Raw genomic sequence first — 71,923 nt, 5'->3', positions numbered from 1 at the left:
AAAACTGCGCGTTTTGTGGAAAGAGGTGGAGTCCTGTACCGGAAGTATCTAGACCGCAGAGGAGTGGAGTTCGATCAGCTGGTCGTGCCTCAATGCTATCGTCAGGATCTGTTGCGCTTGTCACACGGGGGTTCGTGGTCCGGACACCTAGGAGTTAAGAAAACTAAGGACCGTCTCTTGCAAGAGTACTATTGGCCAGGGTGTTTTCGGGACGCAGACCATTTCGTGAGGACATGTGACACTTGTCAGCGGGTGGGCAAACCAGGGGACAAATCGAGGGCGCCGTTGAAATTGGTACCTATCATTACGGAGCCTTTTAGACGGCTCGTTATTGATACTGTGGGACCTCTGCCGGTAACAGCCACGGGGTACAGACACATTTTGACTGTGATCTGCCCAGCGACAAAGTTCCCTGAAGCAGTGCCGCTTAAAGAACTCAGCTCAGTTGAGATAGTTAATGCACTACTGTCCATATTTGCGCGAGTTGGTTTTCCTGCAGAAATTCAATCAGATCAGGGCACAGTGTTTACTAGCGCTTTGACGACAACTTTTCTCGAAAGGTGTGGGGTAAAGCTGTTACACAGCTCAGTGTACCACCCACAGTCGAATTCCGTTGAGAAGCTCCACTCCGTCATGAAGCGCGTGTTGAGAGCGTTGTGTTTTGAACATCGAACTGACTGGGAGCTGTGTCTGCCTGGGGTGATGTTTGCTTTAAGGACCGCGCCGCATGCGGCTACGGGGTTTTCGCCAGCTAAACTGGTGTACGGTCGCTCGCTTCGATCTCCGCTTCGCATGCTTCGAGAATCATGGGAAGGTAGGGGCGACGACCCAGTCGTGGTGGAGTACGTACTTAAGCTCCTCGAACGCTTAAGAAGGGCACAGGAGTTGTCAGGTGAAGCAATGGCAAAGGCCCAGCAGAGGGCCAAGGTTTATTATGATCGGACAGCCAGGGCCCGTCGTTTTGAGGTTGGCGATGAGGTCATGATATTGCGCACATCGCTAAACAACAAACTAGACGTGCAGTGGGAGGGCCCAGCACGAATTGTTCAGAAACTGTCGGACGTTAACTACGTGGTAAGTCTGCCAGGAAAGCGGAAAGCACAGCAAGTTTACCACTGTAATCTGCTCAAACCTTATAGACAAAGGGAAGCAGTGGTGTGCATGATGGTAAACGTTCCTGAAGAGCTTCCGGTCGAGCTTCCAGGATTAGGCTCAGTGACGAACAGGGAAGACACCGGTCAAGTCATTAGTGACCTTATCAGTAAAGCACCGCTGTCGCCCGAGCAGAAAACCGAACTACACCAGCTATTACAAGAGTTTCAAGGTCTGTTCTCTGAGAGGCCTGGTAGGACTTCTGTACTTACTCATGATATAGAACTTACCTCCCCAGAGCCAGTACGATCCAAGGCGTATCGGGTGTCACCCCGCCAGCGCGATATTATGGAGGCTGAGGTAAAGAAAATGCTACAGCTCGGTGTTATTGAGGCAGGTGAGAGTGATTATACCTCCCCTTTGATTTTAGTTGAGGTACCGGGCAAGGAACCTCGTCCTTGCGTCGACTACCGCAGGCTTAATTCCATCACTAAGGATCAAATTTATCCGATCCCTAACATCGAGGAGCGCCTTGAGAAAGTTAGTAGCGCTCAGTTTATTTCCACCCTAGATCTTGTCAGGGGTTATTGGCAGGTTCCACTTACAGAAGAGGCTAGTAGGTATGCGGCGTTCATTTCACCAATGGGAACATTCCGTCCTAAAGTGTTGAGTTTTGGTTTGAAGAACGCGCCATACTGTTTTTCAAGCCTCATGGATAAAGTGTTGCGGGGACAGCAAGAATTCGCTTTACCGTATCTAGACGACGTAGCGATATTCTCCGCATCCTGGTCTGAGCATATGACACACTTGCGGGCAGTGCTAACCCGCCTGCGCGAAGCGGGCTTGACAGTCAAGGCTCCTAAGTGCCAGTTAGCACAGGCCGAGGTTGTCTACCTCGGTCACATGATTGGTCAGGGTCGTCGCCGCCCCTCTGAAATAAAAGTGGCCGCTGTGCGAGACTTTCCGCAACCGCGCACCAAGACCGATATTCGGTCGTTCTTGGGTGTCGCCGGCTACTATCAGAGGTACATCCCTAGGTACTCTGATATCGCGGCTCCCCTGACGGATGCTCTAAGAAAAACAGAGCCTCAAACAGTCGTCTGGGACGAGACAAAGGAAAGAGCTTTTAGCGCCCTAAAGAGTGCCCTAACAAGCCAGCCTGTGCTACGATCGCCAGACTATACAAAAGGGTTCATTGTTCAGTGCGATGCTAGTGAGCGAGGCATGGGCGTTGTACTGTGCCAACGGGAAAATGGAGAAGTAGAACACCCCGTCCTGTATGCTAGTCGTAAGCTGACCAGTCCTGAGCAGGCGTATAGCGCCACCGAGAAAGAGTGTGCGTGTCTCGTGTGGGCCGTTCAGAAATTGTCATGCTATCTAGCCGGCTCGAGGTTTATCATTGAGACGGATCACTGCCCTCTCCAATGGCTGCAGACCATCTCTCCCAAAAATGGCCGCCTCCTGCGCTGGAGCCTCGCTTTACAACAATATTCCTTTGAGGTGCGTTACAAAAAGGGGAGTCTCAACGGTAACGCCGATGGCTTAAGTCGAAGCCCCTAACGTAGGAATCAGCCTCAAAATTGTTTGTTACTGATGTTTTTCTTCCTGAGGCAGGATTTTTTTTAACATATTGCTTTTGTTTAGTGTTTCAAAGTGATGATATGCTTTCTAGTGCAATTTTTCAATTTGTGGACGCGTTCTGAGTGATGCTAGACTACTGTAAGGAACTAGGCAGTAGTATAAAAAGGGGAAAGAGCCTGGCAGGGCTTAGTGAGGGTTGTGCCGTGCTTGCTGACTGAGCGGTTGAGTTTTCAGCGTAGTTCTAACGCTTGCCGGGAACGAGAACAAAAATGTGAACTCTCCCGAAGTCACTTTGCAGTGTCCCGTGCGAACCTGAACGAGAGAACGAGGCCTTCTCTGTGCGCTGCGCTCAAGAAACGTCAAGGGACGCCCGACTTCGGTTATGAGCATCATCGAGCGACATCCCTCCGGACAGCGGATGCAGTCCCCTGTCCATCGGGATCTCCTTCCCCCGGCGGGGCGGTCTGTTGCGTTTCGCCTGCGACACGTGGTTTTGCCGGCGCGACTGCGGCGGGGCGGCAGACATTTTGGCCCGATCGTCGTCGCCGCAACACTCATCGCCAGGTGTTTCCAGGCGCGTCTGCGGCGATGCGACCGCCTAGGGATCCTCCTCGCATTCCAGTCATTGTGCCCGAAACAGGCGATGCCAAAGCAGGGATCTCATTCCAGTTATTGGGCCCGAAACAGGCGATGCCAAAGCAGGGATCTCGTTCCAGTCATTGTGCCCGAAACAGGCGATGCCAAAGCAGGGATCTCATTCCAGTTATTGGGCCCGAAACAGGCGATGCAAAAGCAGGGATCTCGTTCCAGTCATTGTGCCCGAAACAGGCGATGCCAAAGCAGGGACCATCCTCTCATTACAGTCATTGTGTCCGACCGGCAGCGCCACGACAGGGTGCTACGAGATCGTGCGCAGCGCCACGACAGGGTGCTACGAGATCGTGCGCAGCGCCACGACAGGGTGCTACGAGATCGTGCTCGACATGGTGCTACGGCATCGCTACGACAGTGTGCGTCACCATTAGCCCATTGTACATTCACGTGCTCGTCTTTTGAGGGGTTCCTTCTTGCCCTCAACTGCGAGAGTATAAAAACAGCTGCCCCCGGACGCCAAAAAGAGGGCTCCGATTTCTTCAGTTGAGTGAAGTGCTCTCCCGTCTCTCTACTTCGGTCAAACCTGACCGCCAACTCTTTGCGATGTTAAAATAAACAAGTTGTTTCGTTGTTACCAGTCGACTCATGCTTTGCCGGGACCTTCAGATGCTTGCAGCAGTACCCCAGGCCGCCAGGCCAACGCTACCCTTGGGGCTTGCGACCCAGGTACAACCACGGGCGTCAGCGCCGAGTTCCCAACAGATCGTACCAGCAGTCGGATCCAAACACCGTCCTAGATCATGGCGTCGCGGATTTGATGGATGCTTGCTAGGAAAGTCATCGTCGCTATATCTTTGCCCAAGTTAACGCAGAGTGCTGGGGATTTGGGGCAGTCACAACCGAGCGTCACGGGCCTCGGCGTAACGGTACGTGTGCACCGTGGCCGATCATGTGGACCCACTACAGGACCTACTATAAGGAAGTGGCGTCCCGGACCGACTGCATTACATCTGCTGAACGTTACGTTTTCAGGCCCGTTTCTCAACTCATTACTGCTATAACGTTAAAACGTGCTTTGTTGCGCTGCGCCACTAAGTGGTGGATTTCGATTGATACACGATGGCTTCGCACTGACACCTAAACCGCTTACACAAGAAGCACACGGACACTACACGGACACCTTGGTGCGGCGCAAAACCCAGGCTGGCCCACATAACGTGGGAATGTACGGTTCGCCCAGGCAACGTCAACTCACCTTTTCTAAGGGTCACGGACTTCGTACGGCAGTGGAAGGCACTGCTCGCGAGCGAGAATCAGGGGAGCCAATTGGCCCTCCTGGACCAAGCTCAGCGAGCAGCAAGAGCCAATGGAGCCCTGGACTGAGGGCCCCACCAAGACCTGCCATAACTCCGATTAACTGGTCAATAAAGTTTTATCTCTCTCTCTTCGTACTGACACAAGCATGGGCGCAATACGCGCAGAGACCTGTACACGGTCCTTTGTAATACCTATACATGTTAATAACGTATACATCGTTCAAGATATGAAAAAAATAATAATTGGAACACTGTAATGCTTCCATTCTTTTTTTTTTTCGAGATGCGAATGCCTGTTGCATGGTATCAAGGCCCAGCATAAGCTGGCAAAGGGGACCTTCCAGAAGTCGTTTCCTTTGAATCATAAAACCTACGACATTCTACAAAGAAATGTTTGATTGTTTCAGGTTCACTGCAATAATAACCTTGAGAGGAAGGATCTAAACACGACCTTTGTGAATAAAGATTAAGCATTGGTATTCCGCAACGCAGTCTGGTATAAGTGAAATGTGAAAATTTCTTGTGAAACACCATCTCCTATGCTAATGGAATCTGATCAGTGTTGTTTATGACAGACGATTTAGCATGTTTCTCATGAACAGGAAATTTTCTAAATCTTGTAGCAGTAATATATTCCGAAGGTCGTGGAACCCTAAGCACCGGGCCTTTAAGGGATGCCGCCGTTAGTGCATTCACTGACTCATCTAAAGCGAAGCCTGTCTGGCCTGGTATCCCTACCAAAATGACAAGGCGTAAGTGTTGGGAAATATATGAACGAAATTATCCGAGAACGTTAGAAAATTTGTCACTGTCAGAGTAGAAGAAACGGACAGGGAGTTGATCATTATGACAGCTTAATAGTAGATGTGGAGCGTTGTCGTAGTGCTATAGAAAGATCGCCAGCAACTCTGCCTGGAATATGTGAAGTCGGGCATGCTATGCAAAAAAGACCAGTTTATTGACGGCAAAAAAATTACCACTCTTGCCTTCTCTTCACTGGCAGAAGCACCTGTGGCTATCGCTGTATTTATTTAGAGGATCTCGCGATGGTCTTCCAACAAGCCCTTTAGGTATCTAATAGGCATGAGTTTAGCATTGTTAGGAAATATATTATCAAATTCAACGATTACGGCAGGAGCCAGCAATGCGCCTTACGCTATAAAAGAAGAAGAGGGTGAAATTTGTAAGCACGACCCCCCACAGAACAATATGCAACCGTTAAAATGGGGCCGGACATGCATACAATAAGCCATCAGCAGAGTCTCTCTGCGCATTCCGAAACGTCTAATGCTCACTCTTACCAATCCAAACGCACGTACTTCTTTAGATGCGATGTACTCAATGTGTGAACGTCAATTAAATTTTTATGTTGATACTATACTCTCAGATATTTTAGCGAATCTATCTGCGGTAAAATTTCATGACTGTGTATCACACATTCGGACAGGAGAAGTTAAGGAGTGCAATTTTGTTGACACTGATAGTGACATGTGTAGTCCATTAAGCAACACTTCAATGTCATTCAAAGACGTCTGCCGAACTTATAGAGTGAATGCATATCGTTTGAAGCAGAAAGAAATGCTGTCATCAGTGTACGTATACGTACGGTCGCGATCAAAAAGATATGTTGAAGCTCAGCTTCACGACCTGGAATTGGTTTAATACATTGTTTTGGTCAAACACGCGCGCGTGCGCGTGCGCTCTTGATTTTAGCCGAAATACCCAGGCTGCGAAAAAAAAAAAAAGAAAATCGCGGCACCTTTGGTTCCCAAACTGCAACGGTCACATCCCAACGTACACCTGTACGTTGTGATGTGACCGGTAAGTACATTATATATTCCTCCCCATAAGCACCATATGCGCCTCACCGTTTGCGTCTCGTACTGTGCATGTGCCAAATTTGGTATTTGCATTTTGGCAACGCTTATTAACGGTCTAATTAATGCAAAACAGACATTGCACGAGATGACAGGTTGTATAGGATGAAAATAAACACATTAGTACGCACTGAATTTAGCTGCGAATATTTAATAGCTTCACTAAAGCTTCGCTTCACATTGGTTCAACATGTGTGTTGTATCTGCATAATTTTTTTAGTTTCGCCGTTAGCGCTTGTCGTGGAAAATTTCCTCGAAAGCCCAATCACTCTGGCAGAATCAACAACAGTTACCGAAAGTATCGTTCAAACAGCAACACGCGTACAGGAGAGCGTGAGCAGTGCGTTTCTGCACGACGACGCAGCGTCTGCAACGCTCAGTATAAAAAGGAGTATAAAGGTTGTGTACGCTGACCATATTGTACAATTGAGTTGGCCACGCGTACACTTGAGTGAGCCAATTAGATAAATTTGGTGACTGGTGAGCCACGAGACTGTTCCTAAGGCAACACTCCGCGCGCTGCGTCGAATTCACGCAAGAGGCGCCGTCTGCTCTCGTCAACGCAGCGGCATGCACGATCGTGGAACTTCAAAACGACTCTGGGCTGAACCTATAGGGTCGAACCGGTTCGGAACGGTTCCTCCCAAAAATTTCGGTGCGGGTTTGGTTCCACGGTGGCAAGAAGATAGTGGTTCGGAACGGTTCTGGTTCAGCTTAAAATAACGGTTCAGCTCCGGTTTGGAGTGCCGGTTCGGTTCGACAACCTTATCACAGCGAATGATAAAATTACGCAGGTGGTTGATAGTGCTGCTGCCCAAGCAGCTACTGTGAACACCATTTAAACGCGCAAAGCCCGAACGGCATTTCATATCAAGGCAAATTAGTACAACTTGTTTATTTCTGGCCACCGAGACTGCATTCGCACAAAACACATTTGAGTAAAAATTAATCAATACATTAAATAGGTTTGCTAACTATACGCGGCGGAAGCCTTGCTACAATGTACCGTCAAGAGAGAGAGAGAGAGAGAAATTTATTTACAGAAAGGCAGAGAGGTCGGCCTGAGCTATAACTTGCTCTGGCCTACTACTCTACTCTGGGGAAAAGGGACGGGGAGGGAAAGGGCTGATGAATGATGATGGTATAAGGAAGAGATGCGTATATACAAATTCACAGAGTTGTGGTATCTCTAAAGGCGTGCGTCCAGCCCAGTGGCTTGGAGAAAAGCTACAGCGGCTCTTGTTACCAGGGCTGCGCTGGTTGCATTAGGCCAAGGACCTAAAAGAAACTCGTCCGATAGCGGTCTCTCATGGATGTTTGCTATGGAAGAGACAAGTTGCTGTCGTTCTTGCGCGTACGCGGGACACACGCAAAATATATGTTCAAGTGTTTCTGGCACCTCACAGCATTCACAGTTTGGGCTAGTATCACTGGCACCTATCATATTTCTATAACGGTTGGTGAATGCGACACCAAGGCGAATCCGGTGCACCATGCTCGTGTGGTTTCTTTTGAACTTGTGAGGCATACGAAATCTACTTTCTTGGTCCCATTTGTGTAATCGCTTGTGTCGTCGATCTGGTTGGGTCCAGTGTTCCAACGTAGAGTTGCGGTTTACGCGACGAAGTAGGGCGTTTGTGTCTGTTCGTGAGAACGGAATGCGTATTTCAGAAGCATTATCTAAAGCAGTTTTCGCTTCAGCGTCTGCCTGTTCGTTCCCTATCACGCCACAGTGTGATGGTATCCACTGAAAGGTGACATTGTGGCCATTTCTAGTTGCGTGGTCGAGATACTCTGTAATTTCTATAGCCATAGAATAATACGGGCCCCGTCTGAGGACACAGTCAATCGTTTGCAGAGCTGGCTTGCAATCGCAGAATATCGTCCATGCGTGAAGAGGCTCCTCGGAGAGAAATCGAAGTGCTTCCCGGATAGCAACAAGTTCTGCGGCAGTTGATGTTGAGTTATGGTCTAGTTTAAACCGCCGAGCGATGATCATATGTGGAATGACGAAGGCTGCAGTGGAGGCATATGGTGTGACAGAGCCATCGGTATACACATGTACAGTATCTCCGTACTCTGTAGAAATGTGCAACAGGGTGAGTTGCCTGAGGCCAATAGATGCAACGAAAGACTTTTTAGTAATTCCAGGGATCTGCAATGTAACGACAGGTTTAGGCAGAACCCACGGGGGTGTTCTCGGAATACAGTCGGGAGAAAATCTTGACGGCAAAACACTCTGATGCCGCGATATAGGCCTTGAAAAGCTGGAACCTGGGTGTGTGGTAGGGAGCGATGACAGAGGATGGTGCCTGTGTCGGGTCAACACGCGAAGGTACATTCGAAGAGGCTCGCAGAGCAAGTACACCCGAATAGGACAAGCACGAGCTTCCGCTAGTGTTCCATTGGTTGACGTGCATCGTGGGAGGCCCAAATATGTGTGCAATGCTTGAGCTTGAATGCTCTCCAGCGCGCGCACACAACTAAGTCACATGCTTGAAAGCGCCGGCATGCTGTACCGTATATACCCTACGAATAGTGCTCGGTACAATTATAGTAATGACGACTCCGAGGGGCCCCATCTTGTTGCTGCCACGACGCGAAGGACGTGAACAAAACTCTTCAGCTTTGACTTCAGTGCGGCGACGTGTCTTGACCAAGATAATCCCCGGTCTATGACTAAGCCAAGGAATCTGTGGTGTGTAACCGTAGGTATCGCTACGCCGTTAACAATTATCGGATACCTGGTCATTTGGGCCTTGTGTTGCTTCCAGCGCTTAATCAGAATTTTAAGGTATCAAAGTCGGCACAGGAAAAATTATACGTTGGCCATTGTGGGGTTAAAATACGTCTATCATAATAAATAAAACAACATTATTGACCACTTTCCATAGGCTACTAATAATTTCAAGTGTTTTGTAGCACCACCATCGATTAAGTATGACGCTTTGTTTTGCGATGTAGCACAATGCCACCAAACTGGCATTCAGTGAAGCGAAGCACAAATGCTCCAAGTAACACAAAATTTGCCAATCAAGCTGGGGTATAAGTTGTTTTCAAGAGTAAACGTTATTTTGAATAGACTGTATTCCTTGGCCAGTTAACCCCATTTTCTGTATCGGGTATGTTTCTAGCCTCATTCTTGGGGGAGATAGTGCAGCCATAAATTGTTGGTCGGTCCCGAAGGTAGTACAGTGAAAAATGTGGGCCGATCCCGAAAGCAGTAAGGTAAAAAATGTGGGCTGATCTCGAAGTTTGTGACGTCTAAAAATGTAGGCCGATTCCGAAGGTAGTGCAGTTTAAAAATGTAGGCCGTTCCCGTGGATATGTGCAGTATAGAAATGCAAGCCAATCCCCAAGGTACACATGTGGACCGATCCAGAAGGCAGTGCAATCTAAAAATGCGTGTCGTTTCCGTGTTGTTGCGTTTCGCCTGCGACACGCGGTTTTGCCGGCGCGACTGCGGCGGGGCGGCAGACATTTTGGCCCGATCGTCGTCGCCGCAACGCTCATCGCCAGGTGTTTCCAGGCGCGACTGCGGCGATGCGACCGCAAAGGATCACCCTCTCCTTCCAGTCATTGTGCCCGAACCAGGCGATGCGAAAGCAGGGATCATCCTCTCATTACAGTCATTGTGCCCGACCGGCAGCGCTACGACAGTGTGCTACGACATTGTGCTACGACATTGTGCTACGACATTGTGCTACGGCAGCGCTACGACAGTGTGCGTCACCATTAGCCCATTGTACATTCACGTGCTCGTCTATTGAGGGGTTCCTTCTTGCCCTCAACTGCGAGAGTATAAAAACAGCTGCCCCCGGACGCCAAAAAGGAGGGCTCCGATTTCTTCTGTTGAGTAAAGTGCTCTCCCGTCTCTCTACTTCGGTCAACCTGACCGCCAACTCTTTGCGATGTTAAAATAAACAAGTTGTTTTGTTGTTACCAGTCGACTCATGCTTTGCCGGGACCTTCGGATGCTTCCAGTTGTACCCCAGGCCGCCAGGCCAACGCTACCCTTGGGGCTTGCGACCCAGGTACAACCACGGGCGTCAGCGCCGAGTTCCCAACCGATCGCACCAGCGGTGCGACCACAACAACTCGCGCCAGCGGTGCGATCGAAACATCTGGTTGGCAGCGGTGAGATCGCCTCCGACTCCAAACAACTGTCTGCCAGCGGTGAGATCGCGACAACGGAGGCCAGCGGCAAAGAGATGCAGTTGACTGTATGCTGAGCAGCTCAACAACGATCCGGGAGCAGTGCAACGAGCCCTGTGTGATGACTGGTTGCCTGCAGCGGAACGACTGCGCGGAACTCTTGGCTGCGAGGTTTGGTGAGTGCGGGACTTTCTTCTTCTGAGCTTTGCCAGGCTTTTGTTAGGGTCAGAAACAGAGCTGGTAATTGTGGTTGTCGTTGCTGCCGGGTTAGTTTGCGGCAAGACAATAGTAAGCAGTAGAGAAAGCAGCATTCAGAGCAGCCATGGATTTGAAGTCGTTGCGCAAACCGAAATTGTTGGAGCTTGCAAGAGAGTTGGGTCTGGATGTCTCAGACAAACTCAGAAAACCAGAACTGCTAAAGGCTATTCTTGAGTTAGAGGCTGAGGATGACGAGCTGTCGGAATGCCTTGAGACCATTGAAGAGAGGGAGACTGCAAAAGAAAAAGAAGAGCGTGAACGTAAAGAACAGAAAGAGCGAGAGCAACAAGAGCGTGACCGTCAACACGCTTTGGAAATGAAGCGTCTTGAGGTAGAGATGGAACGCGCTCGTAATGGAAGTCAGGCACACGGTGCAGGAGAACGAGTATTGTTCAAAATGACTGACCTGATGCGGCCGTTTAAGCTTGGAGAGGACATTGGTTTGTTCCTGGTTAACTTTGAGCGAACGTGCGAGAAGCAGGGGTTCTCTCGGGAAACGTGGCCACAGCGCTTGCTCACTTTGTTACCCGGCGAGGCGGCCGACGTAGTCGCTCGCTTGGATAGAGAGGAGGCAGAGGATTTCGACAAAGTAAAATCGAGTCTGCTAAAAAAGTACCGGCTGTCTGCGGAGGCGTTCCGTCGGAAGTTTCGGGAAAATGAGAAAGGCAGAAGTGAGTCATATACAGAGCTTGCGTATAGGCTTATGTCGAACATGCAGGAGTGGCTCAAAGAAGAGAAAGCGTTTGGTGACCTAGATAAAGTTCTGCAGTGCTTCGGGCTAGAACAGTTTTATAGTCGGTTACCGGAGAACGTGCAATACTGGGTCTTGGATAGGCCAGACGTTTGTACGGTGGCTAAAGCCGCTGAGCTAGCCGAGGAGTTTGTGACGCGTCGGGCTCGCGGAGCTAAGGACGGTCAAAAGGGTGAATTTGGCTCGAAGTTTGAGAGGCCGAAGTTCACACCCATGAGAGAAAAGGGGGACACGCGTAGTGCGGATGCGAGTGAAAGCAGCCCGACCAGACGTAAAGAGACGGCGGCAGCCAAACGCAGAAAGCGGTTCGAGATGAGGCGAGCGGGCGTTTGTTATACGTGCCAGAAGCCGGGTCACTTTTCGGCGCAGTGTCCAGAAACAACACCAAAAGTTGTGTTTTTTTCAATAGGCAGCACTGACGAGAACATGAAGCTTCTCGAGCCTTACATGCGAGACCTCCTCGTGAACGGGAAAGAGTGCCGAGTGCTTCGCGATTCCGCAGCTACGATGGATGTAGTTCACCCGTCTTATGTAGAACCCCATATGTTCACGGGCGAGTGCGCATGGATCAAGCAAGCCGTGGAAGCTCATAGCGTGTGTCTGCCAGTAGCAAAGGTGCTTATTGAAGGACCTTTTGGAGCGCTTGAGACGGAGGCGGCAGTGTCATCTATGCTGCCACCCCAGTACCCGTACCTATTTTCAAACAGGTCCGATCACCTCCTGCGCGAGAAGGGGCTTTTGTTTGGTGAAGCTAGTGTTCAGGCCTTAACCAGATCGAAGGTTCGGGAGCTCGCTGCAAAGGCGGTAGTTGCGGGGCCGACGTTATCAAACAACGAAAAAGGGTCAGAGGCGCAGCAAGCTGATATTCAGAGCACGCCCGAACTGAATAAACTTGAGTCTGTAACGTTAAAGGCACCAGATACCGGAGAGGAAAATCCCGATGCGGGAAAGTTAGAAGAGCTATCTACTGATTTGCTCATCGCGCCTACGTCAGACGGACTTGATAGGTTGCTAAAAGTCAGCCGGTCGGCTTTGATAGCCGAGCAAAAGAAGGATGGTAGCCTAGAAAACATACGCTGCAATGTCAAAGAAGGTATCGCCAGGAAAACTGCGCGTTTTGTGGAAAGAGGTGGAGTCCTGTACCGGAAGTATCTAGACCGCCGAGGAGTGGAGTTCGATCAGCTGATCGTGCCTCAATGCTATCGTCAGGATCTGTTGCGCTTGTCGCATGGGGGTTCGTGGTCCGGACACCTAGGAGTTAAGAAAACTAAGGACCGTCTCTTGCAAGAGTACTATTGGCCAGGGTGTTTTCGGGACGCAGACCACTTCGTGAGGTCATGTGACACCTGTCAGCGGGTGGGCAAACCAGGGGACAAATCGAGGGCGCCGTTGAAATTGGTACCTATCATTACGGAGCCTTTTAGACGGCTCGTTATTGATACAGTGGGACCTCTGCCGCTAACAGCCACGGGGTACAGACACATTTTGTCTGTGATCTGCCCAGCGACAAAGTTCCCTGAAGCAGTGCCGCTTAAAGAACTCAGCTCAGTTGAGATAGTTAATGCACTACTGTACATATTTGCGCGAGTTGGTTTTCCTGCGGAAATCCAATCAGATCAGGGCACAGTGTTTACTAGCGCTTTGACGACAACTTTTCTCGAAAGGTGTGGGGTAAAGCTGTTACACAGCTCAGTGTACCACCCACAGTCGAATTCCGTTGAGAAGCTCCACTCCGTCATGAAGCGCGTGTTGAGAGCCTTGTGTTTTGAACATCAAACTGACTGGGAGCTGTGTCTGCCTGGGGTGATGTTTGCTTTAAGGACCGCGCCGCATGCGGCTACGGGGTTTTCGCCAGCTGAACTGGTGTACGGTCGCTCGCTTCGATCTCCGCTTCGCATGCTTCGAGAATCATGGGAAGGTAGGGGCGACGACCCAGTCGTGGCGGAGTACGTACTTAAGCTCCTCGAACGCTTAAGAAGGGCACAGGAGTTGTCAGGTGAAGCAATGACAAAGGCCCAGCAGAGGGCCAAGGTTTATTATGATCGGACAGCCAGGGCCCGTCGTTTTGAGGTGGGCGATGAGGTCATGATATTGCGCACATCGCTAAACAACAAACTAGACGTGCAGTGGGAGGGCCCAGCACGAATTGTTCAGAAACTGTCGGACGTTAACTACGTGGTAAGTCTGCCAGGAAAGCGGAAAGCACAGCAAGTTTACCACTGTAATCTGCTCAAACCTTATAGACAAAGGGAAGCAGTGGTGTGCATGATGGTAAACGTTCCTGAAGAGCTTCCGGTTGAGCTTCCGGGACTAGGCTCAGTGACGAACAGGGAAGACACCGGTCAAGTCATTAGTGACCTTATCAGTAAAGCACCGCTGTCGCCCGAGCAGAAAACCGAACTACACCAGCTATTACAAGAGTTTCAAGGTCTGTTCTCTGAGAGGCCTGGTAGGACTTCTGTACTTACTCATGATATAGAACTTACCTCCCCAGAGCCAGTACGATCCAAGGCGTATCGGATGTCACCCCGCCAGAGCGATATTATGGAGGCTGAGGTAAAGAAAATGCTACAGCTCGGTGTTATTGAGGCAGGTGAGAGTGATTATACCTCCCCTTTGATTTTAGTTGAGGTACCGGGCAAGGAACCTCGTCCTTGCGTCGACTACCGCAGGCTTAATTCCATCACTAAGGATCAAATTTATCCGATCCCTAACATCGAGGAGCGCCTGGAGAAAGTTAGTAGCGCTCAGTGTATTTCCACCCTAGATCTTGTCAGGGGTTATTGGCAGGTTCCACTTACAGAAGAGGCTAGTAGGTATGCGGCGTTCATTTCACCAATGGGAACATTCCGTCCTAAAGTGTTGAGTTTTGGTTTGAAGAACGCGCCATACTGTTTTTCAAGCCTCATGGATAAAGTGTTGCGGGGACAGCAAGAATTCGCTTTACCGTATCTAGACGACGTAGCGATATTCTCCGCATCCTGGTCTGAGCATATGACACACTTGCGGGCAGTGCTAACCCGCCTGCGCGAAGCGGGCTTGACAGTCAAGGCTCCTAAGTGCCAGTTAGCACAGGCCGAGGTTGTCTACCTCGGTCACGTGATTGGTCAGGGTCGTCGCCGCCCCTCTGAAATAAAAGTGGCCGCTGTGCGAGACTTTCCGCAACCGCGCACCAAGACCGATCTTCGGTCGTTCTTGGGTGTCGCCGGCTACTATCAGAGGTACATCCCTAGGTACTCTGATATCGCGGCTCCCCTGACGGATGCTCTAAGAAAGACAGAGCCTCAAACAGTCGTCTGGGACGAGACAAAGGAAAGAGCTTTTAGCGCCCTAAAGAGTGCCCTAACAAACCAGCCTGTGCTACGATCGCCAGAGTATACAAAAGGGTTCGTTGTTCAGTGCGATGCTAGTGAGCGAGGCATGGGCGTTGTACTGTGCCAACGGGAAAATGGAGAAGTAGAACACCCCGTCCTGTATGCTAGTCGTAAGCTGACCAGTCGTGAGCAGGCGTATAGCGCCACCGAGAAAGAGTGTGCGTGTCTCGTGTGGGCCGTTCAGAAATTGTCATGCTATCTAGCCGGCTCGAGGTTTATCATTGAGACGGATCACTGCCCTCTCCAATGGCTGCAGACCATCTCTCCCAAAAATGGCCGCCTCCTGCGCTGGAGCCTCGCTTTACAACAATATTCCTTTGAGGTGCGTTACAAAAAGGGGAGTCTCAACGGTAACGCCGATGGCTTAAGTCGAAGCCCCTAACGTAGGAATCAGCCTCAAAATTGTTGGTTACTGATGTTTTTCTTCCTGAGGCAGGATTTTTTTTAACATATTGCTTTTGTTTAGTGTTTCAAAGTGATGATATGCTTTCTAGTGCAATTTTTCAATTTATGGACGCGTTCTGAGTGATGCTAGACTACTGTAAGGAACTAGGCAGTGGTATAAAAAGGGGAAAGAGCCTGGCAGGGCTTAGTGAGGGTTGTGCCGTGCTTGCTGACTGAGCGGTTGAGTTTCAGCGTAGTTCTAACGCTTGCCGGGAACGAGAGCAAAAATGTGAACTCTCCCGAAGTCACTTTGCAGTGTCCCGTGCGAACCTGAACGAGAGAACGAGGCCTTCTCTGTGCGCTGCGCCCAAGAAACGTCGAGGGACGCCCGACTTCGGTTATGAGCATCATCGAGCGACATCCCTCCGGACAGCGGATGCAGTCCCCTGTCCATCGGTATCTCCTTCCCCCGGCGGGGCGGTCTGTTGCGTTTCGCCTGCGACACGCGGTTTTGCCGGCGCGACTGCGGCGGGGCGGCAGACATTTTGGCCCGATCGTCGTCGCCGCAACGCTCATCGCCAGGTGTTTCCAGGCGCGACTGCGGCGATGCGACCGCAAAGGATCACCCTCTCCTTCCAGTCATTGTGCCCGAACCAGGCGATGCGAAAGCAGGGATCATCCTCTCATTACAGTCATTGTGCCCGACCGGCAGCGCTACGACAGTGTGCTACGACATTGTGCTACGACATTGTGCTACGACATTGTGCTACGGCAGCGCTACGACAGTGTGCGTCACCATTAGCCCATTGTACATTCACGTGCTCGTCTATTGAGGGGTTCCTTCTTGCCCTCAACTGCGAGAGTATAAAAACAGCTGCCCCCGGACGCCAAAAAGGAGGGCTCCGATTTCTTCTGTTGAGTAAAGTGCTCTCCCGTCTCTCTACTTCGGTCAACCTGACCGCCAACTCTTTGCGATGTTAAAATAAACAAGTTGTTTTGTTGTTACCAGTTGACTCATGCTTTGCCGGGACCTTCGGATGCTTCCAGTTGTACCCCAGGCCGCCAGGCCAACGCTACCCTTGGGGCTTGCGACCCAGGTACAACCACGGGCGTCAGCGCCGAGTTCCCAACCGATCGCACCAGCGGTGCGACCACAACAACTCGCGCCAGCGGTGCGATCGAAACAGTGTGTATATGCAGTTGTATTATGCGGTCCCAGTCCGAAGGTAGTGCAGTCCAAAAATGTGAAATTTCTCGTAGGTATGGGCAGTCTAGAAATGCGGACCGATCCCGAAGACAGTGCAATCTAAAAATGTGGGCTGTTCTCGTGGATATGCGCCGTCTAAAAATGTAGCTGATCCCGAATGTGCCGTCTACAGAGTGTGGCCCAATCTCGAAAGTAGTGCGGTGTAAAAATCTGGGCCGTTCCCTTGGGTACGTAGTCATTTTATATGGGTTAATACCAAAGACTGTGGCATGAGAAAATGTGGGCCACTCCCGAAGGTTGTGAAGTAAAAAATGTGGGCTGCTACCGTAGGCATATGTGCAGTAATTTTAGGGGCTAATCCCGAAAATTCATTTTATATTGGCCGACCCTGAAGGCAGTGTGGCATAAAAATGTAGACATTTCCCATGAGTATGTGCAGTCATTTTATGTGTGCTGATCTCGAAGGATGCGCATTGTAAAAATGTGGGCCGATCCAAAAGATAATGCAGTTTAAGATGTGGGTGGATCCCGATGGTAATGCAGTCCAAAAATGTGGGCCGTTCCCGTGAGTATGATCTAAAATGTAGGCTAATCCCGAAGGTAATGAAGGTTAAACATGTGGACTGTTCCAGTGGGCATGTGCAGTTTAAAAATGTTGATCAATCCTGAATGTGTGTGTAGTGAATATCGTGGGCCGATCCTGAAGATTGTGAAGTCTAAAAATGTGTGCTCTTCCTGTGGATGTGTGCAGTCTAATAATGTGGGCCGATCCCAAAGGTAATGCAGTCTAAAGTTGTGGGCTGTTATCGTGGGTATGTGTAGTCTAAATATCTGGGCCGATCCCGAAGGTGTGCAGTAAAACCGCGGGCTGATCTCGAAGGTTGTGCACTCTAAAAATGTGGGCCGATCCCGTAGGTAGTTTAGTAGAATGTGGGCCGATATCTTGGGTATGTGCAGTCTCAAAATGTGGGCAGATCGTAAAGAAAGTGCAGTAAAAAAAATTAGCGCCATAACGGGCGATCCCATGTGTAAAGCGATGATGTGCTCACGACGAACCGTAAGAGTATGCTAGCAGTCTGACGCTCCTACTCTCCTCACGCGAGGCGTGACGCCACAGAGTGCCGTGCGCAGTGACTCCACCCCTTTCTCACGGCCAACTCGCTAAGGCAGACATTGTCTTTCATCGATGTCAACTAGACGTCGAATCGCCTTCTAACTTTCTTCTTTGAAAATCGATTGCATTGAGTTCAGAAATAAGTGCCATAGACATACTAAGTGCCACACGTCAGCGAACATTGATGACGTCCAGACTTTAGTGACGCCACCATTGCGGCCACTGTAGATTTAAATGCACAAGAGCGACGAAGTCTTATCCATTTAACTTGAAAAAAGAAGTGACAAGGAGGTATGCAGTCAGGATTTTTCTGCTAAGCGAGTGCAGAGCATGGTTTCTGTTGGAGATGCAAGAGGACGCTTCATCACTTGGTAAGAGGGGGTTAGGGGGGGGGCAGGATAAAATATTTGGGGGTGTACTTCCACCCTTTAGAGCTTCCTCCAGTGATAAAGTGGATAAATTTATGGCGTTTATGAAAAGTGCAGCATACCTGACGGTTGTTTCATTCAGGAATGCAGCAACACCACTGCTCTTGTAGACATTACACCTTCCTTTCTTTCCGCATATGGGAGTAACGCATTTGAAGACCTGTGCCCACAGAGTGGAACATATTTCACAACAGTTGGTCAGTGTCACTGTTGCTGAACGTCCTGTCACACTGCACAAGAGCTCATAAGCGCACCATTTGCAGTGTGCACTTGCACGCATTGCCCTTTACACGTACGAACACTGGTGATGTTGATCACCTGCTGAATTGTGCGACACTTTGTGTCTATGCTATGTTAGGTCGGTGGGCTTTGTGAACACTAAATGTGTGACTGTCCTAAACGGGCCCATTTTTTTTTATTGCGATAGCAATTATATGAATATTCCAGGCGCATTTCCGCCATCGCCGTGAAGTTTGTACAAAGTCCAAGTGCGATAACATCAAGGCCCCTCGCCGTTTTCTGAGTGTGCGAGTGAAAGCGTGCGATGGTGAGCCGAGCATGGTGGCTCGATCTCGCGCGCACTAGGGAGGAAGGCGGGGAGGAAGCGCGCAGTCTCCCATCGCGCGCAAGGAGGGGGAGCAGGGAGATGTATGCACGCTAGGACGAGGGGGTCATAGGCGTACTTACTGAGGGAAAGTGTGGAGGGGGGTGTAAAGTATGCCATTTGACCCCCCTCCCCACACGCTTTTGAAAGCGGACACTTTCGGCATGCACGCTTGAAACTATACAGCAACAAAACTACAGCTGAAGCTCAATTTTCGTTCTTAATAAAGTGGCCACGTAAGTAATGCTTATCTTTACTCCGTATTCCCTGCTTTTGCAGCGAAAAATGCCTTTTGTGGCGCCTCGGAAACGCGCTGTAGCGGACGACGTGCGGGATTTTCCATTTCGCGTTGCGCAGGTCTGGCGCTGGGCGATTCCCGCCCCAACAAATGTCAGCTTGCGCTACTTGCATCACGTCCAGTTTTTAGGGACACGTATATGCGTATTTGAAAGCACAGTCAGCTTGCTATGTTTAATCAGCGGGCGAGGGGGCTGTCCGCATCATCATCATCAGCCTGGTTACGCCCACTGCAGGGCAAAGGCCTCTCCCATACTTCTCCGACAACCCCGGTCATGTACTAATTGTGGCCATGTCGTCCCTGCAAACTTCTTAATCTCATCCGCCCATCTAACTTTCTGCCGCCCCCTGCTACGCTTCCCTTCCCTTGGAATCCAGTCCGCAACCCTTAATGACCATCGGTTATCTTCCCTACTCATTACATGTCCTGTCCATGCTCCCCCCCCCCATTTCTTTTTCTTGATTTCAACTAAGATGTCATTAACTCGCGTTTATTCCCTCACCCAATTTGCTCTTTTCTTATCCCTTAATGTTACACCCATCATTCTTCTTTCCATAGCTCGTTGCGTCGTCCTCAATTTAAGTAGAACCCTTTTCGTAAGCCTCCAGGTTTCTGCCCCGTAGGTGAGTACTGGTAAGACACAGCTATTATACACTTTTCTCTTGAGGGATAATGGCAGCCTGCTGTTCATGATCTGTGAATGCCTGCCAAACGCACCCCAGCCCATTTTTATTCTTCTCATTATTTCCGTCTCATGATCCGGATCCGCCGTCGCTACCTGCCCTAAATAGATGTATTCCCTTACCACTTCCAGTGCCTCGCTACCTATTGTAAATTGCTGTTCTCTTCCGAGATTGTTAAATATTACTTTACTTTTATTAATTTTTAGACCCACTCTTCTGCTTTGCCTCTCCAGGTCAGTGAGCATGCATTGCAATAGGTCCCCTGAGTTACTAAGCAAGGCAATATCATCAGCGAATCGCAAGTTACTAAGGTATTCTCCATTAACTTTTATCCCCAATTCTTCCCAATCCAGGTCTCTGAATACCTCCTGTAAACACGCTGTGAATAGCATTGGAGAAATCGTATCACCCTGCCTGACGCCTTTCCTTATTGGGATTTTGTTGCTTTCTTTATGGAGGACTATGGTGGCTGTGGAGCCGCTATAGATATTTTTCAGTATTTTTACATACGGCTCGTCTACACCCCGATTCCGTAATGCTTCCATGACTGCTGAGGTTTCGACAGAATCAAACGCTTTCTCGTAATCAATGAAAGCTATATATAAGGGTTGGTTATATTCCGCACATTTCTCTATCACCTGATTGATAGTGTGAATATGGTCTCTTGTTGAGTAGCCTTTACGGAATCCTGCCTGGTCCTTTGCTTGACAGAAGTCTAAGGTGTTCCTGATTATATTTGCGATTACCTTAGTAAATAGTTTGTATGCAACTGACAGTAAGCTGATTGGTCTATAATTTTTCAAGTCTTTGGCGTCCCCTTTCTTATGGATTAGGATTATGTTAGCGTTCTTCCAAGATTCCGGTACGCTCGAGGTCATGAGGCATTGCGGATACAGGGTGGCCAGTTTCTCTAGAACAATCTGCCCACCATCCTTCAACAAATCTGCTGTTACCTGATCCTCCCCAGCTGCCTTCCCCTTTTGCATAGCTCCCAAGGCTTTCTTTACTTCTTCCGGCGTTACCTGTGGGATTTCGAATTCCTCTAGACCATTCTCTCTTCCATTATCGTCGTGGGTGCCACTGGTACTGTATAAATCTCTATAGAACTCCTCACCCACTTGAACTATCTCATCCATATTAGCAATGATATTGCCGGCTTTGTCTCTTGACGCATACATCTGATTCTTGCCAATTCCTAGTTTCTTCTTCACTGCTTTTAGGCTTCTTCCGTTCCTGAGAGCATGTTCAATTCTATCCATATTATACTTCCTTATGTCAGCTGTCTTACGCTTGTTGATTAACTTCGAAAGTTCTGCCAGTTCTATTCTAGCTGTAGGGTTAGAGGCTTTCATACATTGGGGTTTCTTGATCAGATCTTTCGTCTCCTGCGATAGCTTACTAGTATCCTGTCTAGCGGCGTTACCACCGACTTCTATTGCACACTCATTAATGATGCCCACAAGATTGTCGTTCATTGCTTCAACACTAAGGTCCTCTTCCTGAGTTAAAGCCGAATACCTGTTCTGTAGCTTGATCTGGAATTCCTCTATTTTCCCTCTTACCGCTAACTCATTGATCGGCTTCTTATGCGCCAGTTTCTTCCGTTCCCTCCTCAGGTCTAGGCTAATTCGAGTTCTTACCATCATATGGTCACTGCAGCGCACCTTGCTGAGCACGTCGACATCTTGTATGATGCCAGGGTTAGCGCACAGTATGAAGTCTTTTTCATTTCTAGTCTCGCCGTTTGGGCTCCTCCACGTCCACTTTCGGCTATCCCGCTTGCGGAAGAAGGTATTCATTATCCGCATATTATTCTGTTCCGTTGTCCGCATAAAGTAATATAATCAGCCGCACCCAATGACTGGTGTGCCTTGCGGCATGAAATCGTTGGGTTATCAAAATCGGCAACTATTTTATCTCCGTCTAGTGATAGCCTACATAGCGTTGCAGTCGCAGTATCTTATCACCATCAAAATTCTAATGAAACCTCTTACAGGTTTAACTGTCGAATTTCCTTGTGTAATCCCGACTTATCGCAGATATGTTCGTGGAAATGGTTTTGACCGAACGTACAGAGTCACTTCAATACCATAGAACACTGACTTGAATTTTTCATAAAGGCGTGGGTCACTTCTAACTGTCGATTTCATTCCCAGGCTGTTTCTAAATAAGAGCAGCGCTAATACTCGTTTCACAGCAGAAGTGAAAACGGGAGACATTTCGTATTTTGAAGAAGTGAGGTTGACGTGCACAGGAAATTTGAACTGTGTTTATATGTTGCTTATGTGCTCTGGAAACAGTTGCCGACTATACTCGATTTCTCCCAATTTTTATGCGTTATACACAACGTTTAATCATTTTCCCCCTGTATCTTCGGTAATCGATGCGGGGCACGGTGTTTATATTTATGTGAAGTATAAGTAATGACCTGAGTGACGAGCGATAAATGTTTATTCTTTGTAGGTTAAATACAGCCTTTGTAGAAAGTTACTCATCAAAGCATTCCAGGATGCCATACTGCCGCTAATCGACATGTTTCCTAGTCTCCTAAATCAACAACACAAGATACGGACTTGAAATTTCATGAAAATACGAAGAATTTTGAGCGCAATGTGTTTCCAAACTTTCTCTTTCCTGCTTTAAATACAACTGTTGCAAATAATTACTAAACCTTCGTTTTTCGATGCGTTTCAGCGCATCACACGAGATTCGTAGTTTGTTTCTCCGGTGCCTTCAGTGAACTAAACAAGGCATCTTGTTTATATCTGCGGAAAATTAGGGTCATGGTATGGCTAATGTGTAGACAATGTTCCAAATGGGTGAGTTAAATGCGCCTTTTCCAGTATAATAAGTATGCGGTGTAAAACTTAGACGGCTGCGCTGGCAAATTACAGCTACAACTGAGGTCAAATTTTGAGAACATAACAATACGCCAAGTTTCTGTGTGATGGAAATGCGTGCTGATCAAATATAGATTTAAAAGAAAATTGTAGGCAAGTATATTCAAAAGTGTCACGCTGCGGTTATTATCTAGATTTACCAACGTCCAAAAAGAACTCTGCGTTTCAGATATTTTATACTTTGAAGGAATAGGCAGCACTTTCTTTTTACTTTTTCATGCGCGATATATTAGGTTCGCCTGGTGTCCTGACTGAACTGAAGGAGGCAGCTTCTTTATATTTGGTGACTGTAAGGACAAGGGTGATGTGCAGGTAAAGATCGATATAGAGGGTTAATTCGGGCTTTCGCAATAAATTATGTACTCAAGCACCCTAAAGTGTTATGAGCGTGTCTAACGAGTATGCAAATAATTAATGAGCCGTCGTTGGTACCCCGATTTTCATGCGTCATAAGACGATCATATTGGTTTCAGCGATGTCCTCGGTGATAAGACACTAAATAAGACACTTTGTTTATATTTGGCGAAAATAAAGGGCGCTTTATGGGTAATATGTAGGTAGACTTCTAAGACAGGGGACTAATTATGACATTTGCGCTAATTACCCGAGCGAGCGATGCGGAGCTTTATGAATGAGTTTTACGAACAAAGAAGAATTCATCCCGCTGCCCTGGGAGAACTGTGAACTCAACTGATATAAAATCTAGCGAAAATTAATTGAAGGGGGGGAGGCGAAGGGCACCATGGTAAGTGTTAATAAATTACAGTAAATGTTATGTAATTACAAGAACCTCAAACTTTTATTGCAACTGTTCGAAAGAAAAAGCTTAGCTGGAAATTGGGCTGTAATTCTCCAATGTCGCACACATCTGATGTCTTTTTTGTTAGGAATATTTCAAGTCAGTTATGTGGATTATATGTCGTTGTGTATACTATTACCTAAACTAACGATATATTTATGCTGTAGACTTAAACACCGATGACAATTCTTTAATTATTAAAATTGTTTGTAGCAAATCTTCCTTTTTTATGTGCGCTGTACTGCTGCTACTGGACGAGATTAGGGCCCTCTGTCAGGCACTCATTACCTTTTATCCGAACATCACCTTGAGATTTTGTACAGTTGTAAAAAAATAAATGCAAATTCAAATAATTTTTCTGGCATCCATGGTTCACCATGTGTAATTGATAAATAGCTATATGTCTGTCAAATATAAAAATAACTTATTGTAATAGGAATTCGCAATCTATGTGTTTGCATTCCAGTTTTCTGGGACCCTTGCAGTCGAAAGACACTTCGTATAAAGAGCCGTCAGTTTCCCAAGCATTATGTCTTCTCCATCTTTGATTAAATCTACTGTTATTCATAGTCCTGTTTCTGGCTGGTACGTCGAAATAAACGTGCGCGTCTTTAAGTGCACCTATATATATATATATATATATATATATATATATATATATATATATATATATATATATATATATATATATATATATATATATATATATATATATATATAAGACGGTATCGCCGAATCGGGACAGCCTTTTTTAATGATGGCCGACACCCAAAAAACCTGGCGCACAACTGCACCCTTTGTCGTCCTCTCTCTCGCGATCGGTGCCTGTAATGGGCAGCTGACTTCTGGCGATCAGTACTCGTAGTGGACAGGTTACTTCGCGTAATTGCTCCCCACGTGAAAAGCGACCGTCCCGATCGCTGATCGAAGAGGGTAAAGGACGACAGAGGGCGCGGGAGAAAGTTTATCAGAGGGACACTTCTTCGCGGGCGTAGTACGGTTTGAGCCGTGCTACGTGGACAATCTCGGCTCGTGGCCGTCGTCGGCTCGAGCTCATAGTTGTACTCTGAGGGACGACCTCGTAGTTCACGTCGCTAAGTCGCCTGGCGATCTTGTACGGGCCAAAGAATCTACGCAGTAATTTTTCCGACCGCCCCTGATAACGGATGGGTGTCCACACGCAAACACAGTCGCCGGGTTCGTATTGGTTGTTCCTTCGGCCACTGTTGTAATGGCGGACGTCAGTACTCTGCTAGAGGCGGAAGCGGTTGCGAGTAAGCTGTCGAGCCTCTCCGGCCTTCTGGACGACGTCGTCAGCATTGTTGCTTCTTGTTTCGTTGTCTACTAGAAGCATAGCGTCTAAATGTGGTGTTACACAGCGCCCATAAACCAGTTCAAATGGTGTGACTCGGGTGGTTTCCTGAGCAGCCGTATTGTATGCGAATGTCACGTATGGTAGAATTTTGTCCCATAACTTGTGCTCTACGTCAACGTACATCGAGATCATATCGGTGATAGTTCTACTGAGGCGCTCTGTAAGTCCATTAGTTTGTGGGTTACAATTTTCCGATGATTGGTGTGGGTCATTGTGACGATCTCCTCTGTTAAGTCAGTAGTAAATGCAGTCCCTCGATCGGTTATTCAGACGGAAGGGGCCTCGTGACGTAATACGATGTCATCAAGAAAGAACATGGCGACTTCTAGTCAAGAGTTCGACGAAAGTTCTGTTCAATAACCTCCTGTTCAATGACCTCCATGACCAAGTTGGCGGTAGTAACTGATGGAGGTCATTGAACAGAAGGCCCTCGCTGACTTCGCTCCCGCGCCAAAGGTTTTCATCCGCTACGTAGACGACTATTTGTGCATTGTGTGAAGGCAGGACGCTTCACGCCTCCTACGTCTTCTCAACTCAGCAGACGCAGCCATACAATTCAGTACAGAACACGAGTGTGACAATAACCTCCCCTCCCTTGAGGTCCTCGTGCGACGAAGTGGAACGAGACTCTCATTTGCCGTGCATAGGAAGGCGACTCATACCTTCAATTCATGTCACCCGGCTTGCCACAAGCAATCCGTTGTCTCATATCTCCTGACGCGGGCCACACGCATCTGCTCAAGTGACCACGAAATGCAGAACGAACTGAAGACAATTCGTCACGAATTATCCAGGAACGGGTACCCCAAGAAGTTTATTACCAAAATGGAAGCTCGTGTCCTCCATCCAAAGCCGTCTCAAGGCAAGTCGTTCACGAAACGCGCTGGTGTCCCATATGTGCCTGGCGTCAGCGAAGCTCTTAGCCGCGTATTCTCGAGATACGATCTTAGAATAGCACACATGCCATCCAACAAGCTGAGAACTCAGCTTGTTAATATAAAAGATTGGCTTGAACGCAGGAATTACCCCGGTGTCATCTACAAGGTACCATGCGCAAACTGCAGCTGCGTTACATCGGCGAAACCGGCAAATTCACGAGAAGATTAAAATAGCACCAACAGTCTCCAACAGAGTCTCCAACAAAGAGTCTCCAACAAGAAAAAAGCCTCGAACGCACTTGCCGAACACGCCGATAATCGCAGTCACCGCATCGATTGGGAAAACGCTGCTATAACAGCTACGGAAATGAATCCGATGACGCGACTCTTGTTAGAATCTTTATTTATTAAAACTACGGACAACAGTATCAACATGACTGATAGAAATCTGCCTGCCAACTACACCCGTTCTCTACGGCACATTTTGACATAAAAACGACTTGCGGCGCTTGCCCGCTTTTAGTGTGATCAAGGAACCAGTACGGGTCCCGAAACCTCTTTGTGTTATTTTCACCTTGACTTGGTCAGTGACCGCAATTTCTTCATCATGGCGAATTCTGTAGGCGTTCCGCAGGGTACAGCTTTTGTTTCTGCGTACCGCGTTAGGTAGACCGTTGCGATGACTATCCATTTGTTGCCTGCGGACGACGTAGCGAATGGCCCGAGAAGATCCATTCCAACCTGTTGAAACGGTGGTGGAGGAGGGTTCAGGGGTTGCAGAAGACCAGCAGGTTTCAAAGGTGGAACCTTGCGCCGCTGACAATAACGGCAGCTTCTTATGTAGCACTGAACGGACGAGAACAGCTGTGGCCAGTAATACTTCTGGCGTATATGCGCGCTAACGTCCTGGCGAAGCCTAAGTGTCCGGCACACGTGTCGTGACACGCTTGCAACACTTCGCGCAGTGAAACTGGGACGACGAGAAGGAATGTTTCTTGGTTGTTTTCGAAGTTCTTTTTGTAGAGGACGTTGTTGCGGAGGCAAAAGAAGTCAGTCCTCGTGATTTCGGTCGTGGTACAACAACGTCGGCTCCCTGGATGTATAAGAAAAGGAGAAGCGATGTACTGTCGGCACGTTGGAGGTCAGCCATCTCGACATTGTCTACTACACCAAGAAACGGGAAGTCTTGCTCTAAGTCACTTGGCTTCAAAGGTATAGGTGTACGTGAGAGGCAGTCGGCATCGCGGTGCTTCTGTCCGGTTCGATAAACCACTGTGACGTCGTACTCCTGAAGGCGGAGGCTTCAACAAGCGAGGCGGCCTGAAAGGTCCGTAAGACTCGCAAGCCAGCACAGTGAGTGGTGGTAACTTAATACTCGAAAAGGCCGGCCGTACAGGCAGAGTCGGAACTTGCCGATGGCCCAAACGACGGCGAGACACTTCTTTTCAGTTGTGGAATAGTTAACCTCCGCCTTTGTCAGAATGCGGCTCGCGTAGGCTACTGTATACTCGTTCGGCATCGTCTTGCCACTGGACGAGTATGGCACCGAGCCCCACGTTAGTGGCGTCTGTATGGATTTCTGTGTCAGCCTTGTCGTCGAAATGCGCGAGTACGGGGGCTGTTTGCAGTCGGTTCCGCAATTCTGTAAAGGCTGCTTGTTGCTCGTCCGTTCACTCGATCGAAGGGTACATCTTGGCGTTTTAATCTCGTTAATGGTTGAGCGGTCCTTGAAAATCCTTCGACAAAACGACGGTAGCAAGCGCAGAGACCTAAGAAGCGTTGAACTGTCTTCTTGTCAGTTGGACGCAGGAACTCTGAGACGGCAGCTAGCTTCTCGGGGTCTGGCCGAACACCGCGGGTGCTGGCTGCGTGTCCGAGAAACTTGGGCTCCTAAAAGCCAAAATGAGATTTTTCAGGCTTGCTAGTAAGATTTGCTTTGCTGATTGCGATGAGTACGTGCTTGAGTCGTTCTATATGTTCATCAAACGTTCTCGAAAACACCACAACGTCGTCTAAGAAACCAAGCACATCTGCCATTTCAGTCCAGAGAGAACAGTGTCAATCATCCGCTGAAATGTGGCAGGTGCGGAACACAGGCCGAATGGGAGGACTTTAATTTGATATAATCCATCAGATGTCACAAATACTGTTTTTTCGCGGTCGCACTCATCTACTTCGATCTGCCAGTACCCTAACTTAAGATCCAAAGAGGTGAAAAATTGGGCGTGGCGTAAATGGTCCAGAGCGTCATCGATCCGTGGCAGGGGATAAAGGTCGCGTTTGGTGAAACGGTTAGGCCGTCGATAGTCTACACAAAAGCGTAGCATATTGTCCTTCTCTTTAACTAACACGACGGGGGACGCCCATGGACTTATGGACGGCTGATTCACGTCATCATCGATCATGTCTTGAACCTGGTGCTTTATCACCTCCCTTTCCGTAGGCGAAACACGATACGGATGTTGACGAAAAGGGCGTGCTGACTCGTCCGTAGGAATGCGATGTTTCGTAAAGGAGGTGCGCCGTACTTTAGACTCCATAGAGAAGCAGGCAGAGGAGTCGTTGACAAGGTAGAGTAGTTGCTGTTTCTGTTCTTCCAATTAGCCGGAGTTAATGTGAATGCGATCGCTTAGCAGGGCTGGAAAAATGGGGGGGGGGGTGGGCTAAGGAGGCTGCAGCCCAGGGCCTCACCTCGGACAGCAGGAGAAGGGGGCCCGTTTATTCTAACCTGCTTAGTATATGAAACTATGGGCAACGGAACTTCGAGCGACATGTATGAAGCGAGAAAACCAGAACGAGCAGACGGGGCCCCCCGCCTAATATAACAGCATGCGTTTAGCCTCATCATTTGGGGAGAGCTTGTCGACTGCAAAAACAGGAATCCCACGCCACCCCTGTGGGGCCCTCTTTCTTACGAAGCGAGGCGCGTTTCCTTGGAAGAGTTTTCGTGGTTATCCTGTCAGTCTGTCTGTCCAGTGCTGTCTGGAGAGGAGGGGCAAGGGTGAAACACCTAAAACATGTAATGTGGGATGAGGACCTAAATCTCCCTTGCCCCTCGTCACCACCACGCCACCCTCCACCTCTCAAATAGTTCCGCCGCTGTCCTTCCCATAGAAAGGATGTGCTGCAGTACTCAACAGTACCTCCCATTCGACTTTTCTTTACCGTGATGGTAATTTGGGCGGGAGAGGATGAGTCCGATAGCAGATGATGATGAGTCTGATGGCAGAGTCTAGGCAGGAAAGGAAAGAAGACGTCACACGTGCTTTTGTCCGCGTGCCGTGGGGCATGGAATGTTCACTGTTCGGGCTAGGGTTGTGGAAAAGTGAAGGGGGAAGTTGGGGAGCTGGACACAAAGGACTGTCTCAAGGGCCCATTCTTGCCTAGTGGCTGCGCACACTCGCGCGCGCTCGACGGAAGAAGTAGGTCAGACTGGCCGCCGAACTTTCCAGAAAGAAGTAGAAAAAAATGACTTAGAGGCGACGGAGGGCGCGTAACTTCGCCCGCGCTAGGAGTCGCCCTCTCCCCTTCGTTCTCGCGTGCGGCGTCGACGGGGCGAAAGAAAAATCGAGAACCTCTCAGAACAGACGAATAGGAAGACGAGACTGGAACGGGAGAAGGAGTGAGTTTTTATGGAGAAGGAGGGAATTTGTACAAGAAACTGTATGCGTCTGTATGAACGCCTGCTTTGGCGCTAGTAACAGAAAGACGCGGAGCGCGCCTTATAAAAGGAAGTTGATCGCGGGCTGCGATTCAGCCCCGAGCCGCCGGTTAAGCTTGCATAAGCCCGCCCGCTGAGGAGCTCCCGGGGGACGCACCGCTCTCGGCCAGCCACGGACCAGCCAGGCAGAGTGCGCCAGTCATCGGGACGGCCACCGTTGGACACCTGCAGTCGCGTTGGACTGACGAAGTGCCCGGTGAACAATTAGCATCCATTCATGCGAAAATGCCCGGTCGGAAGCATCAAAGTGGTGCGTATAAACGAAAGGCGAAGTTAGAAAGAGAAGAGCGTAAGAAGCTACCAGAGATGACAAAGTACCTACTGAATGCAGCTTCCGCGGAGCGGTACGATCGCCCTACCCAGAGTCCGTGTCAAACTCCGAATAGTAACGACTGTGCTTCTGTGGAGGATTTGCCAACTCCATAAGCACGGTTTCCTGGCAAGAAGCAAGGTTTGACTCATCTTGTTTGTCTGGATCCTGTGAAAACGGTGCCAACCTCGGTCGTCCATATTTCTGAGCAACCGACGCTAACCGAGCCCTGTCCTGTTTCTGAGTCAGCAACGTCTATGCTACTTGGCCGGGCCCTTTCCACAGAGCTCCAGGTGTCCGGTCCGCCACGCCCGATTTCTAGCTTATGATAATGCGAGTAATATGCCATGAAAATACAAAGGACTGCAAGCTTAAATCAAACACCTGAACGAATTGGCAGTCTACGTCCCGTGTACTGGCCATTCACTGAACTTAGTTGGCGCGTGTAGCGTTGACAGTTGCCTTGAGGCAGTCAAATTTTTCACTGTAATTCAGAGACTGCATGTGTTCTTTGCTGCCTCACCTAAGCGATGGAGGTATCTCTTGGACAGCATGGCGGAACTGGCCAGCAGCTTGTTTTGAAAAGTCTCTCTGAGACCAGGTGGTCAAGACACGCTGAATCATGTAAGACCATTCTGAAACATTTCAATGCAGTTTTGTGTTGCCTTGAAGCTATATCAAAGAACGAGGAAGAAAACGGTGACACTAGGAACGAAGCGCACTCTCTCTCCAAGAAAATGGCAAAACTAGAGACAGCATTCATGGCGATTTTCTGGAGTGAAATCTTGGAGCGCTTTGACAAAACGAGCGTAGCACTTCAGAAACCAGGCCTAGCCATTTAAACTGCTGTAGACCTGCTGACCTCTCTAGAAGGCTTTAATTCTTTGCGACCTTTCTTTGATACCTTCGAAGAGAGAGCAGGCACGCTAAGTACCAATCAATGTTATCAGGATGAGGGCAAACGCATCGTTTTGAGTAAGCACCCGGACGGAAAAAGCGATAGTGCGCTACAAGGTAGAAAAAAATTTATCGTAGAGACCTACAATGTTGTACTTGACAGTCTGGGCTCTGCTTTGCGAGTGCGAGAGGCTGCCTACACTGAACTCTGCGAAAGGTTCGGATTCTTAAAATTGCTGACAGAAGTTGAGAGCGAAACCACTCTGGCACAGCACGCTGAGAAGTTGGTGAAAACCTACAAAAATGATTTGGAGTCAGCATTTTCCGCTGAAATCGTTCAGTTTGCGAACTTTCTGCACAACTCTGTGTGCCAGGACACGAGTCGCCGGGGAATAATGAAGTTGCTGCACGAAAGAAAGCTTATTGATGTGTTTCCGAACCTTTCTATTGCTTTGCGAATGTACTTAAGCATACCCGTGGCAAACTGTGAGACCGAACGATCGTTTTTCAAGTTGTCGCTGATAAAAAATCGCCTTCGTTCGAGCCCCCTTGACGACAAGGCGTACTCGCTTGCTATCATGTCCATTGAAAGTGACCTCCTCCACGATCTATCCTTCGAACAGACCATATCTGATTTCGCCAAAGGGAAGGCGCGAAAGATGCCATTTTAAAAGACGACTGTTTGTGCTATACATGAATAGTTCTAATAAATTCGTTGTGTCGCCTGCTAGCCTCCATGTTGCCAATGAAACGCTGAGCAGTGTAATTCAAAATATGCAAACCTTCGTTGTTCGTTTCTTGTTTGTTCTTGTGATATTTAGCGTGCTTATAAAGAACTGTATTTTTGTTGCTTTTGATGGTGCCACGTTTATTTGGTGTCGTCCTTGCTTGTCTTACCTTTAACGAAAATATTTTCAAATAATGTTTTGTAATTAAAGTTGGTAATTTTCTTCTGTATTCTAGTGCATTTTATTGTGTTTGTATTGCCTTAAGTATTGTACATATCTATTGGATATCTATAGAGTAACGTGTACAGCGATTAGTGCAGTCTGATGCTTGAATTTTAACAAAGAATGTTTTGGATACAGCCATGCGTCTCCTCACTGGATTAAACTTACTGATGCAAACAAAGCCTAGCTTCAGAAGGATCGACATCTGAGCTGTGTTTTTTTTTTCTACGTTCTTGTTCGTCTTGAGTGCACCAAGCTTTTCCTTAAAGCCTAGCTTTTGCTGAAAACAGAATGCAGATTAATCACAAAGTGAACATATGTGTTGGTGTTTACAACAGCACGCGTTTCAAGCAAGTTTTGTTGTTTTCCTTATAATAGTAACAACAATAATAATCCCCTTGATCGCACTTCGTTCTTTTTAATTCGGTGGAATTAAAAATGGAACATGGCATATTTCCAGTAGCGTAGCAGGCGACGGGGGAGGGGAGTCAGTATAGGGAAAGGGGGCCTGCATGCGCATTAGCCCAGGGCCCCCATTTTTCTTAGTCGGGCCCTGTCGCTCAGGTTGACCGCTTCCGACGAATTAGGCGAAGCAGTTCCGAGCGAGGCGATATCCGTGAGGCCAGCGATTTCATGGAGGAAAGCGACAGCTGTGCCTCGTGGTAAGTGCTGATATCCGTTGCTGAAGTTGGTCATGAGGACTAATGACTGTCCATTCTGAAGCTGGAAGAGGCCCCGTTGTTAAGAACGGCCCAGCTGAGGTGCAAGTGTTGCCATCCAGCTGCGACGACGGCGGCGTCAACTTTCAAGGAACGACACCGTTACGCTCTAGCCTCGTCGCCGTTGTGACTGAATGAGTTCGACGAAGCAGGCTTTGTGGCGCAACACGACACCGCCAGCCGGGAGTTGCCGCGGGAACGTCGTCGGGGACCGCTTCCCACGCGCCGACCAAGACGCAGGACAATGGCTACCCGGGCGCGCTGCGAGGGGCAGCTCCGAGTTCTACGAAATCCGTGTGACGTCGGTTCCGGACCGGACCGTGAACCTGTGTGCGTGTGTGTGTGTGTGTGCCTGTGTGTGTGTAAGCCGTCCCGGGGAGAGGCGGCGTGTTTACAAATGACTGGACGAACGTTTCCGTCCCCTTGGAATGAAGGGGGGGCCGAGTGTTTATAAACCGCTGTTGTGCGGATGCTCGACACACTTTCTTAAGCAGTCATGTTAGACTGAGACACTCTCTCAAGCAGTCGTTATACTGACGCACTTCCTCTCGCAGTCATGCTAGACTGATGAACTGCATGTAAATACTGTAAATAAACCCATATTCCTCGTTCTCGATGAGAAGCAGTCCTTCCCTCCATCAACGTCCTCAGCGTGGATAAGTTGGACGACGGCATGGGCCAGCTACCTTCGAATTCATGCCGGACTCCAATCTTGACAACGGGTTAGGAGCGATGGGATTGAGCCCCCAATTATAACACCGTGCAATGCAGATGTTCCGTTCGAGCATTAACGGGATGTTTGCCTCGGCGATGCCCTCAGAGTCGTCGAATGCGTCGCATGTTACCAGGGTGAGTAGGCTGCCTCTAGGCGGTACCGTTATGCTGTCATCGACAATGCGATCGACAAACCGTTTTCAGTGTGCTTCTCGTTGCCAGCGTCGCTTGCTATGACTTTTGCCGTAGAGAACGTCACACTTGATTTTGCCAGGCTTATTATGGCTCCATTCGCATGTAGAAAGTACATGCCGAGTATCAAGTCCCTCGAGCAACTGGGCAGAATAATGAAGACCGCGACGTACGTAAATCCGTGAATATTTACTCGAGCAGTGCATCTGCCCACGGGAATTAGCGGATGACCTCCATCAGTACGGATCTGCGGTCCAGTTCACTGTGTGAACACTCTAACTTTGACGCACGCTCTCAGCTCATAACCGAGCTGTCCGCACCAGTGTCAATTAAAGCGGTGACTTCTTCATCGTCTACGGTAACCAGTATGCCCGATGTTACAACTTGTCGTTGGTAGAATGCACCCGAACGTCGGTTCGTTGTCGTGATGGAGGATATTCGATGCGCTCGGCGTCAGCGGCCTCACCTCCGGAGGTCGCTTGACTCAGTTTTCTGGGTTTGTAGGGCTGGGCGAACGACGCCTACGAGCGTGTCGAGGAAACACGGGACTTGGCGATCGGTATCGAGCGGGCGATGAAGAACGGGGCTTGTGCCTTCGCTGCTCGAATGAATTATCAAGACGCGCGATAAAGTTCTCTATCTTCATAGGGCGCTCACCAGGCCGTGGACGAGGAACACCAGGAGGGAACCCACGGAGACCTACAAGCCGATAGGGACACATCCTGTATACGTGGCCAGCCTCTCCGCAATGAAAACATAGGGGACTGAGGTCAGCAGCCCGCCAGACGTCGCTTTTCCGGGGCCTCGGCTAAGATCCCTCTGCCTCGACTCCTCGATGGACGGTTGACTGCGACGCCTGAATGCTACTTCTGTTTGTTCGGTGGGGCGCATGACGTTTGAGGGGCCGTGCAGCAACGGTCGTCGTACAGCGTCCGCATAAGTCATTCGGACTGGCTCCCGCCGTTGTGGTACCTCGCAGCGTTCGGGAGCTTGGATGGCTTGCCTTATCTCCGTCGCGCACTATCTCTGCCACAGATATTCGCGCTGTCGGCACGTCGGTTACCTGCAGTTTACCCTGATCATTTCGCGCAAGTCGTCGAGGTAGTTTCCCGAAGTCATGGTAGGGGGACTGTTCGAAAGTTCCATCACGTTGCGGTCGTATTGTCTGGCACGCTGTCGAAGGGCCCTTTCCATTGCCGTTGCCTCAGCAAGGAAGTCCGCAAGTGCAGTGGGTGGATTTCGAATAAGCACAGCAAAGATATCTTGCTTCACACCTCGCATCAGATATCGCACCTTCTTCTCTTCGGCCACTGAGGCATGCGCACGTCTGAAGAGCCGAGCCATATCTTCAGTATACGTGGTGACGCTCTCCTTCGGGGCTTGGAATCTTGCATGTGTTGCCAACTCCGCTCTCTCTTTCCTGTCCGTGTTGGAGTATGTGGCGCTCAGCTGCCGTCGAAATTCATCCCACGAAGGCAATGCCGCTTCATGGTTATGGAACCACGTCCTCGCAGAGTCTTGGAGCACGAAGTACACGTTGCGCTCTCCGTTCCATCCGTTGCATTCGGCGACCCGCCCGAAATGGTCTAGCCAATCTTCCTCGTCTTTAGTAGCAGCTCCATGGAATGCAATCAGCGCCTGCGGCTGGTTGATGATGAGCTGCACTGACACAACAGCCGCAGCAGAAGGCGGTGAGCTCAGGTTCATCGCCCGGGTATGCTCGGGCAAAAGACCGTGCTCAAGTTGGAGCCCTTGCAGACGGCGGCTGGTACGTACGTGTGATGGGTAATCTCACCCGGTCTACTTACAGGAGACGTGTCAGGGGTAGGCTGCGTCTCCGGCAATGGTGGCATGTACCCCGCACCTCCACCAGTAAAACGTCACGAAGTAGGACGGGCTCGCCGAAACAGCACAGCCTTCTTTAATGATGGCCGACATTGGGCAGCTTACACACACACACACACACACACACACACACACACACACACACACACATATTCCGCCTACATGAGTCACTGGGTAATTCGTGGTCGAATGGGCAGCGCATCGATCGGGCTCCTGTGCTGAGCGAACAGGGTTCGAAAGCAACCGTGTGTGTGTGTATATATGATATATATATATATATATATATATATATATATATATATATAGAGAGAGAGAGAGAGAGAGAGAGAGAGGTAAAATTATTTGCGGTTTGTCTCTCCCCACTCCAGAAGTAGTTGGTACACCACTGGAGGGGGTGGGCAGGTTAGTACGCATCTTCTACTCCAGCTGCGGCGCTTGAGCGCAGCCGCCCATGTCCTGTCTTGGAGGCAATCTGCGCTGGGGTCGAAGGCTAGCCGGCCGGATAAAGCTGACAGCTTCGTGTGCGCTGTTTTCACGCGCCTAGTTCGCATTGCAGCGCGACGCAGCATGAAGGAGAATTCGCTCGCCGCTGCTGCTGCGTTTCCGCAAGCCAGCGTTTTGACTAGTGCCCGCGGTCATTGAGGGAGATGTGTTCATGCTTGACTGTGCGCGCGTGCCACCCTGCTTGTTAATCTAGTTAGGAAGCGAATGTTTGCAAGTTTATACGGCCTATAAAACTGCTATCCTTACTTCGCATAGCTGTCTAATAATTTGCTATCGCAATCGATGCTTCGCCTTTCGGGCGAAACTGCGACTTTACTGGGAAAGAAAAAAAAATTTACAGTAGTAGTGATAGAAAAACACAGCCTCATCAGGATATGTAACAGCCCTAGAGTGAGTTGCCCTATATGTTCTAGGTGTTATACGGTATTGCCTAACTGTTAATGACAAATCATTGGTGTTTGCTGAAAACGCACTTCCAGCTTCCTGGTATTCGAATGCAATACAGCTGCAGCTGGGCACTGAACCTGTAACCTCTGGGTACTATATCGAAAAAAAAAAGAATGCGCAGAAGTAGCTACACGAAGTACAACCACACTTGACTTTCTCTTGAAAAATGTACTGGCTTTCCAGAATGCACCTGTTATGTGGCCCTTCATTACCTGCAGTGTGTGCATTGAACTGTTTTTCATTGCAGAGGTAATTCAAGCATAAATGCATCAACTAGCAAAGAAAGCAAGATGAAATGCAATGTCTCAAACCAGGCCTAGCACTACCATGAGATAGATGTTAGTTTTGTGCCTAAGCATAGACCTCTGCAGCACGGTGAATAACTTTTCCTCAACAAGAGCATCCCTTTCATACTTGCAGCCAAATTTCAACCACTTGTGAGGTGCTTTCTACACCCGGCTGCCATTAATGCTAGTAACAGAGATGCACCATTTTGACCAATAAATCAAACACAAATAATAAGTAAAATGTCAGCCGTTCACCTAAAAAAGAGCTGCAACTGCAAGCATCTGCAGAGGAGAGAGCGCAAAAAGCTTAATTTATTAAAGTGGTTAGGTTCCACTTACTTGTGTGCTTATAGTCGATTTGCATCTAAATTTTTTTTGTCATGTATTGCCCGCCGCTTCGAGTAGACCAGCTCATGAACTAGAATTGTGACAGGGGGGCAACTTTTAAAAGTGCTCGCTGAAACACCCTGTACATACATATCATAAGAAGCCAACAATTAAACAATGACACCAAGGACAGCATAGGGGAAATTACTTTTACTTATTGACTGAATTAGAGAAATCATAAATTAATGCAAAGTGGATGAAAGAACAACTGACCGCAGGTGGGATACGAACGTCTTTCCCTTACGCGTGCGATGCTCTTATCACCGCAGCGCCGTTTTCCCATCCAGTTTCTTGGGAATTTATGTTTATGAACTCACCTTGGGTCAGTTGTTTTTTCATCCACTTCATTTTCCTTAATTTATCATTTCCTTAATTCAATTGATAAGCACAAGTAATTTCCCATACGCTGTCGCTGTTTGTTGGCTTCTTACGATATGACTAGCAAAAGCCGGGCTCCTCGATTTCCTTTCTTCTCGTTCATTAATATATAAGAGAATATTAGTGAAGTATAAAACAATCACACAAATGAAGATTTTTACCGTATAAATCCGTGTAAGAGCCACACCCTTGTAAGGGCCGCAACCCTAACTTGACAGTTAACATTTAAGAAAATCCAACCAAGAAGCAATCACGTTCGGCGTGCTGAATGTGATTGCTTCTCGGTTGAATTCTTTCTTTTTTAAATGTCGACTGTCAAGTTGGGGGTGCGGCCTTTACACTGGTGTGACTTCGATGCGTATTTATACGTTAAGAATCTTTAGTGTAATTTTCCTATACTTCGCTATCACAAAGACAGTTTCGCCTTTCCAGCGAAACTGCAGCCTCTTTCTCGCGCTCTTTCTTTCTTTTTTTTTTGTTTACTACAAGTCCACCAGCCACTGTGCCTCCGCGAGGCTGCAAATGGTTCGTACTTCAAACTTTTCCTGCTACCTAAATAAGGCGGTAACCACAAAAATAAAATTATAAGCGCGTAAGCTTATACATTTTCCCTAATCTATTAAAGTGGAACAGTGAAAGCCTAATTCTTTATTGAACCGATATAAAATGCTTGCTTCGCTGCAACTATTTACTGTCAAGTTTCACTTCAGTTGGCGTTGAAGTTTCATGAGTAAAACGGGCTCAGCAGAGAAATGTACCGTACATGTAACAGTATCGCAGACTTTTGAAGAGTGAAATACTCAGACGCCATACACTTTGTCCGTGTCTGTTGTACATCTCATCGTTTCCGCCGATGAAAAATACTCTCCAAGAACAGCAGACACTCCAGAGGTATAAAGTACGATGCCATTTTGAAGATGTCGCAAGACGAAAACTTTGTTTGCTTCTGTGATTGGCTAGCGGAGTAGCACAACGCCGCGCGGTTCGTGTGCCTTGGTTGCCAACTGTCGTTTTTTAAGTTGTATCTTACTATAGTGATTCTGATTCCGAGTGCATCCAGCTTGGCCTCATTTCGGTGAGAGTTAATTAGATATATTTATGACCTGTGCATGCAAGTGCTGATGTTTCCATCCCCAATAAATGTAAATTATTAAATGCTTTAATTTTTTTCACGAGAGATAAAAGAGATGAGAAAGGCAGGGACGTTAACCGGGAGATAGATACCCAGTTTGCTACCCTGCACTAGGAAAGAGGAGACAGAAAGATCTTTAAGAAATGCACACACATGAAAGGAGTGGGAGGGAAAAAAAATTAGGAACACACACACACACAGGAACGCAGTAGTGTCAGTCGTTCAAGCAGGTCGCTTGACCGAAGAAACCTCAGTAGCGCCTTCACCACCTTCTGGTGTGAAGGTTGCATCAGCTGGCACTCCAAGATTGTCTGCTCAGAAAATGGCCGGTCATCGAGGAGTGCCAATGCCGTCACGAGCAACTGTTTCTGGTAGGTGTAGCGAGGACAATGACAGAGGATATGTTCGATTGTTACCTCGCTACCACAACTATCACAGGTAGCACTACCAGTCAAGCAAATGTATTCGTGAAAGACACCCCTAGCCATATTCGGCAGAGAAAAGTGGTCTCAATTCGGGATAGTCCAGATGGAATGCGTAGTCGGAGGGATGGGTCCAGGCGGTACAGTTGAGTATGTCGGAAAGCTGGCGTGTTCCACATGGATCGTGTGGCATCACGTGCTAGTATACAAAGCTTTGCTGCTGCGTCAGTTCTTGATGTGGTATGGGTTCCTTCACGGCGTCTTCGTGAGCCCTCCTAGCAGCTTCATCGGCATTTTCATTGCCCTTGATGCTACAGTGGCCTAGGAGCCAGTGAAAAGTGATTTCATGACATTTCTCTGCTAGCTCGTGATATAGCTGCCTTATTTCTAGCACACGTTGGTCTTGTGGTCCACAACGTAGAACAGATAGCAAACAATGCAGAGCTGCCTTCGAGTCGATGAATATGCTCTATCCTCGAGGTAGGTCTTCATGGGTCATCTTTTTTCATGAGTCATTAGCATTGCCTACTGGAAAGAGAGCAATAGTACTGAGACACATATCATTCACGCGCATTTCACAAGTCGTCGTTAAAAGACTGTCGAAGGGGTCACTGAAGCCTGGAGCTGTTTTTCAGGGCCAAGAAAGCATGCAAAGCAATTTGAAGTGAGGCAAACATACAGCAACATATTCATTCTCTAGGCATACACTATCCATACCATTAGAAATAATTGTTAGTTGACTACCTCCTTTTCTTTAAAATCTTTAAAGAAATATTGTCCTAAAAATCTTTGTTTTCTGTATATATCTAAATATATTGTAGCAGAAATATAACATATAACAGCATAACAGAATATAACAGCAGAAATAAAAAAATGAAATGAACTGAGAAAATGTGGATGAGAAAGCCGCTTCTGGTGCTTCTAATGCGCTTGTCCTCCTATTGCTGTTATTTTCAGAAATAAACTGAAAATATAAATTAAATGCCATGCACGTTCGCGCTAACAATGCTGTAATAAGCATTTAGCCACAATAAAATTTTTAAGAGGGCTTTGCCGGGCAAGGACTCACTCAAACCTATTAGCCGGGTCATGAGAGTCTGGGAAGCATGAAGTTGCAGAGGGCGTGACTCAGCTTCATAGAGCACTTTTTTTGTTCGATGCCAGCCCACGGTCTCCCAGGTACAGTCGAAGACATTTTCTGTGTACCGCTTCTAAGCACTTAGATTGACTATCTGAGGGTGGACATCAGATCAAATCAGATGAGACAGGTGTCGGTTACAGGCAGCACTCACATTTTTATGCAGCACTGAAGATAGCGCTGCTCAAGACAAGACGGAAAAGGTGGACTCGCCTTGGACATTTGAAGATGTGACGTGCAACTTAAATGTACCACAATTGCAGTCAAAGAGCTGCATTCCATCTGCAGAAGCCAAACCACTTGTTCTGGAACATTTGAACACAACTTTCCTGAATCCCCTCCAAGTATACAAGGATGGCTCTGTCAAAGTAGACGAAGACTGCTGTGTAGCTGCATTCTATATTCCCTCTCTGTGATATGCGTGGTCTGGCTGTCTAGATTGTATAGCCTCGTCGACACTTGTTGGAGTGACTATGTAGCTACTGCTCTGCACAAACTAAAGACTTTGGCTCTACAGAATGTGGTTCTCCTTACAAACTCTCTACGCTGGTCTACCATCCATCAAGTTCCTGTGCAAATCACTAGCCCTCGTGAAAGAACTCAGCAACAAAGGCTTCACAGTAACATTTCAGTTGATTCACTCCCACATTGGTATTGCTGGGAACGAAAAAACTTTATGCTCTTGCATTGCAGGGCTGGTAGGTATTTTGTAGCAATGCCTTTTCCGATTCTATGCTTTTTCACGCTTGGCCAGTGGTCAGAGCGACGGTCTGCCCACATTATCAACAGGATCGCACGGCCATGTGTTGTGGATGATAAGAATAGCATAGAATAAGGCATAAGGCATCGCTACAAAATAGCGGCCCAGCGCTCTATCATCCTACCAAAGTCAAGGCCCCGAACAGTAATGAAGTTTAAAAAATCTGACATTCAAAATCACTTTGGTTTCCACCACATATGCCCTGCGTAACCAAGAGATTTCGTAGAGAGGAGGCCTCACTTTTATATCAAATAAGGACAGGATTAAGACAGGGCATATCACTTCTCCGAACTGTATGGAATGCGACAAGACAGGAGAAATTTAACACTTCCTGTGGTCGTGCCCAAAATTCCAAGATGAAAGGCGTGCTCTCTTGGAAAATATGCACGGACCTTCCACATACGTGCCTGCAGCACCTTGTGTTCCCCGAAGGAACAGTTATAGCCCACAAACAAACTTCGTCTCCTTATCGCATCTTCAAGGGAGACTGGTTTGATGGACGTGTTGTGAAACACCGCAGTGATATTAAAAGAGGTACTTGGGCGGAGAAATTGCCGGCCTTGATCACCAGGCTAAACCCGCCTGTTGATACAGCTCACGACCACCATCACAATAAAATTTTAAGTGAAAAGGTAGAGGCAACTCAAAAGAAACCTCAAATTATGTGGGTAACAGAACTCTGGTAATGACATTTTATGGGGGGGGGGGCTGGATGTGCCCTCCCCAAAAAACTTCGGAGGGGGCTTGGGCCCTGGAGCCCCCTCATAGTCAGCGCCTATGCCTAAAACGAAATACACGAGTGTTAATGTATTTTGCCCCCATCGAAATGAGGCCGCTGCAGCTAAGATCAAACTCGCAACCTAGAGCTTAGCAGCGCAATGCCATAGCCACTAAGGTACTGTGGCAGGTATTTGATGTAGTGCACCACGAGTGAGCTGGTTAGCTCTTTCATTGTCGTAGCACCCAATTTCTGGGACGCTTAGGGAATTTCAATGGCTGACCATTTCTATTAAAGGCCAGCAAATTAATGTCAACTGCTACTTAAGCCTTTCCGAAAAGCTGAAAGCCAGCATTGGAAAGAAGTGTCTTAGAAAACTTGAGTGTCTCGTCATTTTGCTCACGACAAGGTGCTCTGCCACACAGCAGGCTATCCCACGGAAGCAATCAAAGCTTATGGATTTGAACTGTTACGACACCCACCTTATATGCCTGAACTTGCACCATCAGACTAAGTCTGTTTTCAGCGATGAAGATAAGCCTGAAAATAATGTATTGGCTAATGGACGATGCAATCAAGTCCAGTTTAGATTAAGAGGAAGCTTTAGCTCGGGTGCTCCTATCTAAATACATGTAAAAAGAGAATTCGTTTTTCTCGGCAACCACTGCACCGATTTTGACGAGGTTTGTTGCATTTAAAAGAAAAACTTAAAGTCCAGTGACTGTTGGTTTCGAATTTTTGAGTTAGGGCGTCAATCTTTTATTAAAAACTGGCGAAAATCCTAAATTTCCAAAAAACAAAACTGCCAAGTTTACAACTCCGTAACGCCTAAAGGAAAATCGATAATACAATTCTGTGAAATGCATCTAATAGTACATCCAAAGCGGACAAAATTGATATATTACACATGAATCTCAAAAAATTTAGTAACATGGAAATACAGCTTTTGCAGAACCCTTGTAAACAACGTAACAAATTCACGTAAGATGTAAAATGACATATCGAATTTGTCCGCTTTCAATGATCTAATGGATGCCGTTCACAGAACCGCGATATCTGTTTTTGATACAGAGCTATCAATTTTTAAAAATTGTGCTTCTATTTTTTTCGAACGGTCAAATATTTGAAAATCGTTTTAAGAAAATTCAAGCCCTAAATAGAAATTCCGCTTCCAACAGTCACTAGAATTCAACTTTCTCTTTCAAATGCAACAAATTTCATTAAAATCGGTCCAGGGGTTATTTCATAAAAACGTTTTTGCGTTTTACATGTATTTGAATAGGCCGCGTCGGAGTTGGGCCCGAGCTAAAGCTTCCTCTTAAAGGTGCAACAACCAGGAGGCACAACTCCAATTGGTGAAACTGGAACAGAGGCGAGACTGCTACTGGCTACAGACACCCAGGACTTGCTGGAATGATTTCGTTCCAGCATCCAGATCATGACAAAATTCACTACACATATAACTTTAACCAATCTTGGACATCTGCATCTCATTTGGCCGCAGCAAATTTTCATCGAACCCTCATAGTCACCATAGCGGCATAAAATGAGTTTCCTGCCATATATTTTACAAGAAAACCAAATATTGTGCTGCAAATCAAAGATTAATGAAGCTTTTCTCTTATTTCATCACTACGAGGAAGGAAATGACAATATCAAATGCTCTATCAGGTGTCCTCTGACCTAATTTTGTTGCAAGTAATATTACTGGGTTTCTTTGAATTACAAGTTCTAGATGGCCAGGGATTGCCGAGGGCATGCACATGCCATTCCTTTTCCACACAGACCTGCCAGAAACTCTACCCACTGGCCCAAACGATGTCAAAAGTGTTAGTTTTTTTTAGAATCGGGACTGGCTGCAGACACCCAGGACTTGCTGGAAGTTTTCATTCCAGCATCCAGTAGATGACAACATTCACTACACATGCAACCATTCAAACTGGATGCCAAAGACCTGTGGCAGGTTTTTGTGCTCTTGTTGGGTTTTTTTTTTCAAGGTTTATGCTCACTGTGCATTTGCACATGACTTTCGGTGTCATCCACATTAAACTTGTCAGCAATAGCATGCATTTCCACTTGCATACAGAAGTATGTTCAATTAGTGCCATCTTCTCCACTGAAGTCTGCCTTTTGCTGTAGCTGTGTGGATAGAATGGTGAAGTCTCAAACTCAGAAGTGAGGACTGCACTCTTACTGCATTGATGACTGAACGAGTTTTCAGTACTCATCATCCATGCAAGTCAATACCACAGTTTCTACACACAGTGGTAGCCAGTGTGAGTCCTTTCCTGAAGGCCTTGTTGGTTGGATGTCGTTTTGAAACTGCAGATCAGGAGTGTCGCAGTCACTATTTGGCATCATAAAGTTGGTGGCAGCTGTGGGGAGCGTGCCAAAATCTCCCTCCATTGCATTACGAAGCACAACTAGCAGAAAACAGATAGGATAAAGCCAGGCGAGTGCTTGATTCACATGTGCAAAACTGTCTGGGACAGCTAATGACTTTTGGCCTACACAGCTACTATTATGGTTACGTAGGTTTATCAGTGAGCTGCCAGCAGGCTTCTAAATTGAAGAAACCCATTAAGGCATCCAGTGACATACTTTAAGAAGCAGTGGCACACTATACAATTATTACATTATATTACATGTTTTCTGTTCTCACACCAACATGCTGCTTCAAGCCAATGGTCTTTTATGGGAAATGGCAACACTTGTATTCAGTAAATGAGGCTACACACATCTTTTGTAAACAGAAAATGCATCCTTGCAGCGCTTTCATTGGTTACTCAACTTACTATAAAAACAAATGTAACATTTTCTTTTGAAGTATATGTACATTAGTTAAGCACTGATATGCAGCAGGGCAGGCACAATGAAATAAGACATTCTTTATTCTCAGCTACAAAAGTATCTAACATTATCGAACCTTCTTTAACAAATTTGCAATGGGATACTTTTTCAGAAGTGAATTAGCTTGCTGCGTAGACAACTGCGATGCCTTTAGCCCTGGAGTCAAGATTCCTAGCGAGCCAATAGCCTTGTACTCTGCATTACGTTTCTGCAAGAGTAAAAAGTGCATACAGATCACATCAAACACTTCATATAATTAAGACATAGTATGCTTCAGCGTAAAGGTGACATGTTACCTAACAATAACCTGTGTCACTTTTCATAGGGGCAATTCATGGTCCATTAACACAATTTACTAATGCGAGACATTGGGCCTACACATAATATCACAGTTGTACATGTGCACCTCATGCCTTGATGGCATAGACTGCAATAGTGGGTGGTACATCATGCTATACACAAAGGATCCTAAAAATTGAATGTGACAAGCATGAGCAATACCTAGTGTGGCCCTTACAGAATCTACAGGGTGTTTCAGCTAACTTTAGCCAGAGTTTTAAAATATGCCGGTGCACTCTAAGATGACGCGACCAAATGCATGTTGTTCACTTTTGCATGTAGTCTGTCACACTATTTCTTGTATTTTGCTTAACTGGATAATTAGTCAAGATTAATTAACCAACTTCTGAAGCAACAAAGCTAGGAAAAAATTCTGATTTGAAAGTTGCAGACCGGTTTGCAAAACGCCGAATAAAAAGTTTCTTCCTATATATTAAGTATTAGCATTTTTCAGCTTACTGCGGATGCCTGCGAAATACAAAAGAACACCACGTGACATGCCCGCTTGCGCGTCGTGGTTGCACTGCTCCCGAGTGTTTTGCGCACAAACAAAAACAGCATTTAGCCGGGTGTACTGCTGCTGCGTCTGCTTATCGCTATCATGAACTGCCATGAGGGAAGTACATCACCGGCATAAATCGCACAGCCAATGCCTTCGTCACTACCATGTCGCCTTTTAAGCGGCAGCATGCCATGCTAGATTTTTTGTTCGTTTGTACACGGACAGTTAGAGAGCACTGCAACCACAGCGCGCAAGCGGGTATGTCATGTGGTATTTTTTTGTATTTCGCGGGCATCCGCAATAACCTGAAAAGCACTCATACTTTCTAATTGCAATTTTTTGCCTAACATCGTTGCTCCAGAAGTTCGTTAATTAATCTTGACTAATTATCTAATTCAGCAAAATACAAAAATTAGCGCAACACACTACATACAAAAGTGAGCAACATGCATTTGGTCGCATCAGCTTAGAGTGCATCAGCATATTTTTAAACTCTGGCTAAAGTTAGCTGAAACACCCTGTATAGCCCTATCACACCTGCACTTAGCCACTAGAGCCATTAGACTCGGAAAGCATAACTGGCTCCTTTATGGGAGCTTGCAGATTTAAATGGTCTTTGATTTCTATGGCATTTAAAAGTGTGCCCATGACAGTGCTCTTTCCATCAAAGGACATGCTGCTTACACACTGCAATAGCAAGTGCAAAAAAGTACAATAAACACAAAATAAGTCATGTGTTTTAATAACAGTGCTGTTAAATTTCCAGGAGAAGTTCTATTCAATTTGGGCATCTGGACATGAGAAAACCCAATGCTTGCACTTTAGGACCTTTCTGCACTAGTAATTAACAGCACTCATTATTTTGGACTGCAGCGTTACAATCCTGAGTTATTATAAACAAAAAAAAATTATATGGCAAATACTCTCATCGTTATAATATAATTGGCCACACCAACATTATGAAACAAAATCATGGCAAGGAAATACAAAAAATATGCATTTTTAATAGTAGCACTGTAATGGCAGCCACCACCAAGGACATGAACTGCACATTTGCACTTTGTTTCACCTAGACATTTAACTGAATGCTCAAGTGACACCAAGTAACACAGCAAAGAAGCCAGATTTATGCAAAAACCACAGGCCCTTTCTTTGCAAGTCACAAAGTATGTTAAAATCGAAGCTGTTCACAGACTGCTTGGTCTAACTTTAGCCGAGACTGCTTCTAATAGTTGCTGCAGCAGCTTATAACGGAAGCACAAAGTAATGAATGATGGTGATGCACTTCCAAACCTTAAATGCTTGAAAAAGCGATTCACATAGCAACAAAACAACTGTAAAGTCAGGATTAGGAAGCATTCCTTCACTTCATCTCCTATTTGCAACAGCCATCAACAACTTGCCAAGCTCAATCTTTCGGAACCACCACTGTGGCAGCAACCATGGCAAACATGAACACACTAAAACTGTTTTCCACCACTGCTGATCGGCTGATTCTATTGATAACACAGAGAGGGTGCCTGTCAGGCCAATGATGAATTATGTAAAGTAATACACTGAAATAGTATTCCTGCAGTAACACGGGGCTGTTGACCATTTTTCTTGTTTTTGGGAGGAGGCAACTTTTGTAGTGCTTTCAATTAAGGTGATTTTTATGGCTCTGTTTGCACTTTTTTTTATGCAGGATTCCCAGGCCACAATTTTGTAGAAATGCCTTTTCCCGATGCCAAAAGTTGCCGCCCTGCTGTCATAACAACACAAGAAATTTGGGGTTTGATATGGTGCCATCATGAGCTGTACACAACCACCGTATGTACTACCCATGCAACCCAGTAAATGCTATTAAAATCTGGCAGCAATCGTACCAAAACAGTAATGTGACTCCTACACTAAGCTCTTACATTAGACATTTAAAAGCATGATAACATGATTATTTTAACAATAACTGATTAAGTCTATGATCAGAAATGATAATATGTTACTTTAATGAGCACATAGTTAGCTTGGAGATTATAAATTGCTGGAGCATAACTGTTTACTTTTTATTTATTTCCTGTGTTATGGTTAAAAGGTTAACAAAAACCCGGGGCACTTCGCCGACCAAATAAAGATTTAAAAGAAAAGAAGACGTTTCGGCTCCCACACGGGAGCCTTGTTCACAGGTAAAATAAACAAAAGTGCTCGAGCAGCTCGCTTAAATAGTCTAGAACACGTGACGCAGGCAGCGCGCATACACTGACGGCAGATTGCCATCGCTCCTGTTCAGAGTGTGTGGCGTAGTCTGGATCATGAGGGACTCAAGATAAAGGCGTCGAGATAGCCCTTTTTCCCTGGCAAGGACACGTGCCTTCCCCCAGTCGATTGCGTGGCCGCTTGAAGTGGCATGCTCAGCCAAGGCACTGGATTTCACATTTTCTTTTTTGACGTCATAATTGTGCTGTTTAAGACGCCACTTGTTATACTGTCCAGGAATTATGACCTTTTTTGATTAAAGCAACATTTCTGAATATAAATTTGTCATGTGTTTTCCAAGTTTTAACCAAGAATGATGAACCCTAACATACGTCACACCACTGCAACACATGTGCTTTTCGTCTTCCCTGGAGTTCTTTAATCAAACAACTTCTGCTTACCACATTAGCACAGGCGAATAAGTGATGTTCAATCTCCTGGACTTTTCTCTGTCACCTTCGCTCAGGCAAGCAAATGCAATTTTTTAAATAGGTTTATTTTAGACACAACATATTTATAACCAATGCTTCATTAGGTACAGCCCAGACTTTTGCAGCTTGCAAAATATTAATAATCAGGATGGAGCCGCTTGTCACAAGCAGCAGAGCAGATGCTCACTAGTTTATGCCTGATGCTCAATTGCTGTTGACAACACCATCCCTGACATTAGCAAAACTCAGCACAGTCAACTGTGAGGCACAGCAGTGTTCACCTGTTCAACATGGGCATATGAGAAAATAAAGCAATGCACAATGAAGAAGAGAATCTAATGACGAAGCAGTGTCTGGATTGTGCTCAGTGACCGAAACAGCAAAATAGAGGAGCAAGACTCCTGCAAAGGTTTGAATATGGTACAAGCATTTACGTACCAAGAATTTGTTGAAGCAGCCTTCAAATGCTGTGACTTCCTTAGTACAGTTATTGGAATCATAGTTTTTTTCAGCCAAGCAGGAGAACAAGGTCATCATCTCTGGTAAACAGGCGACATCTGTAATTGTAACAAAATTCATGTTTTAATTATAGGCTACACTTGAGATGAGCATTAATTTCTTCCAAATAGGTCCCGCCATGCAGCTAAGCACAAACTGAAGGTAGCAACATTTTTAATGCACCATTTTTGTTTAAGTACACAGCTCACAAAAGTTCAAAGCCAGGACAATGGGTGGGCGGGTGTATACTACTTCCGCGATGTCTAAAATAAATAAATAAATAAAAACACAATAGAAGGGGCGAAAAGCTACAGGTGTAGGAAGAGCAAACTGCAGGCACAAAGGTGTGCTAAGCAGCATGGAAACACTGCCCTTTAACAATCCTTCATGCTGCTTAACAAGAAGCAAACTATACAAAGGTCACACGGTGCACTTTCGATCGCGATTGGGCGCAATGGCAATCAAAAGAGCCCCGGCTGACCGGGAATTTCATTGAGAGTTTAATCATTCATTTTGGTACTGAATCAGTAACTATAGCAGTGACCTGCCTATATCTTCACCATTAAAGAGTCTTTACAACCAACTCGCTAGCGCTGAAATCTCCGCAAAGTAGTCACATTTATTGGTCTTTTTCGTACGATAGCATAGTTGACGTCGATGTTACCCTTGCCTGTCCAGTATAGGCGAAAAACGGCGGTCATCTACGATTTCTGCACGAAGGAAGGCACAGCGAGAGGAGTGGCGTTGTTCGTCTGCTGTGCCCCTGCTGCAACCTCCGTTCCGCTTTACTCACCGCAAACAAACAACGTAAAGGTCAGTAGCAAAGAGGCCCCGCCGACGGCTGAGGTACTCCCGCCAGACACGCTAAACTTGCTTTCTTGAGTGGTGCAGACCGTAGACAGCGGCTCTGCATTTACACTGGAAGAACTAGGAATATATGGACACGAAATATGCTAACACGAACTAGAACGCGATGTACAATCTTCGTGCGAAGCACTAAACGGCGGCAGCGCTAAACTCGTCACAAGTTGGCGGCGGCCACTGAAGAGATGGACTAATTGCACTAGGATCGCAAGTACCAGAAACAAAACGTAGAATGGCTTAACGACATGATACTTCAGTGCTGAGTACTAGATAAATTGGTATTTGCAAAACATACCGTTCTGGCGACCTTTCTTTCCAGAGATCCTGTCTTTCAGTTGCATGGGCAAGAGCTGCCGGAACGGGACCGGTGGCTCGGCAGGTCGGCGGCCGTTTCCGTACAACGGCTCTGTCGTTCGCATTATATTTACACAGACACACGATGTCACGTTATAAGAATTAGACAATACAAGAAACAAATGAAAGCGTTACGTTCGCTCACATGGAGCACGCATAGCGCCGAACAGCGGAACACATGGAGGAAGGACGCGACAGACAGCACGGTTTCCGTTCAGTGTTGCTAGGCAGACACGAATAATGTCATTTAAAACAATTTGAACTGCTTATTATAGTCTGCAAGCTCGTAAAGCTTCAACACAGACCTAAAATTTGAATGCACTTGCTAAAACGTTACTGTTGTAAATACTGTGTTTTTGTGCAACAATGGCCTTTTAGCCTTAATATTATTATATGACCCCCTATCGGCGTCGCCCGGATAGCTCAGTCGGTAGAGCGTTAGGCTTTTAACCTAACGGTCCGGGGTTCGAGTCCCCGTTCGGGCGTATTTTTTTTTTTTTTTTATTTCGAACTAAAACAGCTATATTGCGGCTAACAGCGGCCGTGGTGACAGGATCGACTGAATGGATGCCGAGGGATACGAAGTTACTTTGCCTACGCTGCCATCAGTTATTTTTGCACGCGGATGTCCGGTCGAAGCATTACCGAGTTGAACATTTCCGGGACACGTTGGCGCGTCTTGGGTTGCTCCCAAGACGCGCCAAGACAGCGTTGGGGGCATATCAGATGAGCCACGTATGGGCTGTGACATTCAAGAGCACGGAAGGGATGAAGAAAGCTTTGGCATGTAGTGAACTGAAGGTGAAGGGCCAACGTTGTTTGGTTATCGATCCGACAAACCAGGACGTGCGTCTGAAGCTTCACTGGCTTCTTTTCAATGTGGCCGACGATGATGTGCATGTAGCGCTTGCTCCGTTCGGAAAGGTGACCGAGGTCTCGAAGGAAAAGTGGAGAGTTCAAGGGATCCAAGACAAGGGGTCGATGACGCGCCTGGTGCGCCTCGAGCTCCATAGCGGCATTAAGGTAGATGACCTTCCAAACCAGCTCCGCGTCGCCGGTGACATGGCCCTTCTAGTCGCGCCTGGAAGAGCGCCACTGTGCCTGCGGTGTGAGAGTAAGGGCCATATCAGACGAGAATGCAGAGTTCCTCGCTGCACGCACTACCGTCGTTTTTGACACGAAGAATCTGAATGCGTGAAGACGTACGCAAGTGTTGCGGGGCCGGTTGGACGAGAAGACACCGCGGAACTCGCCATGGACGAGGCTGACGCTGAAGAAGCCGCAAGCGAAGCAACTTCGAAGCTCGAGGGACTTGATGCGGCAACGTTAACCGCGCCCGACATGCTCCAAGACGCAAGTGTTAACAAGGAAAGCCGAAAGATGACCGACGCAGCTGGCGACGCCACCGGCGTCGGGAAAGTGCAGGATGCCACAACGCCGTCGACGTCACCTGAGGAGCCGGCAGTCATGGAAGTGAGCGAAGGAACAACTGGCGTCTCAGTCTCCAAGCGAGGCCATGACGCTACGCTGGACGAGCATGAGGCCCTGGCTGCAAGGATCTTGGAAGGACCGCCGCCAAAGGCGGCGATAACTCGGCGGTCAACGCTGAGACCGCGTCCGAACATACCTCCGGACTGGAGGGCGGCGCAGACGCCGCCGACGTAGCCGCAAGAGCGTGTGCTTCGCGGCGTTTCTTCTATAGTCTATAAGTGACCAAGCCAAAACTCAAGGGACGATGGAACGCTATGACAGGGACATTAACTGTGCCTTCCGAAGGCTGCCGTGGCAGCTACGGAAGGTTTGTGCAAGATGCGAAGGCAGCTTTGACCCCAGACGCATGAGTGGGTACCATGCGGTTCGTTTGTTCTTCATAAAACATAACGATGGCTCAAAACACTGTACTTCGTTTTGCCACTATAAATGTCGGCGGTCTTCGTGCCAGAAAGCAGCAATACCAGCTTAGCCGGCTTTTCTTAGAAACAGATGTTGATATAGCAGCGGTGCAGGAGACAAAGATAGAAAGTGAGAAACAGACGGATCGCATGGTGCTGCAGTTCCGCAATATATACAATGTTTGTGTATCACATGCTGTTGGGACTTCTGCGGGGCGCGCTATCTTCATTAGAAACAACCTGGGAATTAGAGAAGAACATGTTCTTTCTTGTAAAAGTGGAAGACTGGTTTTTGTGGATTTTTCTTTTTTGGGCGTAGGTTGGCGCGTGCTATGTGTCTACGCCCGAAACATTGAAAGTGAGCGTGTGCCTTTCTTTGAGAGAGTAAGTCAGCATTTACAGTGTGACAGAAAAGTCGGAAACCATACTTAGTTCAAGGGAATTCTCCATGTATCAATAATTTTTCTTGTCGTATTCGTGCGCTGATTCCCATGTTAGCTGTGGTTAACGTAACTTATTCTCAAGTCTCTAAATTTATTAAGGCAGCTTTTCGCGTGCGTACCTATAGGCCACGCACGTTTATATCTCCTTCCGTTCCCCTACCGCGGGTGCGCTTTAGAACCACGGCGCTGCAATTATGGTTGAGCAATATTCTTTTTTCCTCTTCTTTTTTTCCTCCCTTAAACTCGTTCTCTTAACTACTACACGCAGAAACAAATGAACAGCGCTCGCATTCGATCCCATAAATGAGAAAAAAAAATGTATATATATAGAAAATTATCAGTCATAGCACTCGTCGTACAGGCCTCTGCGCCGGTCTCTTTTCGAAAGTAGTCATATTAGGTTTATTGTAATTAGACGAATGTATTTCGCTGTCGTGAGCAGCAGTCCTTGGGATAGTCACTCGGGCTAGCTTCCCAGGCTAAGCGTGCCGCGCTTGGCTCGCACCTCCTTAACCTAGGCTCTAGAGCCGCTCGAGTTCTTTCTCATCGACGGGGGGCCATTTTTTCCAAGAAAGTATGCCTTCCAACCACTCAATCGACCATCGCGGACAAGATTAGTCTCTTTCCACGTAAGTAAGAAGCTCTGGACAGGAGCTATGCCGCGTCAATGTAAGCTGGGAGCCTGACGGACCAACCGACTGAGCCATCTCTCCGGGCAACATCTGAGGGTCACGAGTTCAAATACCCTGTTCTCTTCCTTTTCATTGTGTGTGTGTGTGTGTGTGTGTGTGTGTGTGTGTGTCATATCTTCGCCACGACCGTCCGCACCTACTTATGACCACTCATGTGCAGGTCATAAACTACCAGGTTTCATCAGTTGAGTGCCATCTGTGCGGTTTAACCGAGCTCAGATTGGCATAAACAGGCCTGGAGTGCGGCCTGATCCCGGTGACCAGAACCGGTAACGCACTCTCTCACCAGAGCAGGATTGGCCACCCTGGTGCTGTACTTGGCCACAACCTCCTATATGAATACAACAATCAAACCCGGCCTTCAGTCCCCAGCAGCTGCGAAGCAACTGACCACGGCGGCGGTCAGACCTGTGACGCAGCAGAGGGTGCTGAATCCCTGGCTCCGGACAGGCCGCCATTGGAATCTGAACCTGGCACGTTTAACGTTAGAACGTTATCTAGTGAGGCGAGTCTAGCAGTGTTATTGGAGGAATTAGAGGGTAGTAAATGGTATATAATAGGGCTCAGTGAGGTTAGGAGGACAAAAGAAGCATATACAGTGCTAAAAAGCGGGCACGTCGTGTGCTACTGGGGCTTAGCAGAGAGACGAGAACTAGGAGTCGGATTCCTGATTAATAAGGATATAGCTAGTAACATCCACGGATTCTATAGCACTAACGAGAGAGTGGCAGGTCTTGTTGTGAAACTTAATAAGAGGTACAAATTGAAGGTCGTACAGGTCTACGCCCCTACATCCAGTCATGATGACCAGGAAGTCGAAAGCTTCTATGAGGACGTGGAATCGGCGATGGGTAAAGTCAAAACAAAATACACTATACGGATGGGCGACTTCAATGCCAAGGTAGGCAAGAAGCAAGCTGGAGACAAGTCAGTGGGGGAATATGGCATATGCTCTAGGAATAGCAGGGGAGAATTAGTAGTGGAGTTTGCAGAACAGAATACTATGCGGATAATGAATACCTTCTTCCGCAAGCGGGATAGCCGAAAGTGGACATGGAGGAGCCCGAACGGCGAGACTTGAAATGAAATAGATTTTATACTCTGCGCTAACCCTGGCATCATACAAGATGTGGACGTGCTCGGCAAGGTGCGCTGCAGTGACCATAGGATGGTAAAAACTCGAATTAGCCTAGACTTGAAGAGGGAACGGAAGAAACTGGTACACAAGAAGCCAATCAATGAGCTAGTGGTAAGAGGGAGACTGGAGGAATTCCGGATCAAGCTACAGAACAGGTATTCGGCTATAACTCAGGAACAGGACCTTAGCGTTGAAGCAAAGAACGACAATCTTACGGGCATCATTAAGGAGTGTGCAATAGAAGTCGGTGGTAACTCCGTTAGACAGGATACCAGTAAGCTATCGCAGGAAATGAAAGACCTGATCAAGAAACACCAATGTATGAAAGCCTCTAACCCTACAACTAGAAGAGAACTGACAGAACTTTCCAAGTTAATCAACAAGCATAAGATAGCTGACATAAGGAAGTATACTATGGATAGAATTGAGCATGCTCTCAGAAACGGGGGAAGCCTAAAAGCAGTGAAGAAGAAACTAGCAATAGACGAGAATCTGATATATGCGTTATGAGACAAAGCCGGCAATATCATTACTAATATGGATGAGATAGTTCAAGTGGCTGAGGAGTTCCATGGAGATTTATACAGTACCAGTGGCACCCACGACGATAATGGAAGAGAGAATAGTCTAGAGGAATTCGAAATCCCACAGGTAACGCCGGAAGAAGTAAAGAAAGCCTTGGGAGCTAAGCAAAGGGGGAAGGCAGCTGGGAAGGATCTGGTAACAGCAGATTTGTTGAAGGATGGTGGGCAGATTGTTCTAGAAAAACTGGCCGCCCTGTATACACAATGCCTCATGACCTCGAGAGTACCGGAATCCTGGAAGAACGCTAATATAATCCTAATCCGTAAGAAAGGGGACGCCAAAGACCTGGAAAATTATAGACCGATCAGCTTACTGTCCGTTGCCTACAAAGTATTTACCAAGGTAATCGCAAATAGAATCAGGGACACCTTAGACTTCTGTCAACCAAAGGACCAGGCAGGATTCCGTAAAGGCTGCTCAACAATAGACCATGTTCACGCTATCAATCAGGTGATAGAGAAATGTGCGGAATATAACCAACCCTTATGTATAGCTTTCATTGATTACGAAAAAGCGTTTGATTCAGTCGAAACCTCAGCAGTCATGGAGGCATTACGGAATCAGGGGGTAGACGAGCCATATGTAACAATACTGAAAGATATCTATAGCGGCTCCACAGCCACCGTAGTCCTCCATAAAGAAAGCAACAAAATCCCAATAAAGAAAGGCATCAGACAGGGAGATACGATCTCTCCAATGCTATTCACAGCGTGCTTACAGGAGGTATTCAGAGACCTGGAGTGGAAAGAATTAGGGATAAGAGTTAATTGAGAATACCTTAGTAACTTGCGATTCGCTGATGATATTGCCTTGCTTAGTAACTCAGGGGACCAATTGCAATACATGCTAACTGACCTGGAGAGGCAAAGCAGAAGGGTGGGTCTAAAAATTAATCTGCAGAAAACTAAAGTAATGTTTAAGGGTCTCGGAAGAGAACAGCAGTTTACGATAGGTAGCGATGCACTGAAAGTGGTAAAGGAATACATCTACTTAGGACAGGTAGTGACTGCGGATACGGATCATGAGACTTAATCAGAAGAATAAGAATGGGCTGGGGTTCGTTTGGCAGGCATTGTCAGATCATGAACAGCAGGCTGCCATTATCCCTCAAGAGAAAAGTGTATAACAGCTGTGTCTTATCAGTACTCGCGTACGGGGCAGAAACCTGGAAGCTTACGAAAAGTGTTCTACTTAAATTGAGGACGACGCAACGGCCCATGGAAGGAAGAATGATGGGTGTAACGTTAAGGGATAAGAAAAGAGCAGATTAAGTGAGGGAACAAACGCGAGTAAATGACATCATAGTTGAAATCAAGAAAAAGAAATGGGCATGGGCAGGACATTTAATGAGGAGGGAAGATAACCGATGGTCATTAAGGGTTACGGACTGGATTCCAAGGGAAGGGAAGCGCAGCAGGGGGCGGCAGAAAGTTAGGTGGGTGGATGAGATTAAGAAGTTTGCAGGGACAACATGGCCACAATTAGTACATGACAGGGGTTGTTGGAGAAGTATGGGAGAGGCCTTTGCCCTGCAGTGGGCGTAACCAGGCTGATGATGATGATGATGATGAGAAAAGTCCTATTGCTAGGAGATTTTAATTGTGTATGTTTCGCGGCCGATCGAATGAAAAACCTTCCAGTGCGTGACAAAAGTGCTTTACTTTTAAACACTCTAATGCAAGAATTTAATCTGGATGACGTCGGTCATTTCCTGTGTAGTACTGGCACGCCTGCATTCACACGTTTTCAAGGGCAAAGTCACGCAAGGCTAGATAGAGGGTATGTCGCACTGGAGCTTGTTCCGATGTGCGGCAGCTATAGTGTGAAACACGTCTCGTTCAGCGATCACAGCCTTGTAACCTTTAGTGTAGGTACCGAAGAAAGAAACTCGAGATTTAACTGGAAGTTGTGGAAGTTTAACGATGGGCTGTTAATGAAAGAATCCTTTTGTGTAAGCGTTGAAAGAAAAGTTAGATAACTTGATCGAGGCTGAAGATGGCAACGTGCTAGAATTATGGGAGAACTTTAAACAAGAAGTCAATATCAGTGCTATAGAAGAAGCCACTAAAGAGAAATTGAATAAGAGGAAAAAAAGAAAATGAAATGCAACGCGAGCTTTAGTTTTTGTACACCGTGGAAAGCGAGAGACCTGGGAGCCAAACAGAAGAAATAAAAGAACTGAAAAGCCAGCTGGAGCGTATTGAAGAAGAGAAGTTCAAAGGAGCAGTTACAAGGGCACGAGCTGAAAGGGTGTGGCTAGGTGAGACACCGACAAAACGAGCCTTATCTGATCAAAAGACCCACGCGAGACGAAATGAAACCAAAATGATTCGATACGAGAACGAGATCACGAGCCAACCTCAAAAAATCGAACAGGCGTTTATTGATCATTATAGCAAATTATTCGGAACTGTTAAAGACGTAACAGAAGAATTCAAGACGGACTTTCTGTCAAACATGCCGCAATTAGAGGAAGACATTCAAAAGCGTCTTGAGTGGCCTCTGAGCATCACCGAAGAGCGGCCTTTTATAAAGCCTTCAAAAGTGATGTCAGCGAGATCCTGTTACGGTTGTTTAAAGAGGCCTACGTGCAAAAACAGGTTCCTCAATCTTTTCGGACATCGCACGTAGTGTTGATACCGAAATCAGAAGACCCAGAAAAATTGTTAGCTGTCGACGCTTACCGCCCGATATCACTAATGAATGTAGACAGTAAGATATTTACAAGAATGCTCGGATAGCGATTACAAGGAGTGGTGACCCGCATAGTAGGGTCGCATCAAACATGCGGCATTAAAGGAAGGTCTATCTACACAAACATTCATATTGCCAGAAGCATTTTAGAATACTGCAACGACCTAGGTGAACACTGTGCCATGTTACAGTCATATATGCAGAAGGCTTTCGACCGTGTGGCCCATAAAATTCTTTTCAGTATTCTAGAACATATAAATGAAGGGGATTTGATCTTAGATGGGGTAAAGATGTGCTATCAAGACAGTACCGCCAGTCTTATTATAAACAAGGAGGTTACCGAAAGCTTCAGCGTTCGGTCATCTGCGCGCCAGGGGTGTGGTTTGTCCCCTCTTTCATTCGCAATATACCTAGAGCCGCCTTGTAGGAAAATCAAGAATGACAATAGAATATCCGGTTTCAGAGTACAGTCCACGGAAGTAAAAGTGCTCGCATACGCGGACGACATCGCGTTGTTTTGTCGGGATAAAGAAAGCGTCGAAATCGCGGTCGCAGAAGAGTTATCATACTGCAGAATGACAGGCCGTGCCATCGACTTTGATAAATCTCTAGGGGTATGGATCGACAACTGGGAAGACCATCCGAGTACGTTTGCAAATATCCGTTGGACAGTCACGCCGGCAAAGTACCTATAGGGTGCCGCTTGAGCACTACCGTGACGCGGTTGATTAATGGAATGCCGAAGCTGAAAGGGTTCGTGAGTGTACACTTAAATGGGGAGGCCGCAATTTCTCAATGTTCGCTCGTGCGACGGTGTGCAACCTGTTTGCCGTTGCCAAAATTTCTTACGTGCTTCAAGCGTTGTGCATGTCAAGGGCTAACATACAACGTTTACACAGAGTACTCTCAGTGTTTGTATGGGGTTCAAGCTCGGAGCGCACCAGTCGCACTAATTTCCTTCGTTCCGTTAAAAGTGGAGAATTAGGTCTGGCACATTTGTTCATTAGGCAGATTGTGTTGAGGTTTGTTTACTTACGGGACCAAAATGACTCATTTTTGTTAACTATGTTTCAAAGAAGGCTGAGTGAAGCTATACCTGAATTCATTGTATCGTCACGTCGGTACAGTCAAGGCAGAGTGCGTGGTTTCCTAAAAGAAGTAGTCTCGGCGTTGCAGCTGTTAAAGGTTCGGTTTTCCGTGGAATACTTAAGTAGGGTACCACGAAAGCGCTTATATAAGGACCTGATAGAAAGGTTCGGTTTTCCGTGGAATACTTAAGTAGGGTACCACGAAAGCGCTTATATAAGGACCTGATAGACACAATGTTGCCGGTGCCATTGTATCGCTCGATATTCTGCATTGGACCTGAAAAGGACGTTCTAAAAAGAGTAAAACGAATGCCAGTACGCCCGTGGGTAAAGTCTTTTTTTTTTTCGAGCTCCACACCAATACTTTACCTGTGAAACCATGGCCAGAGGAAAAAGGACTTTCTGTGCCTCGAAGCGTCAACTGTTTACTATGCCGGAAAACCGAAACAGTTGAACACATATTTCTTGACTGCTAGGATGCTGTGTTCCATTTTTACATTTTACAGAGAACGCTAAAGAAGGACTTGCCGATTGCACCATATTGGATTCATTTCTTGCCTACTTTAAATGAAGACAATGTACCGTGTGACATGTTTATGCTGGTGTTCTTACATAGTTTATGGAAAACTAGAATGGCCATGAGACATGCCGAAATAAACGCCCGGCCTGTTAGAAAATACTTCATTGAAAGCATTTGTTATATTAACGAAATGTATAATTTGCAAAAAGAAAAACCAACATGGCTCAGTGTGATGACTGAGCTTGCGAATTTCAAGCGTTTTTAGCCCCGTGACTGCCACCCAACGGTAGAGATTCCTGTCGTGACTGTTGTGTATTGTTAAAATGTCATTTTGTATTTTGCCATGTCGGTAATAAATAACAAAATAGCGTCGCCCGGATAGCTCAGTCGGTAGAGCGTTAGGCTTTTAACCTAACGGTCCGGGGTTCGAGTCCCCGTTCGGGCGCTTCTTTCTTCTTTTTTTTTTCGAACTAAAACATCAATATTGCTTACATCTAGGGCTCCGTGTTTTCGGAGTTTATTTTTCTTGAAACTCGGAGGGTGTTTTTCGGAGTTTATTTTTTGGCGGAAATTCGGCGTTTATCGGAGTTTATTTTTCGTAAACACCAATTCTCCAAAATTCGGAGTTTAATTTTGCATTATTCTCAATGAATACTCCAAAATTCTTAGAAGAAATATCTGAACATGAAAACATCAGAAAACATGAAGCGTACTTTAGTTGTATAGAAGGTTTCAACACACAAACACATATTGGGGGTGAGGACTTACGGAGTCGCCATCTGTCGGAAGCGCCTCCCTCGCGTAGTATGAGGGATAAAGCGGCGTGCTCCTCATAGGTCTGGCTTACGGCGCTCGATAAAAACCCGCGCCGGCCCTCCAGTAGATTTTTGTAAGTACTCTCAAAACGAGGGAAGTTTTTTTCACTGTCAAAATAATAATCTTGGGCAAACTGAAAGCACAGAATGGTTTACAGACGATATCTCTTTACCGAATACGTACAGTGAACGCCACTGCGCGCGGTCACCGCGATGGAGTCTCCCGAACCGGCTTCTTGCGTGAAAGGTAGCCAAACGCTGAGAGTAAACTATGTGAAATATGTTGTTAGAGTGGGCTGTCTGTATAACCGAATGGAGCATAACAAAATGAAACCTCAATGCAGCGATCGCACGGGTTCGCAGCGACCGACTGCGCGTCTGCATGCATGTCCGCGCACAATGTTTCGCTTTCGCTGCGAGCCCGTTTTCGCACCGTGCCGCGAGCTTTAGGCCGCAGAATATGCGCATTTGACAGTATACAAGCAACCATTGTTGCGTGGATGCTATCAGAGCTGTTAAAAATAATTTCGTTATAGAGACTTCGACGCCTACGGCGACTGTGATGTGCCGTCGAGACGATTCAATCTTTTTTTTTTCTAAAGTCTTGCACGTTTCAATATTATTTCTCAGGTTGCCTCGCACTGTATGTTTATCGGTCTTCTCAGCGTGCAATTTCTCGCTGCTTTTTTTTCGTAATGCAGTATGTACATTTATTCATAACACAAACATCACCATGTGTCATGCTTTTTTTAATGTGCTTCTTACCGCTAACTTTCCATTCTAGTGCACTTGCCAGAATCCAGCATCAACAAGTTCATAGGCCAAATAAAGCGTCATGACATTAGCCGCGCCGCAGGCGAGCGTTTCAGTGCGCGTTTTCGCCTACTCACCGAGCATCGCAGTCCCGACGCCGTAGCAGAAATATTCCTCGCGCCTGTGTTTGCTGCATACCTGAGTTGTAGCCGATGGCTGTTTGCCGGCTCTAAGTTTCGCGTACCTAGCTTCACGCAGCTTCTTGTCCTGCGGCTACGTGTGAATCAGGCTGACACCAGGCTCTTTTGCGTACGTCCGGCACTGCGGCACCAAGCAGTAGCCTACCATACTGCACGTCTCCAAAAGCAGCCACTACCTATTATAGTGCTTTCAAATGCTGTCAAGCAGATACCCAAGGCGGGAAAACCTCACCACTTAATCAGAACTGCAGCGGAGGTGGGACAAACTTTCGTTTTCTGTTCGCTTCGGCGCTTCCGAAGCAGCCGACGCGGCCGCTGTGTCCACGTGATCCCTCATGGCACGTCACGCCGACGGTGGCGCCAGCTTTTCCAGTGGTGGAGCTCGTCCCCAATACACACAAGCACAAATGCTTGAATACAAAACACCTACGTTTGTGCGTATTACGTTAAAGCTTGTTTTAATACACGCAAGCATAGGCGGAGAGTTTTCATTTTTTCGGAGGGGGCTGGGGCCCGTGTATGTATGTGTGTATACACACACACACACACACACACACACACACACACATATATATATATATATATATATATATATATATATATATATATATATATATATATATATGGCGAGACAGCTGTTAAGCCTCAACGGTTTATTCCGCAGCTCGCGCGCTGAAGAAGATGACGCTGGCCATGATGATGAATATATACAGATGAAGAAGATGAAGGGTAATATAATGCTCACACAATTTCCCCCGCGTGTGGAAGCGGCCAACCTGGCCGCTGGTTATGGCGGGAAACGCCGCATGAAAGGCTTTAAACGTGAAACATGCACAATATCTGTGGCACGGCAGCGGCCGTCCAAAGGCGGTACAACTGGAGTGAGGATAGTTCACTGGCGAAGTCTGTTCCCGAACCATGTAGGGCCCGATAAAACGGGATTGAAGTTTCTCGCACGATCCAGGAGCGCGAACTGGGGTACACAGTAACACTTCGTCTCCAGGGTGGAAGGAAACGACACGGTGAGATGCATCATAGCGAATTTTGCGGTCTTGTTGACTGGCGTCGGTGTTGAGGCGGGCACGTTCGCGACACCGGGCAATGCGCGAAACGAACTGCTCACACACTGATGTGGACGAAGGCACGGGGACACCGAAGAAAGAAACGTCGAGGACAGTGAGCGGTTGGCGGCCATACACAAGGAAAAAGGGCGAGTACCCCGTAGTGCGTTCGATGGCCGTGTTGTATGCGAAAGTGAGGAATGGTAGAATGACATCCCAATTGGTGTGGTCAGGGTTGATGTACATAGACATCATGTCGGACAGCGTGCGATGAAAGCACTCTGTGAGACCATTAGTTTGAGGGTGGTAACTGGAAGTCGTTTTATGGATGATATTGGACGCACGGAGAACATCGTCGACAAGTTTAGAGAGGAATGTCCTGCCGCGGTCACTCAAAAGGACACGTGGGGCTCCGTGCCGTAAAAAGATGGCTTCCAAGAAAAAGGCTGCAACCTCCTCTGCGGATACCGAAGATAGTGCGGCTGTTTCAGCGTACTGTGTAAAGTGGTCTACAGCTGTGATGATCCATCGTTTACCGCCGGTGGTTAAGGGTAGCGGTCCATAGAGGTCGATACCAACTACTGCGAAAGGAGCTTCAGGACACGGGACAGGTTGGCGCAGTCCAGCCGGATGTGAGGTCAGTCGTTTGCGGTGTTGGGAGAGCGAACAGGAAGCCATGTATTTCGCTACGCTGGTTGCAAGTCCAGGCCAAGAGAAGCGGCTGCGAATTCGCTCATAGGTTTTATGGAAACCAATGTGCCCGGCAGTGGGATCGTCGTGAAAGGTCTCCAATATCTGGGCCCGAAGTGATCGGGGAACGACAGGAAGCCAACAGTGTCCTTCGGGATGAAACACGTACCGGTATAATATCGCATTTTTTATCTTGAAGTTCTTCAACTGCCGACGGAGCCTAGCTTTATGTGTGCGAGATGATCCGCGAATACGTTCCATAACGGAGTGGCAGTAGGAGTCATTACGGTGGCTAGAGGCAAACGTATGAGGATGGCTGGATGGGAGCCGTTCGAGAGCAGCGAGCGAAAGGAATGCAGGCGACGCGCCTTGCGGCTTGCTCACGAAAGGTGGTAAGCAAGCAGCGTTTGAAGACGGTGGTAGGGGACAACGAGAGAGAGCATCGGCATCCTGGTGTTTCTTTCCAGACTTGTAGGTGACGTCGAAGTCGTATTCTTGTAAACGAAGTATCCAACGGCCGAGACGTCCCGTTAAATTCTTTAGCGTCGCCAACCAGCACAAGGCTTGGTGGTCAGTAACGACCGTAAAGTAGCGGCCGTGCAGATAAGGCCGAAATTTTTGGACGGACCAAACAACGGCGAGACACTCTTGCTCGGTAATCGTATAATTTTTCTCTGCAGCTGTTAGCGTGCGACTTGCGTATGCAACCACACGTTCTTCAGAATTTTGCTGACGTTGCAGAAGAACAGCGCCGATACCGTGTCCGCTGGCGTCAATATGTAGAAGAGTGGGTGCGGTGTTGTCGAAATGACAAAGCACAGGTTCGGACGTGAGGGCACGCTTGAGGGCGTCAAAAGCAGTTTGGCATTCGTCCGACCATACGTAGGGAGCTCCAGAAGGAAGGAGTTGATGGAGCGGCGCCGCAATGGTGGCAAAGTTACGCATGAAGCGCCGGAAATACGAAGTGTTACGTTTCGCCTACGACGCGCGGTTTAGCCGGCGCGGCTGCAACAAAGCGGCAGACATTTTGGCCCGTTCGGCGCCGCCTCTACGCCTCCCCGCCAAGCGCGTCCAGGCATGTTCCGATGCCACGTGTCTTCATGTGCGTGTGTGAGTGTATGTGCATATTGGTGCCCACGCTTGTCGAAGCGCGGCAGCCGGGGAGAGGAGCTCCCAACAACTGTGAAGCGAGGGGGTCTGACAGGCGCCGACACGACAGTATGAGCCACCTTCTCCTCCCCATTGTGCCCGACCGGCGCCGACACGACAGTGTGAGCCACCTTCTCCTCCCCATTGTGCCCGACCGGCGCCGACACGACAGTATGAGCCACCTTCTCCTCCCCATTGTGCCCGAACGGCGCCGGCACGACGGCTGCGTCACCTTATCCCATTGTGCCCGAGCGGCACAGTCACGTGCTCGTCTATAGAGGGGTTCCTTCTTGCCCTCAACTGCGAGAGTATAAAAGCAGCTGCCCCCGGACGCAAAAAAAGGGCTCCGATTTCTTCTGTTGAGTAAAGTGCACTCCCGTCTCTCTACTTCGGTCAACCTGACCGCCAACTCTTTGCGATGTTAGAATAAACAAGTTGTTTTGTTGTTACCAGTCGACTCATGCTTTGCCGGGACCTTCGGATGCTTCCAGTTGTACCCCAGGCCGCCAGGCCAACGCTACCCTTGGGGCTTGCGACCCAGGTGCAACAACGGGCGTCAGCGCCGAGTTCCCAACAACTCGTACGAGCGGCGCGACCACAACAACTGTCTGCCAGCGGTGAGATCGCGACAACGGAGGCCAGCAGCGAAGAGATGCAGTTGACTGTATGCTGAGCAGCTCAACGACCATCCGGGAGCAGTGCAACGAGCCCTGTGTGATGACTGGTTGCCTGCAGCGGAACGACTGCGCTGAATTCTTGGCTACGAGGTTTGGTGAGTGCGGGACTTTCTTCTTCTGAGCTTTGCCAGGCTTTTGTTAGTGTCAGAAACAGAGCTGGTAATTGTGGTTGTCGTTGCTACCGGGTTAGTTTGCGGCAAGACAATAATAGGCAGTAGAGAAAGCAGCATTCAGAGCAGCCATGGATTTGAAGTCGTTGCGCAAACCGAAATTGTTGGAGCTTGCAAGAGAGTTGGGTCTGGATGTCTCGGACAAACTCAGAAAACCAGAACTGCTAAAGGCTATTCTTGAGTTAGAGGCTGAGGATGACGAGCTGTCGGAATGCCTTGAGACTATTGAGGAGAGGTCAAAAAGACAGGAGCGCGAACTTAAAGAGCAGAAAGAGAAAGATGAGCGTGAACGAAAAGAACAGAAAGAAAAAGAAGAGCGTGAACGAAAAGAACAGAAAGAAAAAGAAGAGCGTGAACGTAAAGAACAGAAAGAGCGAGAGCAACAAGAGCGCGACCGTCAACACGCTTTGGAAATGAAGCGTCTCGAGATAGAGATCGAACGCGCTCGTAATGGAAGTCAGGCACACGGTGCAGGAGAACGCGTATTGTTCAAAATGACTGACCTGATGCGGCCGTTTAAGCTTGGAGAGGACATTGGTTTGTTCCTGGTTAACTTTGAGCGAACGTGCGAGAAGCAGGGGTTCTCTCGGGAAACGTGGCCACAGCGCTTGCTCACTTTGTTACCCGGCGAGGCGGCCGACGTAGTCGCTCGCTTGGATAGAGAGGAGGCAGAGGATTTCGACAAAGTGAAATCGAGTCTGCTAAAAAAGTACCGGCTGTCAGCGGAGGCGTTCCGTCGGAAGTTTCGGGAAAATGAGAAAGGCAGAAGTGAGTCATACACAGAGTTTGCGTACAGGCTAATGTCAAACATGCAGGAGTGGCTCAAAGAAGAGAAAGCGTTTGGTGACCACGATAAAGTTCTGCAGTGTTTCGGGCTAGAACAGTTTTATAGTCGGTTACCTGAGAACGTGCGGTACTGGGTCTTGGATAGGCCAGACGTTTGTACGGTGGCTAAAGCCGCTGAGCTAGCCGAGGAGTTTGTGACGCGTCGGGCTCGCGGAGCTAAGGACGGTCAAAAGGGTGAATTTGGCTCGAAGTTTGAGAGGCCGAAGTTCACACCCATGAGAGCAAAGGGGAACACACGTAGTGCGGATGCGAGTGAAAGCAGTGCGACCGAACCTAAGGAGACGGCGGCAGCCGAAGCCGAACGCAGAAAGCGGTTCGAGACGAGGCAAGCGCGCGTTTGTTATACGTGCCAGAAGCCGGGTCACTTTTCGGCGCAGTGTCCGGAAACAACACCAAAAGTTGTGTTTTTGTCATTATGCAGCACTGACGAGAACATGAAGCTTCTCGAGCCTTACATGCGAGACCTCCTCGTGAACGGGAAAGAGTGCCGAGTGCTTCGCAATTCCGCAGCTACGATGGATGTAGTTCACCCCTCCTACGTAGAACCCGATATGTTCACGGGCGAGTGCGCATGGATCAAGCAAGCCGTGGAAGCTCATAGTGTGTGTCTGCCCGTAGCAAAAGTGCTTATTGAAGGACCTTTCGGAGCGCTTGAGACGGAGGCGGCAGTGTCATCTATGCTGCCCCCCCAGTACCCGTACCTATTTTCGAACAGGTCCGATCTCCTCCTGCGCGAGAAGGGGCTTTTGTTTGGTGAGGCTAGCGTTCAGGCCTTAACCAGATCGAAGGTTCGGGAGCTCGCTGCAAAGGCGGTAGTTGCGGGGCCGACGTTATCGAACAATGAAAAAGGGTCAGAGGCGCAGCAAGCTGATATTCAGAGCACGCCTGAACTGAATAAGATTGAGTTTGTAACGTTAAAGGCACCAGATACTGGAGAGGAAATTCCCGATGCGGGAAAGTTAGAAGAGCTATCTGCAGATTTGCTCATCGCGCCTACGTCAGACGGACTTAATAGGTTGCTAAAAGTCAGCCGGTCGGCTTTGATAGCCGAGCAAAAGAAGGATGGCAGCCTAGAAAACATACGCTGCAATGTCAAGGAAGGTATCGCCAAGAAAAATGCTCGCTTTGTGGAAAGAGGTGGAGTCCTGTACCGGAAGTATCTAGACCGCAGAGGAGTGGAGTTCGATCAGCTGATCGTGCCTCAATGCTATCGTCAGGATCTGTTGCGCTTGTCGCACGGGGGTTCGTGGTCCGGACACCTAGGAGTTAAGAAAACTAAGGACCGTCTCTTGCAAGAGTACTATTGGCCAGGGTGTTTTCGGGACGCAGACCATTTCGTGAGGACATGTGACACCTGTCAGCGGGTGGGCAAACCAGGGGACAAATCGAGGGCGCCGTTGAGATTGGTACCTATCATTACGGAGCCTTTTAGACGGCTCGTTATTGATACAGTGGGACCTCTGCCGGTAACAGCCACGGGGTACAGACACATTTTGACTGTGATATGCCCAGCGACAAAGTTCCCTGAAGCAGTGCCGCTTAAAGAACTCAGCTCAGTTGAGATAGTGAATGCACTACTGTCCATATTTGCGCGAGTTGGTTTTCCTGCGGAAATCCAATCAGATCAGGGCACAGTGTTTACTAGCGCTTTGACGACAACTTTTCTCGAAAGGTGTGGGGTAAAGCTGTTACACAGCTCAGTGTACCACCCACAGTCGAATTCCGTTGAGAAGCTCCACTCCGTCATGAAGCGCGTGTTGAGAGCCTTGTGTTTTGAACATCAAACTGACTGGGAGCTGTGTCTGCCTGGAGTGATGTTTGCATTACGGACCGCGCCGCATGCAGCTACGGGGTTTTCGCCAGCTGAACTGGTGTACGGTCGCTCGCTGCGGTCTCCGCTTCGCATGCTTCGAGAATCGTGGGAAGGCAGGGGCGACGACCCAGTCGTGGTGGAGTACGTGCTTAAGCTCCTCGAACGCTTAAGAAGGGAACAGGAGTTGTCAGGTGAAGCAATGGCAAAGGCCCAGCAGAGGGCCAAGGTTTATTATGATCGGACCGCCAGGGCCCGTCGTTTTCAGGTGGGCGATGAGGTCATGATATTGCGCACATCGCTAAACAACAAACTAGACGTGCAGTGGGAGGGCCCAGCACGAATTGTTCAGAAACTGTCGGACGTTAACTACGTGGTGAGTCTGCCAGGAAAGCGGAAAGCACAGCAAGTTTACCACTGTAATCTGCTCAAACCTTATAGACAAAGGGAAGCAGTAGTGTGCATGATGGTAAACGTTCCTGAAGAGCTTCCGGTCGAGCTTCCGGGACTAGGCTCAGTGACGAACAGGGAAGACACCGGTCGAGTCATTAGTGACTTAGTCAGTGGAGCATCGCTGTCGCCTGAGCAGAAAACCGAACTACACCAGCTCTTACAAGAGTTTCAAGGTCTGTTCTCTGAGAGGCCTGGTAGGACTTCTGTACTTACTCTTGATATAGAACTTACCTCCCCAGAGCCAGTACGATCCAAGGCGTACCGGGTGTCACCCCGCCAGAGCGATATTATGGAGGCTGAGGTAAAGAAAATGCTACAGCTCGGTGTTATTGAGGCAGGTGAGAGTGATTATACCTCCCCTTTGATTTTAGTTGAGGTACCGGGCAAGGAACCTCGTCCTTGCGTCGACTACCGCAGGCTTAATTCCATCACTAAGGATCAAATTTATCCGATCCCTAACATCGAGGAGCGCCTTGAGAAATTTAGTAGCGCTCAGTTTATTTCCACCCTAGATCTTGTCAGGGGTTATTGGCAGGTTCCACTTACAGAAGAGGCTAGTAGGTATGCGGCGTTAATTTCACCAATGGGAACATTCCGTCCTAAAGTGTTGAGTTTTCGTTTGAAGAACGCGCCATACTGTTTTTCAAGCCTCATGGATAAAGTGTTGCGGGGACAGCAAGAATTCGCTTTACCGTATCTAGACGACGTAGCGATATTCTCCGCATCCTGGTCTGAGCATATGGCACACTTGCGGGCAGTGCTAACCCGCCTGCGCGAAGCGGGCTTGACAGTCAAGGCTCCTAAGTGCCAGTTAGCACAGGCCGAGGTTGTCTACCTCGGTCACGTGATTGGTCAGGGTCGTCGCCGCCCCTCTGAAATAAAGGTGGCCGCTGTGCGAGACTTCCCGCAACCGCGCACGAAGACCGATATTCGGTCGTTCTTAGGTGTCGCCGGCTACTATCAGAGGTACATCCCCAGGTACTCTGATATCGCGGCTCCCCTGACGGATGCTCTAAGAAAGACAGAGCCGCAAACAGTCGTCTGGGACGAGACAAAGGAAAGAGCTTTTAGCGCCCTAAAGAGCGCCCTAACAAGCCAGCCTGTGCTACGATCGCCAGACTACACAAAAGGGTTCGTAGTTCAGTGCGATGCTAGTGAGCGAGGCATGGGCGTTGTACTGTGCCAACGGGAAAATGGAGAAGTAGAACACCCCGTCCTGTATGCTAGTCGTAAGCTGACCAGTCGTGAGCAGGCGTATAGCGCCACCGAGAAAGAGTGTGCGTGTCTCGTGTGGGCCGTTCAGAAATTGTCATGCTATCTAGCCGGCTCGAGGTTTATCATTGGGACGGATCACTGCCCTCTCCAATGGCTGCAGACCATCTCTCCCAAAAATGGCCGCCTCCTGCGCTGGAGCCTCGCTTTGCAACAATATTCCTTTGAGGTGCGTTACAAAAAGGGGAGTCTCAACGGTAACGCCGATGGCTTAAGTCGAAGCCCCTAACGTAGGAATCAGCCTCAAAATTGTTTGTTACTGATGTTTTTCTTCCTGAGGCAGGATTTTTAACATATTGCTTTTGTTTAGTGTTTCAAAGTGATGACATGCTTTCTAGTGCAATTTTCCAATTTGTGGACGCGTTCTAAGTGCTGCTAGACTACTGTAAGGAACTAGGCAGTGGTATAGAAGGGGAAAGAGCCTGGCAGGGCTTAGTGAGGGTTGTGCCGTGCTTGCTGACTGAGCGGTTGAGTTTCAGCGTAGTTCTAACGCTTGCCGGGAACGAGAACAAAAATGTGAACTCTCCCGAAGTCACTTTGCAGTGTCCTGTGCGAACCTGAACGAGAGAACGAGGCCTTCTCTGTGCGCTGCGCTCAAGAAACGTCGAGGGACGCCCGACTTCGGTTATGAGCATCATCGAGCGACATCCCTCCGGACAGCGGATGCAGTCCCCTGACCATCGGGATCTCCTTCCCCCGGCGGGGCGGTCTGTTACGTTTCGCCTACGACGCGCGGTTTAGCCGGCGCGGCTGCAACAAAGCGGCAGACATTTTGGCCCGTTCGGCGCCGCCTCTACGCCTCCCCGCCAAGCGCGTCCAGGCATGTTCCGATGCCACGTGTCTTCATGTGCGTGTGTGAGTGTATGTGCATATTGGTGCCCACGCTTGTCGAAGCGCGGCAGCCGGGTAGAGGAGCTCCCAACAACTGTGAAGCGAGGGGGTCTGACAGGCGCCGACACGACAGTATGAGCCACCTTCTCCTCCCCATTGTGCCCGACCGGCGCCGACACGACAGTGTGAGCCACCTTCTCCTCCCCATTGTGCCCGACCGGCGCCGACACGACAGTATGAGCCACCTTCTCCTCCCCATTGTGCCCGAACGGCGCCGGCACGACGGCTGCGTCACCTTATCCCATTGTGCCCGAGCGGCACAGTCACGTGCTCGTCTATAGAGGGGTTCCTTCTTGCCCTCAACTGCGAGAGTATAAAAGCAGCTGCCCCCGGACGCAAAAAAAGGGCTCCGATTTCTTCTGTTGAGTAAAGTGCACTCCCGTCTCTCTACTTCGGTCAACCTGACCGCCAACTCTTTGCGATGTTAGAATAAACAAGTTGTTTTGTTGTTACCAGTCGACTCATGCTTTGCCGGGACCTTCGGATGCTTCCAGTTGTACCCCAGGCCGCCAGGCCAACGCTACCCTTGGGGCTTGCGACCCAGGTGCAACAACAGGCGTCAGCGCCGAGTTCCCAACAACTCGTGCCAGCGGCGCGATTACAACAGAAGCTAGGCCAAGGAAGCTACGCAAGTCTTTGGCGCGTTGAGGCCTGGGGAAGCGGAGGACAGCGGTAATCTTGTCGGGGTCGGGTCGAAGGCCCTCCTTGCTGAGAAGCTGTCCGAGCACTTTAATGGTTTTGCTGGCGAAGTGGCACTTTTTTGTATTCAGCTGAGAAGCATGTCAGGACTTCGTCGAGGCGCTGCAAGTGCTGATGGAAGGTCGACGAAAATATGATGATGTCGTCAAGGTAGCATAAGCAAGTCTTCCACTTTAGGCCCCGTAGTACGGTGTCAATCATCCGCTCAAATGTGGTGGGAGCATTACACAGGCCGAACGGCATTACATTAAATTCATAAAGTCCATCGGGTCTGCGTGTCTGCGTCGTGCATGGGTATCTGCCAGTATCCGGAGCGTATATATATATATATATATATATATATATATATATATATATATATATATAATTATTTCACTTCAAGAAACTTCGTGTGGCCTCGAAGAATTGTTCGATGAAGTGACGGCGTTATAATATATGAGTATTGATACAAGACGTCATTGTAGGAGACAGTTCGAATTCACAGCCCGTGTCCTCTCGATGGTGTAATCTTCCTTCGTGTAATTGTCGTTCATTTGGCTGTCACTAATACTGCTTCGCCTTTTCGGCGAAACTGCAACCTCTCTCTCTCTCTCTTTCTTTCTTTTTCTGTGAGTCCGACTATAAGCGCTGCTGCGCATGACATGCTCTTGATTCTGATTTCGAGTAAATCCGGCTTGGCCTCATTTCTGTTACTGAGTGAATTATACAGTGTTCCCCAACTATCATGCACAAAGACTTAAAAAACAGCAGTTGCGTCACTCGAAGAAAACCTAGTGCATATTGTTTCCAGTACAGTGGGGTTGCTACCCGCCAGTATTTATTTCGTTACTGAGATTTATTTCGGTAATTGCAATTAATTATCTAACTTGGGAAGTACTGTCGTAATTATCAAAGCCTCAATGAGGAATTTGTAGGCGCCCCCAAATGACATCCAACGGCGATGTTTTCTGCGGCGTAATAATTTCGTACAATGTTTTCCAACTGGCAAAGAAACCTCATGAAATATAAAAAATATCACGTGAGTGCGCGGGGGGGGGGGGGTGCACTCGCATCCCATGAAGCAGCGCCTTCAAATAAGCTGATTGAACGCAACTGCATTGCCTGTCGTAAACCCGAATACAGCGCATCACCTTGATAATGTATGCAAGGAGCACTAACAGCAGGTTTCGCGGCTTTGCAGCTATTCCTTCCTCTTATTTATACGTCACACTTATTATCCGTCTCTCAACGCCGACTGATCACATTGATAACAAAAGCCCCTTCATAACGCGGCCTAAGCGCCGTTCTTACCACTCACGATATGCGAAAAGCAATGTAATAGGCACATAATGTTTCAAAATCCCGGCTTTGCTCGCACCGCATCGACAGAGTGCGCGCGAAGCTATTTTTCGCGCCAGAAACTTGCATCGGACCAAAGCCAAATAAAAGTGACCGTTTTATTTTTCATGGAAATGGAAACGTGCTGCAAAAGCAGGTTCGTGTCAAAAAATAAAAGCGAAACAAACAGACCGGGAAACGACCAACGTGTAGAGAAAAGTCAAAACCGATGCGTTCAAGAAGTAAATATACCATTTCTAAATGAGCCGCATTGGCAATCAGAATTTCTGCACAAAAAAAAAAGAAAGGAAAAGAAAACCATCAGATTTCAGTGTGCCCTTATCATATATGAAATCGTGAGCTCCATTGAACACCAGCTGCTGCCTAGAGGACGTGTTCGAATAGGTCTCCTTCTGAAGCTACGCAGTACTGCGTCCGTTTTATCACATCTTCAGTGGCTTTCTTGACGACCGACGCTAGAATTCGACGGCAGACATCCGTTATCCTTGCCTTGAACTAACCTGACATCCGTCTTGGTCACGTTTTCTTTATTTCCTTTATTTCGCGCTGGATAACTCAGAGGGAGCCTGTTCGAGGGCACTGCTATATAGTTAGATGGAAACACAGGAAAAAAAACAACAGTTAAGGGGAAGATAAATGCAGCAATAATAAAGCACAGAGCGCTGTGGGGATACAATAGGTACGAGGTGCTCCGAGGTGCTCTGAGGTATGTGGAAAGGTGTAATGGTTCCAGGGCTTACTTTTGGAAGTGCGGTTGTTTGCTTTAAATCAGGGGTACAATCAGGACT

The 71,923-nt window shown here is 47.7% G+C and overlaps 1 protein-coding gene and 2 non-coding genes across 3 annotated transcripts; 2 read left to right on the top strand and 1 right to left on the bottom strand.

Moving 5' to 3' along the window:
* Window positions 1-44,062: 44,062 nt before the first annotated feature.
* On the bottom strand, window positions 44,063-49,468 carry LOC142582177 (uncharacterized). Its single transcript, XM_075691575.1, has 3 exons — window positions 49,201-49,468; window positions 47,982-48,100; window positions 44,063-44,247 (listed from the first exon to the last, which is right to left on the bottom strand). Exons 1-3 carry the CDS (start codon window positions 49,322-49,324, stop codon window positions 44,107-44,109), a joined length of 384 nt encoding a protein of 127 aa, XP_075547690.1. The 5' UTR covers window positions 49,325-49,468; the 3' UTR covers window positions 44,063-44,106.
* A 203-nt stretch (window positions 49,469-49,671) lies between these two features.
* Window positions 49,672-49,744, top strand: TRNAK-UUU (transfer RNA lysine (anticodon UUU)). Its single transcript has one exon. It is a non-coding gene; the product is annotated as a tRNA-Lys (tRNA).
* Window positions 49,745-58,683: 8,939 nt separating this feature from the next.
* TRNAK-UUU (transfer RNA lysine (anticodon UUU)) lies at window positions 58,684-58,756 on the top strand. The gene has a single exon. It is a non-coding gene; the product is annotated as a tRNA-Lys (tRNA).
* The last annotated feature ends 13,167 nt before the right edge of the window (window positions 58,757-71,923 follow it).

This window comes from Dermacentor variabilis, chromosome 1 (genome assembly GCF_050947875.1).
Source record: "Dermacentor variabilis isolate Ectoservices chromosome 1, ASM5094787v1, whole genome shotgun sequence".
Lineage (NCBI taxonomy): Eukaryota > Metazoa > Arthropoda > Arachnida > Ixodida > Ixodidae > Dermacentor > Dermacentor variabilis.
Note: the sequence above shows the minus strand (reverse complement) of the source record. Positions and strands in the feature narration are given on the sequence as shown.

Bases quoted from the DNA above. Each gene is read 5' to 3' on its own strand.
- LOC142582177 (XM_075691575.1), bottom strand. From the start codon at position 49,324: ATGCGAACGACAGAGCCGTTGTACGGAAACGGCCGCCGACCTGCCGAG. The intron at 48,101-49,200 runs GTATGTTTTGCA...TTACAATTACAG, and splicing joins AAAGAAAGGTCGCCAGAACG to ATGTCGCCTGTTTACCAGAG. The intron at 44,248-47,981 runs GTACGTAAATGC...TTACTCTTGCAG, and splicing joins GCTGCTTCAACAAATTCTTG to AAACGTAATGCAGAGTACAA.